The 72089-nt window shown below is 39.6% G+C and overlaps 2 protein-coding genes across 4 annotated transcripts; one reads left to right on the plus strand and one right to left on the minus strand.

Annotated features, from left to right (window-relative positions):
• The first annotated feature begins 21037 nt into the window (after positions 1-21037).
• On the plus strand, positions 21038-40910 carry LOC122760688 (rab GTPase-activating protein 1-like). 2 transcript variants are annotated; one of them, XM_044015829.1, is made up of 9 exons: positions 21038-22931; positions 24455-24583; positions 34580-34672; positions 37751-37861; positions 38102-38206; positions 38855-38938; positions 39045-39116; positions 39776-39976; positions 40166-40910. In XM_044015829.1, exons 1-9 carry the CDS (start codon positions 22881-22883, stop codon positions 40313-40315), a joined length of 996 nt encoding a protein of 331 aa, XP_043871764.1. In that variant the 5' UTR covers positions 21038-22880; the 3' UTR covers positions 40316-40910. The 2 variants fall into 2 exon arrangements, with proteins under 2 accessions (XP_043871764.1, XP_043871765.1); XM_044015830.1 differs by lacking the exons at positions 21038-22931; positions 24455-24583 and adding an exon at positions 28424-28686.
• A 16475-nt stretch (positions 40911-57385) lies between these two features.
• Positions 57386-62173, minus strand: LOC122760687 (interferon-induced protein 44-like). 2 transcript variants are annotated; one of them, XM_044015828.1, is made up of 10 exons: positions 61979-62173; positions 60866-61002; positions 60072-60123; positions 59640-59713; positions 59469-59520; positions 58853-59048; positions 58382-58528; positions 58113-58284; positions 57784-57884; positions 57386-57700 (listed from the first exon to the last, which is right to left on the minus strand). In XM_044015828.1, exons 1-10 carry the CDS (start codon positions 62002-62004, stop codon positions 57500-57502), a joined length of 1158 nt encoding a protein of 385 aa, XP_043871763.1. In that variant the 5' UTR covers positions 62005-62173; the 3' UTR covers positions 57386-57499. The 2 variants fall into 2 exon arrangements, with proteins under 2 accessions (XP_043871763.1, XP_043871761.1); XM_044015826.1 differs by having other exon boundaries at positions 58382-58534; positions 61979-62171.
• Positions 62174-72089: the final 9916 nt, after the last annotated feature.

A 72089-nucleotide genomic window follows, 5' to 3' on the forward strand; every position in this document is an offset into this window, starting at 1 on the left:
AGTGACCATTGCTGAAGTAGTTACAAAAGTGATGTTTGTGCCATCCAGCAGTGATCCCTCTGAAAGTTTTGTACATACGGTTTGACTTTGCACCCAGCAGTGTGTCTTCTGCTAGTGTTAAACCAGTGGTTGGCTGAGCCATCACCTCAGGACTAAGTGCACTCTGTGCCTTCAGCTGCCTGAACCTGGCATAATTCGTTCTTGTCTTAATGGTTTAGCAAATCCTGGCTGCCTCTGTGTCGAGGGGTTCACCGGCCAGCAGCCTTGGGCCCCAACCACACCCTGGAGTTACAGTTAACAGTCAGCAGAGAAGAGTAACTGAATAGCTCGCCGCTTTTGCCAGAATGGAGCTGCTCTCAAGATTCTACATTTTTATTTTCACTTTTAAAACATGTATCTATCACTTAAATCTAGAGAGAGTGAGAATGTCAAAGCAGGTAGGTGGTTCATTATGCTGCTCAAGGGCATTTTGACAGGATTCATTGCTGTTGATGGACAGACTGACTCATGCTTCTAAAGCAAAATACGCCAACATATTGACCTTGTGCTGAGAAGCACTCAGAGGCGTTGGTATAATTTTTCTGAATCTTTCTGAATTTACATGCAGAAAACTCTCTTTTAAACACATATTTACTCTTAACCTGTGTTTAGAGGTGACCGGTCGTCTACCTCTAGTTATGAGCTACCATCATCTACCAGATTCATCCAAGTGTTTAAAAAGAGTTTTTGTGTGCATGTACCCCATTGTGAGTATTTTTAACTGCACTGCCTGTACACTGATTGTTTCCCTTGCATGACAGAAATTTTAAAACAGGTCAGTATTGCACATTATTTTCTTCTGTTTGGTGCCTTGGAAGTAAAATGGTCTGCTCAAGACTGTGACAGACTTGCTGAGTCCTGATACTGTACCACACTGTAGTTGTAGATCCATTTTAGTTAGAGCGCGATATTCTTTCACTGGAAAAACCTGACCTGTCCACCTGATACTCTGGAGTCTAGTGTTGGGACAGTATGACTAGACTTAAGCAAGGTCACTGGTCATCAATGTCAGCTTGCCTCTGGTGAGTGACCAGTGGTCCCAAAGCTCTCTGGGTTTTATCTTTCTTCCCTATGGAGACAGCTAACAAAGCCTAATAGCCTGGAAGGCAAACACCAAGTGGACAGAGGAGTGAAACTGTTAGCTGCAGGAACACACTTGACATGGAACAACTCCAGTGTCAGCTCAGCTGTACCCACTCCTGAAGGAATAGTTTTTATCATAAAATGACAGGTGTTCGCTTGTGTTGCCTTCCAGCCCAATATAAATGAAGGCACAGTTCCCAAGGCAGAGATTAACATTTAAAATATCCCCTATTAAACATCTGCCCTTTTACTACTTTCCCTGACCAGAATTGCAGCCAAAGCAGTTTAGTTTCAGCCATTGAAGTCTGTTCCCTCTTATATGTCGTGGCTTGAACTGTAAACAGCTTGGACATTTTTATACAATTAAATGTCTGCTTTGAGCAATTCATGCATCTTTTCAGAATTGTATGTATTTATGTTTGCCTGTGTGTGGCCAGTCTTCTCTTCATAGTCCATCTGTTTAGTGCTGCAATGGTCAGTATATATGTTTTTATCATCAAATAAGGTAGTCCCCCACTAATCAATAATTTGTGTATTGACTAATACATATTTACACTGACAATATACATTTTTCAACTTGACAAAATAATGAAATATTGAAATATTAGACTGCCCCCCCATTACTTTAAAATCCTCATTAATTTTGCATTTATACAAATAAGAACATGCTCATCAAACCATATATGGAAACACAACAGGCCGATTCCTACATTACTGATTGGTTTGTTGCGTCTCCAGACTGTTCCCCTGCAGCAGAAAAACCTCTTGACTTCTGTAAATTAAATACTATTGAATGTAGATGGGCGCGGAGGTGGCGTGCAGGTTTGGACAAGTTGGACACATCAGCAGATTTTATTTTTAGCTGCACGTGTTAAGTAGGTTACCTGTTGGAAAGGTCTGAGTAATGGACCGTCTACCCAACAAGCCCCCAGGCTACAATTAGAGGAAGCCTCTCATTCCCCTCTGTGTACACATCTTTCTGCCCTCTCTTTATCTCTCTCTTTTTTAACTTCTGTCTCAATCTGTCTCTCTCTCTCCGTCTGTTATCTGTAATAATCTCCCTCTGTCTCTCTCTCTCCCATCCTTACCTTTTCCTCCCCCACTCTTTCTTTCATTGCTTCCATCTCCTTTCCCGTTGTGTTTACTGCCCTCAGTCAGTTAGTTTAAAAGCCACCAGGGGATAAATCTGACAGGTACACTCAAGAATACACACCCACACACACACACACATAGATGTTTGTACAGCGATTCTTCTTAGGACATTGCATTAAGCTAATTTAACTACTATTCAAATCTTCGTCCAAAAATTAACCAGATCCACAGAAATGAGAATCTGCCTTGCTAGGACCAGATTTTGGTCTCTATGAGGACTATGGGTTCTAACAAGGTCAGTGTTTGTGCCAGAATACGTCCTGAAGAGGCAACAAATACAAGTATACTCACTGTCTCTGTATAGTGTTGCTATAATCTCCTATAATATAGATATAATCTATATTCAATGTCACAATGTACTGAGTCTGTATTGATGTATATCATTTCTGCACAGATGAGTGTGTTTATGGGCCAGTATTTTTATTGTGTAATATTCTATACTTTCATCCGACAGATTAGTGTTCTGACTGAATAAAAGGTGAGATATGCTTAGTTCCACTAGACCACTTTCTGCACTTGGCATTGTACATTTGTGTGCATGCACTGTATGTATATACAGACTATGGTTGATGCTGTCATAAATATGTGTATATTGCCCCATTTTACACACGTCTAACGGGGCTCTCTTGTGTCGTCATTCCACAGGAGAAGCTAACAGATGTGCTGGCTTTATGATCGTCAGTTTAGTTGGTTGTGTATCTGTCCGATGGGGCCTCTCCTCTTTGAGCCGGACGTGTCCAAGGGAGCTGTTGCATTGTTCTCTTCTTCTTTGGTAGGAATGCGTCTATTTCCCTGCGTCTAGACTTGTACCGCCACCCGATGGTGAAGTTGGATACTACAGGACCCTGATGTGCGAGTATACCAGGGTCTGCGATATGTGACGTGCACTTCAACATGTGTTGCATTTGCGTGGAAGTATACCAGGGCCTTAAGTCAACACACTTTTTTAGTACAGTTGGAATAAAAAAGAGTGTGGAATACTTTTACTTTAGATAAGATGCCACCTCCCTGATGCAGCCACACATCCTGTCTCTCTCCCCCCCACTCCCCCTCTTCCTGAAAGTGGAAACACACATGTTCAGCCTCCTAAATCCATCTGTCTGTTTCCATTCATTTACCTATGGTGGCAGTGGAAAAATGTTCAAGATGAAAATCTTTTGGATGATGCAGGTGGTGCTCGCAATGTTCAGCTTACTGCTTCAGGCTTTCAGTGACAAACATCCATCTCCTACTTGAGCTTACAATGAAGAGATGATGAACTAAGCTGTTTCACAGTGTGGGGGCTCTCTGACGAACTCATGGCAGTAAGGGCAGGCACTGTTGAGTTTGCCACATCAAGCTCAAAGAGACTGTTAGAAAAGTATATATCCATATGATTCACAAGGAAGAGACCCATTAATGCTGTTGTTCTCCTTGCAGGCATTACTAGCTTTGTCTTGATTAGTTAAACTATATTTTAAGTGCACAAACAAGTAGCACAAACCTTTATAGCCAGTTTTAGAGCTGTGCCACTGACCTAGAGCTTCATTGGAAGGTGCATAGTTAGTCTGGGATTTGTGTTTTTAGTAAAGGTTTACTGGAGCGCTGTGAGAGAGAACTGATGTTGCTGATGAGGCTGCAGTTTCTCCTGAGCACCTCAGCCTCCTGCTAAGATCAAAGACCTGTCGAGCTTCAACACATACACACATGCACACAGAACAAGAGAGAACACACACAACCCAGTGCAACAACTTACTAATTTTATGTTTGCCTAAAAATAAATTAGAAATACCATTAACTATTCTCACTATTCTATGGTGTGTGTGCACTGTATTCATTCTTGTCCTTTCAGAACTCTTGTAAGATTTTTGTTAAACAGGAAGAGAATAATATTTTGGTGCATGAAATATGACTCATCACACAGAACAAAAACAACCTGGTCGTGTTAGCCTGCATACTGAGACCAAGGAGCTTAAATATATTTTTATGTTTGCTTTAAAAATAATAATAAAAAAAAAACAAGGCAAATATTTAGGGCACAGTAGAGGTAGAACAAGGGAAGAAACAGAAACGGAAGGGGATGGAGAGGAGGGAATTAAAAATAGCATATAGAGGGCTACATTACTGAACAAAATGGAGAAAATAGAAAAAGGCATTGTTCAGTAAAAGATGAATTGGAAAGAGGGGAGATCATGGAAATAGAAAGGGGAGGAGATGATTGAGAAGAAGAATAAATTAGTTGGGAGAATGAAATATGCAGAGCGAAAATTAAGAGAAGCTATAGAAATGCTTTTAGACAAGAAAGAAGAAAGGATTAAGAAGAAGAGGGGACAGACTACTATTAATTTAACAATTTTTGCTGGGTTTTTTGAGTAATGTGGTTGTTAATTATTAGAGGCATGCATGGTTTATTAAATCAAAGTGTTTACAACTTCCATTGTCAACCGGATTCTGAGTGGTCTGTGCTGATGTTGCCATGGTAATTATCGTCACACTAATTTGTTTTTAATTGATGAAGCAGCTCATAAAAAGTAATACATTAATCATGAGTCCATAATTATTTCAAAAGCAAAGTTTTGACTTGCTAAATAATGAATAAAAGAAATGCTGTGGCTTTTTGCTGCTTTCTCTGCAAAACATCTGCTCACCCCACTCAAAATGTTATTCCAAACTTCAGTCTTTAGTACTGGATTTAATGTAAGCAATGCTAGAATTGATAATTACAAGTACACATGCTTTATGTTCACAAGAGAATTATTAAAACGTCAAAGACCGCAATGGTCAAATATTTTTGGTCTAACCGGTTTAAAATCCAGATATTTAGCTTATGGTTGCAAGTAAACAAACACACAAACAGTAAAACAGCAATTTTCACAAATAAGCTGTCGGACAATTTAGCCTAAAAAGGTACTTATACAATTAATCAGTCAGAAAATGAATTGCTGGTTATTTTCTGGTGATTAACTGTGTATGCATATGTACGTTGACACAGACACTGACTTAATGGAAATATACTGCTATCCTGTATGAATAATTGTAGCCAATTTAACCCTATGTTTAATCTTCCATCAAATTGGAAAAAAAAATGACCCAATTTGAAATGTATCCAGCCATTTATGTCACATTTTGGACACATGAAAGTAGAATTCCGTCAACATGGCCCTCATTCCTGAAGAGTGGCATCTTTTTTTTTTCATTGTAAAACTGTTAGTTCCATTTCCAACACATAATACGCAGAAGCACACAACACCTCCACACTACAAATCTCATTAAAGCATTACACACTGTTATGCCAGCAGCTTCTATCAATCTTGTGTGTGTGTGTGTGTGTGTGTGTGTGTGTGTGTGTGTGTGTGTGTGTGTGCGTGTGTGTGTGTGTGTGCGCGTGTGTGTGCGCGTGTGCGTGCGTGCATGTATGTGCATGTGTCATATGAACCAAGCTACATTTATTTACTTACCCATTGTCAACTTAGAATAACGTTAAGACATTTACAGCAAAAGAACATGCAGGTTACACCGATGACCATGTAACATTAATGAACTAACAACAAATGCACTGTTTTTGTTTTCAAGTTAGATTAGGATTGTTTTAGATTAATCTAATCTAATTGCAGAAACTGAAAATCCCCCAAACCCCACGGGATGTTTTCAGATTTCTTGTCCAAACTGAGAGAATCTTGTACCAGACTTTTTTTTGTTAATAAGAAGTAGTATTGCCAGAAAAATTACTAAGAGTGCAAACATCCACCAGGGTTGCTCACACTCCCCCATATCTCACATTTGAAAAATATGGATGCATAAATGGATCGCCACCAAAATCTAATAATTTCCTCCGTAGGCCGTAAGTCCATCCTTTACTTCTTGAGTATGGCTGCTCACAGACAGACAAACAGTAGGATGCTGCCAAGAACATGACCTGCTTTGGCAGAGGAAAATATTGTTGCAGATTAATTCAATTTTAGCACTATAAACGCCAAGAAACTACTGAAAGCCAAGCTATGGCGTTAAAGTAAATTTAAAGTCATGCAAAGATATGAAGTTAAAGATGTTTGAGCTTTGACTTTGCATTTATGTTTCCACCAAATTTTACAAAGGTTATTAAAAACATTAAAAACATTAGTTACATATCACACTGAAACATGTTTTGTTTCCTGTTTGTTATTTCTCACGTGCACACTGACCATTAAGACATTCCTTCCAGTGGGAGTCCATAGTCACACCCAGACAAGCCAGTGATTTGCTTTTTTCTCTGCAGACACATCTGGCGAGTAAAAAGGAAACCAAAGTGTGTTTTTTCCACCTGCCATGCTTAACATGACCATCCAAAAGATGCTTTTGTTAACATTATGTATACATGTGTACATGGCGCCCACCAAGGAGCAGATGTCTTACACTGTTGGTTCCATTTTAAGCAAATTGCTCTGCGGAGCTACCCCGGGCCACAGTCGTTAGATGTCATTACTAGATAGCCATCGCTCCTTGAAAACTAAAACAAGCACGTTGGTTGACACGCTTTACGTCGCTCTGCATATGTCATCTGGATCATTGGTCAATCCAGTTGCCTACAGTGGCATTTTAATCTTTGCCCATTGGTCATGCCTCTTGGAAGTGGGAGGTGACCAGACCCTTTGTGGACACTCAATCTCAAATGAAATTGAGATGCAGTCTGGCGTTTGCAACGCTATCTTAGTAGTCATTACTTTATTAACCTCCTGCTCTTTCATTATATGAGCATGATAATCCTGCCGTTTCTTTTTTTTCTCTCTGACACACTTTTACTTAAATACCCACCTCATCTCTCTATTGTCAAGGAATGAGGAGAGGGGAAAAAACTGCAAGATGACATTCCTCACTCTCTCTTTCTCCTGTGCACACAGTCTTGCTCTTTGTCTCTGATCCACACAAACACACATCAAGGTCAGTCAGGCTCAGGGTTGGTTTATCTGCGGCTTGCAGTGAGTTGTTGGGAAACGCTGTGCTGCCAGTCTTTTCCTCGGCACTGTTTACAGTACGCGAGCGTGTGTGTGTGCGCGCACTAGCGTGCGACTTGTTGTTTGTGTGAGAATAGAAAGCGAGAGGGGTAATGGTAAATTGCCTGTGTATATATGTGTGTTTTCTGTTTGAGAAGGAAAACAAGTAACCACATTTTTATGTGTGTATTTATATGTACACTGCACTGGTTCAGGATTAGATGGCACAGACCGTGACTGAGGCCTGGGGAGTGCTGCTGCAGCAGGAATGTGACAAATTTTAACACACACACACACACACACACACACACACTGTATCTCAGTAATGCAAGTAGAAACAATGTACCGGAATAAGAAGACACCAAAAATCAATTAATGTACTGAAGTTTGTCACGTTTTTATATTTAGTGTAATCTATGTGTTTCACAGGACTCAGCCCAGGAAGGAGTCATCACACGGGACATCCACCGCACTTTCCCTGCACATGACTACTTCAAGGATTCTGATGGAGATGGACAGGATTCACTGTATAAGATCTGCAAGGTTAGTCTGGGATTGATGGAGTGAGTTGCCAGATACTTGCAGTTTGATCAAATCAGCACCGGATTATGTTACTACTCTTTCTGATTGACATTCATACATGGGAAGCTAATCATGAAATGTGGTCTAAACATTTTATAATTTGTGCATATTCCCATGAAGCCGGCCATTAGAGTTTTTTTCCTCTCCGTTGTCTGGCAAGGCTCTGTAGGAATTAGCTTGGCATTTCATGTTGGCTCTACACGATATATGATTGACAGTGCCTGACTCAGACATCACCATGAACCCTTCCAACTCAATATACAGGATGTATGCACAGCCATTACAGGACAGTCATTAGTGTTTTCTTCCAATTTTCTAAGTGGAAAACAGTTTTGCATTCACAGTATGTAAATGACGAATTTTATCAGGTCAGAGCCAAGACGTTGACCATTTGTTTGCAATGAAAGATTCAGTCGTACAGCTGATATTTAAACCTGGATCCTTTTAGAGAGACGGAACAAAATTTATCATTCAAATGCTTCTGAATAATTCAGTAAAAAAAATGTTGTTATCATGCTTCAAATTTGATACTAAGGAGAGGCTAAAATGTTGTTAAATTGTAGCTAAGATATAATTTGCATAGGAAAATGAAAGACTGTAAAATATGTAAAAAATTCTATTGTCCTTTTTCCAATTGTATAACATTGTTAATATACAGCATTTTACGCTGTACAGTTGGTTTTCATAGGTTGTCAGTAGCGGTGGCAGCCAAATATGAAATACTATAAGCTTATATATTATTCACACAATTAAAAGGCATTGTACATAAATATACTCTCATTAAATATATTATACATCTATGAGTAAAGGTGAGAGCTATGTTCAATTAGCAATACATCTGCGTCATAGAACAAAACAAAGCAGTAATCAGTTAATAAAAATAAAATGGTATCAAAATTCACCATAAAAATAGACAAAATTTGACCATGAAAGTTAGTTTAAAATGTGCTTTTTGAGACAAGTTTTGAAGGAGGAGATAGATTTAGTGTTTGAGTGTTATGTGGTAGAAAACTCTAGGGGCAAGGGGGCAAATGTCAGTGCGACTGAAGCCTCTGCACGCCATGGTAGTTAAGCGAGCAGATGGTGTGGTGAGTTGCTGATGAACAGGAGTAATATATTCTGTGTAAGGAGTGCCTATAATGATACAAGCAGCTGCAATTTGAACCATTTGAAGCAAATGTAGGGAATTAAGAGTGAGACCAAAGAAATCGGGGTCAGGGATACTTGGAGGTTGTCCACGGGAAAATTAGTCCATGTGAATCCGCTTAAGTTTTTTTTTATTATTATTGTATTAGCATTTTATCCACATGGAAACAGCCTTTTGGGAGCCCTCAAACTGTAGTTTATGAAAACGGGTCCCAGAGTGGGAAAATCGCAAAATTCCATTCTTCCATTCGGGAAAACGCTGACGAGCAAAATGATCTCCTAAACATTAAATCCTAGAGATACTGGATATATTATTTACCATCTTAGGCCCCAGAAGACATATATAAAAACGTGTTTGAGAATGATAATCTCAAATGCCACCATGGTGTATTCAAAACATAGAAACCTTTTCATACAGTGGTGAATAGCCTATCAGACTGACCATTTGTAACTTGGCTATAATCTTGGTAACAACATAAAATAAGCAGCATTGCCTCCTTGGCATTAAATGTAATAAGTAAAAATAAGTTTTCCTGGCTTGTCTTGAGGTAATTATCTGTGATGATACATGGTGCATTTTATTCAGACAAAAGCCAAGATCAGCAGTAATGCGTTAAATGTATTAAAGTGAGTCCTTATATCTATCACTAAACTCAACTAAGACTGAGCCCGACACATTTTCCTACAACTTTACAACAAACAGAGTTTATTTAATGTGGTGAAATTGGCATATATGACATTTTAAAGTAAACAAATGGGATATTCATATAGTCGTCCTGTATGTTTAACAACCAAACTGCTCATTTTTAACTCTTATACATGTGACCTTATTAGTCATTATTAATTTAATTTATCAAAGGTCATTCTTAGCATAAAATTCTAACTGTAAAGACAGATTAAAAGATTGTGGAATTAAAATGACATAGCAACACAAATGTGCTCATCTTCGTTAAATAAACCAAACCCCTGACAACATAGTAAAAAGACTATACTCCACAATAATCACTCACATATTCAGAAAGACATCAGTTATCTTTGACAGATTTGTGTCACACAACTGGATATTTATATTTCTGTTACTTTGTGTGCACGTCATGACCATTACTCTTTTCTTTCTAAGGTGAACAGTTGAGAGATTATAAGTTTCTTAAAATGCAAACAATACAATAACATTTGAATTATTTAGATGCTTGAAGTTTGCATGAAGCAGTTGTGTAATAAACTGACATGTACACACAAAGCAAAATGTGATGATAAGAGTATAAGGAAGCTATACATTCAACAGAAATATGCTAGTATAGATTTTCATTAGTTGTACATACAGTAATGCAGTAGCACTGTTGCTCCTTTTGTGTTTTACCGGTGCTGCAGAGGTAGAGTCTGGCCAGTCAGCGCTCAGGGAAAACCTGTCAGGAAGGGTTAGCATCCTGTCTAGACCCAACTAGGTCAGTGGCGAGCCAGCCTTCATTTGTATGCAAATCCATGTAGATTTGCTGCTGATAAGGTTGGTTGGATCTTGAGGCACAAGTGGGTTACAGATACAGGGATCCGGGACAAAGTTTATATTCATCTTCACATCCTACTCACCCATAAGCCTGGAGTCTTATTTTCTAACCTTTACTCTCCAGGGAAGGTCACCTGAGCGCCGTGTACCTTTTCAATGATAATATGCTTTGCTCTATTAATGTTCGCTCTTCCAAATGATCTGCAATGCCTCGTACTGCATCTACTGGTGGTCACTTGGAAGGTCTGCTGCAGCAGTCAGGGGTTAAGTGCTTTTCTCGTGGGGACACTACATACACACAGCCAGTGTTTTCTGGACGAGGAGAATTTAATTCTTCCAGCTGGTGTGGGCATTCAAAACCTCTAACTCTTAGATAAATTGAAGAGATGAAGAGAATCGACCCTGTATATCCATGGAAACTGAACTTAAAGCATGGGGAAAAAACAAACACAGTAATGCATTATTATGCCTCATCAATCAAGCTAATGTTGTGTATCCCTGTGCACACTGAGTATTTCCATGTACATGTTATACAGGATGCTAGTTTACAAACCTAGTGACCTGATAGACTGAAAGCGTAGCTTTGCTGAATCCCATGCTGTTGTGTTATTTGACCTATAAAAGCTGTTTCTACTACACTGAACAGAAAACTCTATATAACTATAAATATAGATCGAAATTATACTCACACATAAACAAAAACACTTTTTCCCACCGGTATTCATCCACAAACCAAAATGATTAACTTTTAATGATTTTAATGATTAAATAATTTGGAAATGTTGTTTTAATTATGAAAAAAGCTTCAAACCAATTCATCAATTATCTAAATAGTTGTCGATTAATTTAGTAATCGATTAATAATCGATTATTTGTTTCAGCCCTAACTTCATATATTACTTATTTTAAGGACTATTTAACTGCACAGATGTCCACTGATGTTCATTTACTCTGTCAAAGTCATGACCTCTCATGCAGAGTAGAGTAGTAGTAGAAATGTTTATCGAAATCGCAATACAACCTACTGTGATCGCAGGAGTGGCAATATTTCTTAAAGCCAAAATGTGTGTTTTTTTAGATTAAATTTTGTCCTAACCATGTTCCACAGACTGAAGACAACAACTCTGTTTCTCACAGATCTGCAGAAATATCACACACTAATCATTTTGCATCATTTATTCAAATTAAAATGAGGACTGTTGTAATGTAATGTAAAAATTGCCATTCCCTCTGATATCGCAAAATCACATCGCAATTTCGGTCAAAAATGTTCGCAGTTAGATATTTATTATTCAAAATTGTTCTGCCCTACAATAGTGATGCCAGTTTTTCTCCCTCAGGAGCAGAACATGAAAGATGTGATTACACTTTGCTGCTCTCCAGCAAGGTTGACCTATGACCTGTACGTATTCATTCAGTGTACTCCAATTGAATGACACTTTACAGCTCTTTATATGGATTTTCATTGTGTTGAAATAATACTTATCAGAAGAGGAATAACTAAAGAGAGCATGTAGGGTTCTAGGGTCGATAATCTACAACCATCAGAACATACACTATGGCTTTTTAAACCGTATACCATATCTATTTTACAACTGCCTATAAATGACATTTATTGCTTTTTAGAAACTAGACATGTAGATAGACATGTTAGAGTCCGTCCCTCTGAGCCTATTATCTGCTCAAGCTAACAAATTTAGATTTCACCCACCAGGACCTCCCTCATCCATCTGTCAGCATACACTTCTCCCACCCGAGTTGGGGAAGTGTGAATGCTACACTCAATCAAGCATGTCGGCTTGTAGATTACACTCCAGACAGCTCCACAAGACTTCGCCATTACCTCCACATCAAATCCCAAATTAGCTCAACAGATCAGCAGTGGAACTGTGGATGTCCATACTCATTTTTCAAGCATGGAAAAAGGGGCAATAATCTTTGAATCCAATGTAACCAGGTTTGACTGCTTGTACAGTTAACTGCTGGTTTGAGTGTACTGCCAACCTCGTGCTGGAAAATAAAACGCACATTCTTTAAACATGGTAAAATAGAAGAGATATGCTTAAAGCGTCTGTGTTGTGTGCATCTGTGCTTATTTATGGTGTTGGTGACCTTTCGACTATTTTCACCTGCTGTTCTTGCTGCTTATGAGAGTGTTAATTGTGTTATTTGGAGCCCCTCTGCCATTCTACTTGTTCTGATGATTCCTATATAATCCGTTACCATATTGGAACATGAATTTATTGCTCTTGTATGTTAATGTTTCCTCAAACCTGTATGCCTTATAAGAAAAGCACTAAGCAGCCAGTCAGGCCTCGATGCTGTGTCATGTTGTCTTCACCCTGTTATAAATAATGTGAGTCAAATGCTTTAGATATTTCTTAGACCTGTGTGTGATATTGTAAGAGTCATCTGAGGATATGAGCCAGCAGAGCATTACTACCTGTATCTGAAGCTTCCCCACAGTTTGAGAGCACTTTATACAGTAGTGAGTTTCATATCAGATCACTGCTACTCCATGCTGGAAAATCCGCTGTTCACTCCCTGTAAAGCGCCAAATGGCGTCTGCCACACTCAGCAACACAATTTTATAATTTTACAGCTCAGTAGTCAGACATTACTTTTGTATAATTAACATAGTAATGACGTGCACTCTTTGATGTGTATATTAACAGTTACTTGCTACCTTGTTCACCTTATACATTTTGAATGGGAATGATACATCAGTGTTGTATTTCACTAATTTTGCTGCCCACAATGTCCAAAAAGAATCTTTCATTACAGGTTTAAAGTCCCGTAGTCTGTTTGAAATGCCATTGTTATGTAAAGAAAAGATTTTGCAAGCTTTCTAGATGAGTTTTGATTATTTTTTCCGTTTCCTCTGTGGCTACTGCTGCATGTGTCCGTCGAACATTACTTTGAGTGGACATGAAACATTTGGTGTTATGTTATTAGATAAAGGGAGTGAAAGAGGAGAGCAAGAGGCTTACACTAACAAAAAGATAACCAAACACAGAGACGGTCTCAAGGGAAATTTCGCTTGGTCACTAAGGAAATGTATTCTGTGTATACTAATGCTCCGACAACCTTCACATTAAAGTGATAAGACTGCTGCTGGCTGGAGGCTGTATAAAGCTCTAGGCTTTTTAAAGATGAAGTGAGATGAAATGTCACTTACTAAATTTATTAGTTGGAAAGAAGCTGAAATTCTCAAGGGTACTGGAAATATTACCATGCCTCTGGTGACAAGATCATTTTTTTCAGGACGACTGAAACATAGTTGACCCGTGATCAGCTTGACCAGCTGTTGTTGAACACTTTTAATCAGTTTTAAGGACTTATCAAGTTGAAGTTGATAAACCATCAGCTGAAAACTGTGCGATCTATGGATGTTGGTTTCTGTGTGACTGGAAGGCAGGAAATAGCACTAACCTGCTCACATAATTCCTCTGTGGTAGACCTGATTACGTATTCATGTGCAGTATAGACATGTACTTATCATAGTAGCCCTATGCATTTTCTAAGTCTTCATGCATAAGAAACGAAAAATATGTAATTATCAGTTGCTTCTGTCTTACACTTTTGTCAAATGAGGCATCATGAAATAACACTTTATCTCATATTATCCATTCAGTGAGCAAGAGATATTCATGCCTGCATCAGTAATGTTACATTTGTGGTGATTTATTGTCTTTGAGAGTCCCAGTGTTCATACAGTAGGTGACACTTTTCAAAACGCATGCTAATCTTTAGGTTTTTTTTAGCTGTTATAGACTGTTATTAATCCTCACTCATTGTCTATTTAAGATTAGTTTGGCTGTATGAATACCTATTATCACATTGCAGGTCACTGCTTGTTCATTTAGGTTAAAAGAAATTTGCTTAGTCATTGTGCTTTTTAAATCACCTTTGTGTTGTTTTTCTTTAAGTTTGTAGGCTAGACCAAGGTAGAGAAAAAGGAGTATGTGGAGAGAGCTGCAGGTTTTAAGAATACAACATTAACATACCTATTTTAAACAATGTTTATGTCAGTTATTTCTAATGTTTGACTAAGTGAATAACTCTGTCTTTTCCTCCAACAGGCCTATTCTGTCTATGATGAGGAGATCGGTTATTGTCAGGGTCAGTCGTTCCTCGCTGCTGTTCTCCTGCTGCATGTGAGTAAATGTGTCATCCCGTACGTCGAGTCGACGAACACAATGTTCATGAAAAAGACACACTAGGGCTGATAAGATCAACAATTCGCAATAAGCAATATTGTAATTGATACAACACAAAATATGGTCTTTACAATTGGTTTTCTCACATGTATACATAGAATAATTTATCAACCTTGTTGAAGCTTAAAAATATGTCTTTTACATTTTCTTCCTAAACATTTAATGCCAGAAGTTATTCTGATGTTTCTCCTTAGTCTCCTACCAAATAAAGAAGTAAGTGGACTATTAAAGCTTTAGTGCAGAACCGCTATTGCCCCCTGTGGACTTCTTAGTAATTACCATTACACTGCATTCGCTACATGACCCAGATTTTCCTGCCCTGCCCCTTCGCAGTCACACATACACACAAACACACACACACACAGTTACAGAAAAACGGAGCCGACTCCTTTGCAAGACAAGTTTTAACATTTCAGTAAGTTTTGTGTTGTTCATCCGTCTTTGACTGTAGCGGTACATGTCCAGACTGCATCCAGGAGCTGTGAGGTGCAGACACAGGGCAGACTGGCATGTTGACAGGCTGTTGTTCAGGGGGAGCGCTGTTGGCGGAGCAAGCATTTTCAATATTTTACGACCAAGCTAAAATTGCAATTAAAGATACAATTGTGAGATCCTACTGAATCCCCAGGTTTATTTTAACAGTAGAATCTACTTCTGACACTATTTGTGTGTGCTTCTCAGTGTTTTTAGCCACTGTATGAAGCGACTTGCTCTGTTTGCTTCTTCTACCTTCCCTGCTCAGGCGTGAAGTAAAATGCGTCAGTCTGTGTGGTGCAGGAATGTCACCACTGACACAAAAACACAACTTCTGTACTGAAAAACACCAAGAGAGTCATATGGAGCTGATAGGCTTATTCAGCATCCTCTGAACCCGTTGACAATGACAATGGTTTGAATGCAATAGACATAGAGAGAGAGATAAACTGAACCCTGGCAATAAAATTCACTCAGTGGAAGTTGAGAGAGAGTAAGGGAGACAGAGACAGACGGGGAAAGATTGATTTAATTTCAAGGTCACTTGCAGTTAAAAAGCTCAATATTTCTGTGTCCCATGTTTCTTCTTAAAACACACCTGAAATTGTATTTGAGGAAGGTATAAAAAGACCAAGGAGTTGACATAAGGAAGTGGAGGAGACAGTGGACGTTTTGGTTGATGTCCAAATGACAAGGGCAGAAGGTTAAAGAGGAGGAAGATGGAGGGGGAGTGGAGAGGTGAAGACAAATGGGAGGAGAATATTGGCGAAATGCCGTGGATGAATGCAGTGAAGAGGCATAATGAAGTACAAAGAAGGGGAGTGTGGGGAAAACTGAAATCGGGAAGAAGTAATGGAGGAGGAGGCTGTAAATTTGAAGAGCAGCAGTAAAAAGAGAGGTAATAGTGGAGGAAGAAGCAGTCAGGTTATAGAGGAAGAAGAAGGGAGAGGTTATAGAGGAGATGTCAGGAATATTAATAGGTGTTCAGCTTTACCTGCAGGAGCTCATTCAGCCCCAAACACATACTGTCACTCTGATTAAATATCACCTTACCCTGCATGTGTAAAGGAGGGGTGGTAAACGTATACACTTTCACAGATGTGCATAATCGCGCAGTTAATTTTTTCTTGCTTATTTTCTTTTCTTTGCAAAACACATATGTTGAGACACTGTGACACAGTGATATCCTAAAACTGTACTGAGTTAATTACACATACAAACACTTATACACCTGTGCTCCAAAGTCTGGTAAGCGAGTCAGATATGTCAGAAAATAAAATAGAAATGTATCATATTGTTCTTTTAGATGCCTGAGGAACAGGCCTTCTGTGTGTTGGTGAAAATCATGTACGAATATGGCCTCAGAGCTCTCTACAAGAACAACTTTGAGGATCTTCACTGCAAGTTCTACCAGCTTGAGAGGTTGATGCAGGTCAGTGTTTGTAATGCGGTGTTTTCTATGCTGTAACATAATACTAATGAAGGGGGACCCTGACTGGATGGACAGACAGAATGTTGGTTGAAGTCAAAGTATGTCGTGGAAAGGACACTTTTTCTTTCTCCCCTTTTTGTACTTTTGTACAGGAAAAAGTCAATGTCCTCAGTGTTGCTAAAAAAATCAGTCTACTATTTGATATTTGTTTTTTTTTTAATCCTGTCAGACTCAGCATGGACAGCCATATAGAAGGTCAAAATTTATGCAGCAGAACCACAATTATTGTCTCCTTTGTATGTATGTATTCTTCTTACTTCTCAAAAGCTACCTTTAAGAAGAGAATTTGAGAAACTTCAAAGCTTGTCCACATTTTCTCCCCCCCAGGATTACTCTTGAAAGATATTATAGAGATTGGGGCAGTGCGATATCATAAAGTATAAGTAAAAATAAAAAATGTATTCCTTCTCTCTCTCTCTCTCTCTCTGATCGTACAGGAACAGCTTCCAGACCTGTGGTCTCACTTCCAGGAGCTGAATCTGGAGGCACACATGTATGCATCCCAGTGGTTTCTTACCCTCTTCACTGCCAAGTTCCCCTTGTGCATGGTTTTCCACATCACTGACCTGCTGCTCTGCGAGGTACATTGTCCTGGGTGCACTGTGATGGTCTTGTCCCTATTGTCTTTATGTCAAGTGATGAAAGAGTCAACCTTCTGGGGAAAAAAAGGAGAATAGTTTTAACAAAGTAGTTAAGAAGGTTTTTGGAATAGCTTTAGTAGAGGAAAGAAGGAAAGAGGATGGCAGCCAACAAGGCAGGAGGAAGGACAGAGGGACTGTATCCAGAATGTGCAGAATGACTTTTACAAACGTATACAATACATACATTATTTCTAATTCATCTGTACTCTGTCCTTCAGTCTGCCCAACATAGTCATTAATGACACACTGATAAAACTCTTTTGGGCTGATGCAATCACTGATTTAATACCATTAGGATCTGTTGACCCAACCACAATCACTGCTTGCTTCTTGATTTGAAACGTTTTTACTGAAAGCTCCTCTGAAGAGTTTTTCCTTCATAAGCCACTTTTTTACTTTGTGCTGGTTACCCATTTTCTTTTTTTTTTAGCTAGTACTGAAAATTGATGTGACTATTCTTATTGTAAAAATCATTAATTGTGTCTTCTGTGACATTTTATAATGTTCTCATTTTTAAAATGTATTCAAGTGAGATCACAATGGAGATCAAATAGTTAAAAAACATAAACACTGCCAGAAAACAACAAAAAAAGTGGTTGCTCTCTGCCTGGAGCTACAACCAGCTTTGTCCTTACGGGAATTATTCTCATTCACTGTTTCTCCTTAAAGGAATTATTTTTCTGTGTTGCTTTTACAGTTTTCCATTCAAAAGAAAATTAATGGTGACAGTTTATTCGAGGATTCAGTTTGTTTATTTGTTTTAAATTTTTGTTTTGTTTCATTGAAGTAAAGTAATGAGTTCCCTTCACGTCCTCCCTCTTTCACATCTTTTATCCACCAACCCTCTTCCTCCCTCCCTCCCTCCCCCTGTTTGCCTTTTGGCCGCGGGCAAAACAATTAAAAGTTTCCCAGGTCTTTCTCACCCAGTGAGCCGCATGATGAGAATCTGTTCATTAAACCAGAATTCTTATCTCCCACACCCTTCCTGTCTTGGTTCTTCTTGGCTTACTTGAAGGTTTTAGTCCTATTGTTTTCTTTTCTTACTTCATACCTGCTCTGTCCATGTTAACCCTTCTCTATATTCTTATACTGTTTTTGGCAGATCAAGTTCCTTTAAAAGCAATCATTTTGATCATTCTTTTTCCAACTACATCCATTTATGTAACAGTAACAGTGAGCAACCAGTTTTTGCATCGTCTGACCTTGACATGTAGTGATATTACTTTGTCATTTATAAAAAATTTTTGTACTCATCAGTCTAAACTTTCACACATCTGTCTGTCTCATCTCCTTCTCAGCCCTTGTCATCATACATCATCTCTCTGTATTTATCTTTTTCCAGTCCATCTTGCTTGGACACACATGCTCTGTGATTATCTTTGTCTCTTCCGTACCTTTGATCCTGCCTCAGCCCTGTAGCTCCATCTTGAGGCCTGTAAATGTAGGCGTATGAAAGTGGAGCTCCCCCTCTTTTGTCTCTCTCTCTCTCTCTCTCTCCTGTTATTTTTAGAGCTGTCCAGATATTTTTAGCTCCTTGTTGCCATGTGAACTGGTTGTCACGGAGACCAAGGAAACGGGTGTTCCCATGTATTGCTGACATCGGCTTTACATTTTCTTTCATGCTATGTCAAAATCACAATCTTTGTATCTAAGAAAAAGGGAGGGAAACATAGGATCACAGTATTTATGTGCATAATCATTTCAGGTCTTTAATATAGCATTTGCTATTTGTTTGAAAAACCTATATCAGTCTTTTGTGATGTTAAACACAGTGTTGTATCTGTCTAGCTATAGGATAAGTATGTTTTATCTGTGCAGCAGTCAATTAAGAATTTCTTGCTGTCTAGAGTTATGCTGATAGGTTGGCATAATTACCAATGTTTCAGTTTTCTGTAAGAACAAAATGGGGAAAATGTTTGACTTATTCTAAGAACGTCAGTCTGTAACAGGTTGGTCTGTGCAGTGTCCTTGTCATTTTTCCCAAAATGTTTGCTCAATGATCTACTCTCTGAAAAAGATAGAAAATGCCAAGATCATTTTCAAATCGCCTTGTTTGTTTATGTTATTGTCTTGATGTGCTAATCTTATCATAAACCATGAGAATCAGAAGATATTTTCCATCTCTTTCAATCAGCACATGATATTTTGGTGTCAGCAAGTGAGTAAACCTATTATTTCAGGAAATGTGTTTATTCCTAAGCAGCAGAGAGGATAAGGAAAGCTTGATGTGTTAACTTGCGATGTTTTTTCTTGCTTTAGTGTCCCCGTGGCACTAAATCTTTGAAAACTAAAGAGATTTAAGTAGAATTTCTACCATTGTGGCACAGCAATGGCCAACACTTGCTGTAAACCTCAGTATCTTGAAATCTTGTCTTTGTTGCATAAAAATAAAATAAAAACTGATGTGCAGTAATGTCTCTTTGCTATTTAAACAGGCTTCTACACAAAGTGCTTATTTCTCTTTATCCTTTCTTTTCCAGGGTCTGAACATCATCTTTAATGTAGCCCTGGCCTTGCTCAAGGTTAGTACTCACTTCCTTTATAAATGTTTGTTTATATTAGGTCAACTATCATATTGTTTAGTTAGGAATCCCATTTAATTAAAATGTTCCAAGCTTATATGTCATTTTACATCTACTTAAGAAAACAATGTGTAAAGTGTATTATCCATTAAATATATGGAGTATATGATATTAATAGGTTTCAATATGTGATTGTGCCTCTGAGGCATCTGTATGAGAAGGTTCACTCAATCCTGGGTTTGATGGGATGGTCAGAGGTTAGATACTTTGTTGGCTTCTATAGCCCCCTAGTGCTGACATCAGAAACTTCATCCAGAGGTAAGGCGCTGAATCATGCTCATCATACTCATCATGCTCTATGAGAACAAATATTGTTTGTTTGTAATGAGTGTTTCATCGGGACACTTCCGAAACTACTCAAAAAAACCCCCTTAATCAGATAGAGTATTTATATACTGTGTGTGTGCGTTTGAAGAGTGGCTTGTGTTAAAAACAAAACTACATGTTGTTATCAGAGCAGAGTGATGTAAACTTAGTTGTTGTGTCATTAGATCTGCCTGTGGTGGGATGGATCAATGAACTGAATCACATTCCATCAGTGTGTGGTAGCTCAATGTGGCTCATTATTTAATGGGGAAGTCTCTGTGGAAGTCAGTCTGAAACTTAAAGAACTTCCCTCAGCCTCTTTGTAACTAATGTGTTTTGTGTCTTTTTTGTTTTAAAAATGGGAATCAGTGATGAGATATAGGAAGGCATGGTTATTCGTTATTATTGTTATTATTATTATTATTATGCAACATTAATCATTCTGCTGATGCTTATATAGGTAGCCACAAAATCAGGATCTATAACAAAAAAGGCAAACAATATGTTATGCACACTAATGCAGCCACACTTAGGCTTTCTGCTCAAAATGAATGATACATTGCTGGTCTTAAAAAGCCCTCCTGCTCTGTGTTCTAGCAATAATGTATTCTGTGTGGCAGAGAGAGAAATATGTGGTGGATGTGATGGTTGGGAATGAAGAACAAATGAGAAGGAGAGGAGGGTGGAAGGGGCTTCCACTGCCTGGCTCTGATTGGCCAGGCATGACGGCATTCTCCCATGAAGGCTCCCCCCATCCCTCCTCCATCCATCCTGCTCCTCTCTTCTCTCATCACCCCTCCCTCCATCTGTGCTCACCTCCCTCCTTTCCCTGCTTGGCAGTCGCTATCTACATCACAACAAGAGCATAAGCTATAGCTTTAGCAATCTGAGCCTGGGGAAGAAAACCTGTGTTCTTGTGTTTTATCTTTTCTTTTTTTTTCTTCATCTTCACGTTATGGATTTCTGCTGGTAGCCTATTCTCTCCCTCAGTTTCTTGTTCTCTCCTTTCTTTACCTTCTACATCTCTACCTCCGCCTTCTCTGCTGGCTGGCAATGTATTTCTCCAACACGCTACCTCTGTCCACCACCCAGACCTCTGCAACGGAGCCGCCCCTGCTAGCTGCTAGCTTTTAGCATCACAGAGGGATTGAGAGGAGTCAATAAAGACAGAGAGGGACAGTCGAAAGAAAAAAAACATTTTCCTCGCCTCACCCTAGCTGTTAAGGGCGACCAGTCCTGATCTCATGCACAGTCATGCAAATATTCAACCATTTAGCTTCTGTTGCTGAGTGTCTCAAGTGACTTTCCATCCAAAGAAGCTGGCTCACTATCTAAAGGATCTACTGACTGATCCTGACCGGATGCTTGGCTGGTGTTGCTGATGGAAATCTGCCAGTGGGACTGACACTGGAAAATGGACCGAGCCCTGATCATAGGATTATGTCAATGAAGAGGGAAAACCAAGAGACTTTCACACTTATGGAAAACTAAAATCAACTCTACTACCTCATTTCATGCTTATGCATAGCTGTCTTGAATCTGACTAATCGAGTTCAGCATCCACTCAGCCGTCAACAGTGCATCATCTTCCCCTGAAGGCAGACAAGTGCCACACTGCCGTGCTCTTATTTCCTCTGCTTCTGCCGTTTTGTCAGTGACTGTTTTCTTACTTTTAGGCAGGGGCTGTTTAGATGAAAGATTTGATTTACTACGTTCAGTCCATTTTACATTTTAAAGATAGATCTGTTGGGTTTCATAAAAGCAGCAACCAGTCATTTGGAAACACAGTATAAAACATCACAAGACATTTGGATGTGTTGTCTCAGACGCACTCAGCGTTCTGCGTTAAAATCATTCACTAGCTGAGTCTGAGGGTTTTTGTTTCTCAGTCATTGAAGTCTTTCAATGAAGGAAAAATAAAAAAGGTGGAGTACTCACTGCTGTTTGCGGGAGCGGCAGCCCACGTGTTGAACAGCTTTGTTGCTAAGCAACACCATACTGGATTGGAATTGGCTGGGGGAGTTTTGAAGAGGAAGATGAGAGTGGGTTGTGTGACTGGATTACAAAGTGAGTCTGGCAGGTAGCTGGACGACTCAGCATTATGCTGAGAGCAGCATCAACATATCATTTACCGACTGTTACTGTGTCGCACCTGGTGGCCGTTGCTGGCCTTTGACAGTGGCACAAGCTGAGTGGCTGCTGCTAACATCTTGTCCACTTGTCCAAAAGCTGTCTTGTCTGGATGAACTTCATCATTATTCACCGTGCATACTTGGCTGTGCCTGCTGAGCTGCTGTTTATAAGTAGCTATTTATAATAGCTGGTTTCCTGAACCTCAGTTTGTTCTGACACTACTGGCTACACACTGACCTCAGCAAATCTTGGCTCACTTAAGTTGACCACACATACCAACTTGTCTGCTTCCAGTCCACCTCTCCTCCAACAGCTGTGAAATCGTCGCTAACATTTGGACGACACGCTGGAGTCATCTGCCACACTGGCCCCGGAGCGGGACCTCCCCTCTCCCTCAACCTGTCCCACACTACCACCATCAGCTCCACTCTCCCCTCCGGCATCTCCTCCCCCTGTACCTGCCCTGTCCCCACATCTGCCCATTCCAGCGGTGCGCAGAGCGGTAGAAGATGGAGAAGGAAGTCCAGAAGAGAGGGCTCAAAGCAGTCAGGCCTCCGCAGACTCATTCTGCAGGGTGATGGGTGTTCTTGGGATGGGACATCGGCTTTTCGTCCCCAAGCTGCTGGCGGTGAGAGACGGGTGGTTGGACTGGGAAATAGATGCTGGCTGGAAAAATGGGGAATGATGAGTTAAGAGATACAAAGGAGTGGTTGTTAGTTTAAAAGTCCAGTGTGTAGAATTTAGGTGAAATTGTTTTCATTTGGCAGGTTGAAGAAAAAATGATTTCTGTGCGTGTACAATCACCTGATCGTGTGAATCTCCAGAATCCACCTTTTATATTTATATGAGGAACTATGTCAGCTCTAAGATGGAGCTCTTTTAGATTACTTTTACTGTAGCTCCCAATGGACAAACTTAACACCTTTTGAGTTTTGATACTAACTGAACATGTGTTATCCAACACACGGAAAGAAAGGGTGAGTGATGTTCAGCTGTAACATTCACTGTACCCCTTAGGGCAAAAATAGGAACAAATCTGAGACAGACCAAACATCTGAGAAGACCTATACACTGTGAAATTGCTTAAGTTTTTTGTTTTTTATTTTTTTTGTTCTTTCTGATATTAACCCGGTGTCTGATTGTTCCAGACAATTCAGTGGAAGTTGTTCTCAAAGCCTCCTTCAGAATTTTTAATACTTATTCATGCCAGTATGTCAAAACACCACAAGATGGTGGTGTTGGTGAGTTTTGAACACATCAAATCTATGCGTCCCTTAAAGTTGCCTGTGTCTACATCCATATAATTTTCCATCCATACAAATTCACACACTCAGTTCAGCAGTGCAATATCGGTTTCATGGTTTCAGCTACTGAGCAGCTGCACTGCAGCACCTAAGAGGTTTTGTCCATTCCTCTAATACGGCTTCATTATTTATTGTTATGAGATGGTAGTGCTTTGTTTTATACAACAAATCAGCCAGGTCTCACATCATTGCAGGAGAGTTAGATTTTTTGTGTGATATTTTAAATTAAGCTTGTAACTATGCTTTTACCAGAGTTATTCAGTACAATTTTAAGGGTTGATAAAAAACCCTAAGAAATTGCCTAAGATAAAAACCTTTATCTTAGGCAATTGCTAAAACCTTTTCAAAGCCAAAGCAGCGCTAATGATCATGTCATAAAAATGAAATTGTAGCTAATTGGCACAAAAAGCATTGTTTCCTGGGTGAGCAAAAGGACAACCGAAAGTAGGGAATGTAATGGAATAAGATGGAAATGTGTGGTTTTCTTGGCTTTCAGCCTCCACTTACAGATAATTGAATGTGACTCTGCTCCTTTGACTGAATGGGTCAAGTGATACATATTTTTCAAATATTTTTTTTTATTTTCAAATTTTAGAGTTCATGCTGCCCTTGGTTGGTGAAGGAGATTTGAGTTTGTTTTACTAAATGAAATGTCATCTCATACAAAACCGTATGACCTTCATACATTCGTCATTTTGTTAGGCTGTTCTCCCTGACAGTCCCTGACAGTCAGTTTAGGAGAATAATCTAATTTCAGAAGTAACTCTGTTCATCTCGTGTCTGACTTTCAATTAAACTCCTTATTTGTCTCATCCTGTCCTCCCACCCTCTTCCTGTCTTGATCCAGACCTCTAAAGAGGACCTATTGCAGGCTGATTTTGAAGGTGCCCTCAAGTTCTTCAGAGTCCAGCTCCCGAAACGCTACCGAGCTGCAGAAAATGCCCGAAGGCTTATGGAACAGGCCTGCAACATCAAGGTAAGGATGTTGCAAAAACGGTCGCAAATTCGGTACAGAAAAGTGTTATTTTCCCCCAACGTTCTCTTTAAATGGTGCTGGTGGTTTTGTAAAAGCCCCAAGCTTTGGTATAGGACTGCACAGATATTGTTTTAGTCTGAGCAACAGAACAATTTTGCTACTTGGTATCTTCCCCTGAGATGGCCTAAGTGTCATTGTGTATTGTACGGACAGCTAAACTGTTTGTTGTTGTCCTTATACTTGTATCTGTGGTGGTAGTAGTTTGTTTACTTTGAAGAGATTAGTCAAAAAGACCAGGTGATAGTGTAGCGTTTTAAAATAAGCTCTTTCTGTGTTTCTCTTATATTCTGTATTATATATATTCTGTATTCTATATATTTCACCCAAGCCTAAAAACATAAAAGATGCCACTTTCCACGCAGCAGGAAAGAGCTTTCACAGTCGCACCAGATGTAGCAGCTTTTATGAGTTGGATATACTGTGGGATGGATCTCTGCTGTGTTGGAGAAGAGTGACAAAGGGAGAAACATGTCTTAATCTCTGAATGTGTGTGGTATAATTAGCTGTTACCCTTTACAATGTGTAACATTTTATGTTCTGCTTCTAAAAGTTGAAACACGGGCTCACGTGAATTGTGGTCACAGCTTTTGTCAAAGCTTAAAAGGACATGTATCCACTAAAATTCACTTACATTTACCCATAAATGCTATCCTCCTCCTATTGACCTTAATGAGGCTGTTGGCATTTAGGGAATTTGCTGAGGTCACCAGAGAACATTGCAGCACACAGCATATACGATAGAGAGAGAGTGTGTGTATCTGTGTGTGTGTGTGTGTGTGTGTGTGTGTGTGTGTGTGTGTGTGTGTGTGTGTGTGTGTGTGTGTGTGTGTGTGTGTGTGTGTGTGTGTGTGTGTGTGTGTGTGTGTGTATGTGTATGTGTGCATACTTGTATTCTTTACTTATTAGGCCTTTTTTGGAATAAACACTGACCTTGTCATGTCCAGTTGTCCTCATGGAGCCCAAAACCTGATCCTTATAAGGCAGGACCTCTTTTCTGAGGAATTGGTTGGGTTTAATACTTAAATTAAACCTAGTAGTTAACCTTTACTTTAATTATAAAGTAAAGGTTGGGGGTAGCACGTAGTTTAGCCTGTCCAAATATTTGAAAGTCAATGAAGTGTCCTAAGAAGAATAACTATGCAAACCTGTGTGTGTGTGTCATTGTGGGTCTGTGTCTGAGAGCACAGTGTGTAGTTAGAGAGGAAGGAAAGAGTTGACATACACAGATGGAGACGATAATCATCCTCCTTCCCCCCTTCTGTCTTTCTCTCTCTCGTTGTCTTTGCCTCTGTTCATTTCTGTTTGTATTTACATATGTCCAGTATCCTACATCGCACAGACATTTTTGATCCAGATAAGTCTGCAGTGAGAGAACAGGTTGTAATGCAGTGACAGCTGATGAGATGAGAGAATGGTGTTCCTATGATCTTTTTAATGTTTAGTAGTATATATATAAGATGTTTTTCTGCACACAGGATTTCCTGCAGTGTGACTCACAGTTTATCTCTGGTGGTTTTTGTAGCATTTTGATTCTGTTGCACAATCCTGATCTGTTATGTTAACTGTTGTGTTGTACAAGAGCACACACCCTTACACCCGCTCACTCACTTAAGCGTAAATACTGACAGGCATTAACATAGCAAGTCATCACTGTTGATCATCAGCTTCAGAGTAATTTTGCATACAAGCTGCAAGTCACTAAAATGCTGGTGGAGCAATAAATGTAGTTTCAGGTGGTGGCTTTCAGTGTTTTTATAGTGCATAGCTCTGTCAAACATGTACAACTCCTCCACGTGTTGACTGGGTTGTAATCCGGTAACAATGAAGACTCATTTACATGATTCACTTAATAAATATAGTCATCAAACCATTCAGTGCATGCTTTGAATGAAAACATCTGATAGTCATTATGTGTTAACTCAAACACATGAACACACAGAGCGAGAAAGAGAACAAAGTTACTTTAATGACAAAATAATTGTCATTAAAATCATTAAAACTGGTCTGATAGGACTGACTTAGCCTTAACAGTCTGCTCATCTCTCATGCTGACATATTTTTTCTGCCTTAAACAAACAAAAACATGTATACTTTAACAGAGTATTGAATTCTATCCCTTTATTTGGATCATAAATATGTATTCTTTGCACTTCTTATTCCTTGCACTGTATATGATTATACTCTTGGTAATGTATTTCATAGAATGAGGATGTTGCTTTTAAGTGACTGACTTCACCACTACTTCGGACTGTATACTCATGAGATAGAGAAGTACAAAATATAAACATATCCTGGGAGTGGAATACACACCAAAACTGTTTTGATGTCATGTTTTCAACCCACTAATTTTTTCAATAGAAGATTACGTATATAGATCACATTAGTCACAGGTGGAGATACAAGAAAAACAATGATATCAGAGGTCAGAGGGTCCTGTTTTCTGCACATGCTCTGTCGTATTACACACTTCTATATAACATACATGATACCATATTCCAAACTCGTGAGTCACTAATTTTCCTTATTTTAAATTAATTTCTTCAAATCCTTCAGTCAGTTCAAGCTTTTAATAAAATTCCATTTAGATTAATAATATAACTACAGCTCTGGGCATTAAAGTTTGTGCAGAAGGTGACTTTTAGATTAAGGGAGACAGTAGCTACTCTCTTAGGAAGAGTGCTGGAAGATGTGTCATGCTAAAGTGCCAATCAAAGAAACAGGGAAAACCAGTCCAGTTCCTGCCAATTTACTCCCTCTTCAACCCCCCTTTTTTACATATTTTTCTCTGTTGGCATCCAAATCGGATCAGCTGAACCCTGTAAGCTGCTTAAAACAGCGAAAGAATTCTTCGGCACCTTAGCTTGATGAACACAGCGGGTAGTAGGGTGGCTTAAGTCTTCTGGGGATTATGAGCTGATTTTGAATTTCTCCACCTTCTTAAACATCCACTGGACCACAGCTGAAGGGATGAATTTTTAGGAATCTTGGAAAATAAGGAGGGAAATTTCTTATCTTTGTTTTGTTGCTCAGTGTTTGGCTAATCTGATTAATCTGGTTTACGTATTGGACAATGTTTGAACTGCAAAAAAAGGACATTAACACTGTATACTTAAGTAATTGTTTTATTCATTGTGATCGCTGTCATTGCATGTTTTCCTAATATTGATCATTCCTTAAAAAAAACACAGCAGAAAATAAAGACACATAAGAAGAGAAACACATTATAATATCAATTAACGCATGGCTGTTTCATCTCCCCTAAGAGTTGTGTTTCCATAGAGGTCACCAGGTAGCTGGGCAGGGTGAAGGACAATATAGTTTTCAGGCATCACCCTGGACAGCCTGAATATGGCTTTCACTTAACACTCTGGGTTTTACTGTTGTAACCGTCAACGACAAAGCACTGTGGTTGATCTGACAACTTCCTTCCTGTCATTCTTAACCTCAAAAACACACACACACATGCGCACAAATAAACAAACATTTTATTTTGTGAACAGACCTTTATCTTTACTTTTGCCGGTTGGAGACAGAAACTTGAAGAGACAGAACAGAATCAGAGAGAGGTGGTGGTGGAGGGGGCACCCACTTAATGGAGAGTGAGAGGAAGAAAATGCAAACTCATCCTCCTTTTCACTCACCTCTAGTATTACAGAGAGGGAGAGAGAGACGGTGAGAGAGAGAGAGAGAGTGAGACAAACAGGTGTGTTGTACTGCCCTCTCGCTCCCCCACCCTCCCCCCTTCAGTGGGTGGAGCTAATCTCCTGAGAGACTCTTGAAAGCAGCCAGTCGCCTCTCCACGCTCAGAGAGGAACAAAACCTGTCAGCTGCACTCCTGTCTCTTTCCTTCCACTCCTCTTCCTCCTCCTTTCTTATTCCTGCTTTCGTCCTTGCTGCTGTGGGAACAAGCAGGCGTCAAGATGATGCAGGAGGTATCCATCATGGTGGCGTATGATGCTCATGTAGTCGACCGACCGGGTGAGGAGGACACTCTGGCTTGCTTGGTCGCCCATTCCAGACCCCTCAGAGCGCTCAGACCAGTGGTAGGTCTCTTCCCTCACAGTGGGTTAGATGAGAGAAATGGAAAGAGGAATTCACCTGCTGATTTCCTTTTCCTTTTTTTCGTTGATATTTCTGTTTGTTAGTTGTTTATCACTTGAAGATGTTTATAAACACTGGTGGAAAATGTAGACTCTACAGGAACTACCATTCCTTTTATGTGGTTAATGATGTGGGCTCGAGCATAGTAGGATTGTGTGTTGTGTTCCTACCGTAGTGTGTATGACATTTGAGGTTACAGAGCCTTCCTCTCTAAACAAAGGCCAGCAGTTTGTTTAAATTACTAATATAGTGGGTATCTGGTATTCCTTATTCTGTGGAGACCTGGATCTGTTTACACAGTCACATTATGGGGACTTGTAAAATCAAGTCCCCATAATGTAGGATTAGGATTATGTCAGTAGTAGTAGTAATATAGTTATGGTTAGACTAAGCCTCCAGGAAATGAATCTAAGTCAATGCATTGTCCTCTGAAGACATAGAAACCTGGGTCTGTGTGTGTGTGTGAAAAAATAAGTAATCTGCTCTCACCATGCTCAAGAGTTTGAATAATAAAATGAGATATTGAAATAAATACAACGCGAACTGGACACCTCTCTCTCTCTGTCTCTCTGTCTCTTTCTTTCTCTCTCTCTCACACACACATATACACATACACATACAGTAACCATACAGTAACCAAAACTGCCTGAGTTTTGCTAAGAGGTTTGGGACTAATTCCATTTTCTGCTGCAGTGATTCAGGTCAGGAATCTAAAAGTGGACCACTAACCATTTCCTGTATCACCTGGCGTCTTTAATCGCATTAGCTGAACCAATGATGCCTCTCTGTCCTGGTACTGGCTTCAAACACTGAGATTGAAAGTTTGTGCAAAGTCTAATTGAGGTTGGGCGATGCTTTAGCTTGTTTGAGCCGTGTGTGTGTGTGTATATATACATGTATTTATATACATGTATTTAGGACCTTTAGTAGTCCTCACGTAGACCAAATCCTGGCTCTAATGAGTTGGAACCTATTTTCTGAGGAACAGATTTATATTGTGATTAGTAAAGAGTTTGGTATTAACTGGTTCTGGTTAAGGTTAGAACTAATGCTTTGTTTAGGCTGTTAATGCAGTGTCCTTTGGAGAATAGCTGCATAAACCTGTGTGTTACACTGAGTGAGTGTATCAGCAACAATGTGTGTTATTGACTTGGCCTTGAGCAAGACACTAAAACATGCTTAGAAGGTGTTTCTAAGCTGAGCAGACTTAGCGCTGCCCCTGGAGTTTCAGGAATATTACTAAATGAGATTCGAGATGTTTTATGGACAGGAATGAGTGCTGTGAATGTCAAAGGAATGGCAGCACTTTGGTGCAGTTTTTATTCTAAGGTCATGGACATGGATATTCTGTGTGATTGCAGCTGCAGTGAGTATGGGTGTTTGATTAAAAAAGGCTTGCCTCTGTCAGGTTAGCACTACCCACTTTTACTTTGCATTTCATTACACGGACATGCTGCAATATTTGTGTGTGTAAGAAAGCAGCAGGCTGCATAATCAGTAGCCAGACTTGGATTTGTCTGTAGAATATTTATGTTGTAATGTGCAACTCAGGAAAATAAAACACTTAATCTCCCCTGGTTATACGAGATTGAATTCTTTATTGCGCAAAACAAATATAAAAATAATCAAAATTGCAGGATCAGGAGACTTGGGTTTAAATTCCTAACATGTTGAACAGTTCTGGTACAAAATGCTGAATCTGTAACAGCTCATTTTCTCCAGCTGCCTCTGGTTTCTGAAACTTCACTGCTGTGAAGAGTCTTTGAATTAGTTAAACTGAGTTTAACTAATTCATTTTGGACAGAAAAGTGTAATCATGTCAGACTCATAGACACAAACATTCCTCTGATATTGAGCCAAAATCTCTCTCAACAAATAACAATTGGAAGAGAAGAATTAGGATGAGTAGAAAGCAGAACACTGTAGAGGAAAAAAATCATTCATGTCAGTGTGTGTTTGTTTACTTTCAGAAATATGTGACTAACTGTCTCACCTCACATACAGGAAGCTGAGAAATATGATGCAACTCATGAGATGGAGGATTTAAAAGCATCATGAAAGAATGAAAGAGGAGGTGAAAATAAAACCACAGTAAAAGATCAAATCAAGAGGGTATTTTTAAAATGGCAAATCTGGAGACATTAAACCTCTCAGGAAACACGTAATTTTCTCCTTCATTTTTTTTACATCTTTTATCTTCATGTGTCTCTTATTTTTCATACAAAGGTTTCAACACAAGCCCAATTAGATTAAGAGGGATGTTTTTCCTTCTACAGTAGTATATTCAGAATGTGCTCACACTCACACTAGCATCACCAATCCTTATCAGTGTAGACCTTTAGAAAATGTATGATTTTTAAAGCAAAGAAAAACAAATCTATCACATTAATGTAATGAAGTATTTAGATCCATTCGTTTGAAGGTTGGAATTTATGTCGGGTGTCACAAATGTTTCTCTTGGTTGCCTGGAGAGGAATACATTACTGTATTTTGACTGGAGTCCACCTGCTATAAATTCAGTTGACTGGACATGATTTGTAAAGACTCACTGCTGTCTGTATGATGTCTCACACAGCTGCAGTGATCAGAGACAGAATTGTGTCATGGCACAACTGCTCCTCCTAACTCGTAAGAGCCACAGGGTTGTGAGCTATGCACATTTAAGGTTGGACTAAATTGTACTAAATTGGAAGGGCTTTACAGTCTGTACAGAAAGTGACACCGTCCATCCTTAGACCCTAACTTTTCCTCTTTCCTCCCACATATCAACCTTCAGGAGCTGAAAGTTCCAATTTCAATAGGTTGACCACCAAGATGAATACTTTCCTCACTACTGGTTACTTTCTCATTCTATAGCTGTAGGTAAACCAACCATAGATTGAGGTTGATTTAAACTTTACTATGTAAACAAATATAGCAAGAACACCTAACTGTACCATCACCATTTCAGTCTGCTATGAATGAAATCAAACTCCCAATCCTGGCAGTGTTGATGGAGCACAGGAGATACAGGAGCACACCGTGTTTCACCATAGCGATTATTAACCAGCATGCAGATATCAAGCTGCTTTCTTCCCACACAGATAACAACAAAACAGACCTGAGTTATAGGATCTTCTGGGGTGTTGTGTGTCACATTGGTTGCTTCCAGTGTGACGTTGGTTCAGCTTTTGTTCTTAGGTCATTAAAGACTGATAGTCAACCCACAGGTCAGTGAGGAGGTCAGGGTTAGGTATCCTGAACAAGGAGCTGCTTCAGTTTTGCTCATCTGCTTTTGTTTATCTCAACAGGAAGTATGCTACTCAGCGTTGTGTTTTATTTACTTGTTTTCCAGGGTGTAGCCCATGTGTGATGTGGACATTTGTAATTCTGTGTGAATGATAATATGTCTGCTTCTTTTTAATGTCACCATTTCATCTCTTGTCATGTTGTGATTAGACCTTTATTTAACAAGGCCTATAAATGATTAACAGAAGTGGGGGAGAAAAGGGCAAAATGGCAGTTTGCACGCTGAACTGGGAGAGGAGTGAAATTCAAAAATTGTTATGTTACATTATAAATAAATGAAATTGTATTCCAGTGAATATGCGTCAAAGTTAGTGCTTGACTAAAAGTATGGATTTGAAACAAGTGTGTTTTCAGGATTAAAATCTTTTTACTGAAGCAAAGTACTGAAGACCAAATGCTACAATTAAGGCTTCATCTTAATCACTAACATCCCCTATCAGATGACTGTACAATGTGTTCCTCTGATTGCTTCGAAATGCGTCAGTAATCAGTTCTGTACCCAGCTGCTCTAGACACTGGCTGTTCTGTAGCACTTGCAAGTAACAAAAAAAATGGAATCTTAAAACACCGACTTTGTTTTCTTCTGAATTAGCATTTGATTAAATCATCACTAACACACAACAATATAAACACTACAGACACAGGTGAAATGTAAAGCCTGTATCACATGAATGGACACACACGCAAATCTACCACACAGTCTCAGAGGAGGGGTCATGTGACTAAGAATGACCTGGAATTCCCAGTCCTAATGCTGGGCACTATGGCAACATTGTTTCTACTCAGGAGAGATAACATTACCACTCACCTGAAACACACACAAACACACACACACGCACACACGTAGTGTCATCAACTATTTCATTGCTGTTTGGTTTCAACCACCAGCTCATATTTTAGGTGTTTCCAATCTATGGCTGAGAGTCATTGTATCATTTTTATCATAAGTTCATATAAATGATCCTCAGGCTCAATGTGCTCATCTGAAAGTGAATCTCTGAGTCTATTTCACCACACAGAAGAGAGTTGTAAAGTTCAGAGGATCAGTTTTTTAGGAAACTGTCCCTGCAGAGTTTACATCCATAACATTTATTTATTTATTTATTTATTTAATTATTTAATGAATGAATGAATGAATTGTTATACGGTTGTTTCGTGTTAGTCAGGCGATAAAGAATAAGGTTAGGGTTGGATGGATGACCTTTAAAGGCATGATGGATCCTCAAAGCACATGAAGACTCTGGTTAATTGTCTCTGCTAACATTTTCATGTGATGAGTTATTAAATTGGCCAACCTGGAGCTTTTTCCTTCAAATCAATTTTCGATATTAAGTAGCCAGAAATTGGAGCATTTCTTCATGTAACTGGTGTAACTGAAAGAATATGAAGTGATTGATAGATAGACTTTTTTGCTCTAAATGTGTTTTGTTAAAAGTATCATCATTTGCTGTGCAAACGGGATGTGTTTTGCAGATGCTAAATGTATGTTCAGGTAGATTGAACTTCAAAGATATAAGACGAAAGGTTACCGTAACTTTGTGTTTGCACCTTGATTTCATAACTAAGCTTAAAAGTTCAGAACTAATTCTGATTAATTTATTCAAGTAAATTTACTTCACTTGACCTGGTAAAGTTGACCTTGCAGTCACATCTTTCAGCATTACTAGAACTGGGTAAAAGTCATCTCGTATAACCCTATTTATTCAAATATAGAGCTCAAGACGTCACCACCATATTGACAGGAAAGGTTTCTGAACAGCACCAGTGTTGGTTTCAAAATTGCACAACTGCAGAATGGCTTTGTTTTTTATTCTGACTGTTACATGATGGCATTGACATCAGCTACTGAACCTCTATAGTTAAAGAGTTATTTATTTTTTTGTATTAGTTTTGGCTTGTTGTGGCAGTCCTGTGTTCAGCAGAAGACTTCTTTCTCCTTTGTGTTAACATTTGGAATACATGAAGAGCATGCAAGTGACCTCATCAGATTAAAGCCAAGTTTATCTGTGTGTATATATTGTGTTCTATTGCAGTGAATGAGTGTGAACTGATAGCCTCTGGTGTCGAAGAACAGATCTCTGGGATAAAGTGATACACGTGATGTCAGATTTGCTTTGTGCATCATTTCTTTTTTTATGTACAAAAGCATTTTGTTTAATGTGTATCCATGTGTACATCATATCTAGTGTGAAAATAGTGCCACAGTATTTCAGCAGATATTTTGTTAGCTTTGTCCTGCTGTTGATAAAAATGTGTTCATTTTGTCACTGTGTTGTACCCTCTAACTTGTTGCGATAACAAACCATCATCATTTCTGACATGTACTTAAATGAGTGAGGTTGGATGTTGTTTTGAGAGCTGCAGGTGAAGACTAAATACTCTGGCAAAATGCAAGTTAGTATGTGACAGGAATCAGGGGGAAAACTTTTAAAACCAGCTACTTCATTAACAAAAGTTTAGTAGAATCTCATGCTATGAAAATGCTCTCTCTATATATAAGTGAAGCAAAATATACTAAAATGATTAACTTTGCTGTTGTTGTTTCAGGTTCCAACCAAAAAGCTGAAGAAATTTGAGAAAGAATATCAGACACTGAGAGAGAGCCAGCTGCAACAAGAGGACCCCATTGACCGATACCAGGTAAAAAAAGAACACACACATACACAGATATAACAGTTTTAGCTTTCGTACTTGTGCTATATCCTTTCATTTTCTAAACAGGTGAAATTAAAACACATTCTACATAAAGGTAATACTGTCACCTTAGCTAAATAATCTCTCTGCTAGTGTTCAATCCTTGGAGATTATATGAACACAGTTCTCTTGTTTGTGATAAATATGCTGTTATTTTGTTGCAGTAAGAACGTGAAATCTGTTTTGTTAAAATTAACCATGTTTCTAAGATTAGAAATCTCATGTGAGCACACTTCAAACTCTGACACTGCTGCTTAGGCTCCAAATGTGGCTTCTCAGACAGCGCTGACTTTTATTGTCGGTGACCCAAACGTCAGTGAAAGCGTATTTTTAGGCAAAGCTGTCGCTATGTTGTCAGAGAGGATTAACTGTAGATTTGAGATGTGAGGCGGATATTTAAAGATTTATAAAAACTCAAACAAGACGAGATCTCTTGATTTTATGTGTTCTATTTGATGTCTGTTTTCTCCTCCTCTTGGTTTGAATCTCGTTGGTTTACCTAAATCCTCTCAGGGCACAGTTTGATTCTCTTTTAAATCTTGTCTTAGAGTAGAAAGTGATGTCGTCAGAGCTGTCACGACAGATCCAACAGGAACACAGTTACTGTGTTACGTGCAAAATTACTGCAACTGTTTTCTGCATAGTAAATTACTGACACATTTAACTCAAGTTGTCCTTTGCAAGGTGCTGTCACATAATGGCCTATAATTAAAATGAGTTCATTTCAGACTAGTTAAGTGAGAACAGAGCAGTTCATATTTGAGATGGCACCATTTGAAGTAAGACCTTCGCTGATAATAGTGAGGCGTTTGCTCCAATTTTGACTGTTAAATTCACTATTTTTATGTTCTTGATTAATGTCAACATTCCAAACTAGGTTTGCTTAGTTTAGGCTCATCTTACGAGGTAAATATAATTCCTTAGCCCCCAGTAAAATACAAAAAAAAAACTGTAAAAACGTAAAGACTTTTTTTGGCTTCTTTCCTCGGGTTAATTTTAACGTTTATGTACAAACAATCAATCAGCCTTCTTTTCAATATTTGAAAACTTTAATGTGACACCATTAATGTAGTAAATGTGCATGTATAAAGCAGATTCATTGGGTTAGAATAAAACAGATGGTTGCATTAAACAATGACATGAATGAATAAAACTGTCCTTGTAAAAAATGAACAGTAATTGTTATTTTCCCCTATGGCAGGAGTGATATGTTGGTGTAAACAGCAGACCTGTAGTAGTTGCTGGCTTCTGGAGGGAAGGAAGGAAGACTTTTAGTGTAGATAAGGAGTTGGACCAGAGCCAGCTCTTCTGTAGCCTGTGGAAATACTTTGTAATGGAGCAAGAAGACACAAGACAGAAATGCTGCTGCTGCTTGTAAATGCACACAGGGTTAAACTGTACATGAAGGAATAACATATAATTCAAGGGTTTACCAGTTTTTGTGGTTTTATACCCCACTATTAGGTATGTACTTCCTTTGTTTTGTTCTTGGCACTTTCACAATATTTATAGTGATTCAAAAAAGCATGTGTTAAAGGAAAGACGGGAGACAGTGCAGGAGAAACAGTGAAGTGTCAAACAGAGAAGGGACATCCCAGCCAGGATCATGTGTTAAAGTTTAGTCTGTGCTGCTGCAGGCTTGATATAAGGATGTTGTGACTCTGGACAGCAGCACGGTAAGCTGCCTCTGCTCTCATTATTTATTCTACATGCTCTGGGTTTTAACCACTATTTACTGTATATACTGACATTAACTAATGATATTCCATTGTTTTCGATATTTGATAGTTGAACGAATTCGCTTGTAATTTCTTCGATGTTTTATCAGTGTTTAACATAACACTGTGGAACAGTTGTAACAGAGGAGACCTCCTCTCTCCTACAAACTCAGACTTAAGTGGGTCAATCCTCTTTTTTCCCAAATTAAATCCACCATGTAACAGCACACAGTTGTGATTAATTTAATTTAATTCAATTTTCCCCTTTATCCTATTAGTATCTGTTTGTATGGCGCTTGATGCCACTTTTTAACTGTTTATATTTGTTCACATGAAACTCAATGGACAGAACATTTTGTACAGAGGTGAGAACTCGGAGTGCAGCATGTGACTGAACGTGCTGTACAAATAAGTATATGTCACTTCATAACATGCAAGTTTATATGGTGTATGCATAATTATATTAAATATGATGTAGGACTCCAGGCCACTTATGCAATCTATTTGAATAATTTTTCCTGACTGCGTTGATGTGGTTAATTAGGCATAGCAGAGGTCATCACAGTCAGGTGACCTCTTCACAGTGTCCCATTGAGGTATGGCCATCATGTGAGATTGTTTACAGGCAGACAAGCAGTCATGAGGTTTCAATAATGGTTTATGTTGGGGACAATAGTGTGTGTGTGTGTGTGTGTGTGTGTGTGCGTGTGTGTGTGTGTGTGTGTGTGTGTGTGTGTGTGTGTGTGTGTGTGTGTGTGTGTGTGTGTGTGTGTGCGGGCATACAAGCAGGCACCAAAAAAAGAAAAGAAAAATCTATATTTTCAAGTGTTTGGTGTTTACAGAATTGTTTGAAATAATTCAGGAAATGAGAAAGAAGGAAGTGATTAAAATGGAGGTCTGAAGTGCATCTCATATACAAAACTGGTTGTGCAAACCTTCAGTTTTCCAGAGTGTCAATATGGATCAAGATCTAGATTTCGACCAAATTACTGTAGCATTGACCAATATGAGGTACAATTACCTGTGCAATACTTAACTTTACCTCTGTCTTTCAAGGTTGAAGCTGTCCTAACACTACAGAGAGCACCATGTGGATCTCATTTGACAATGGCTTGAATGCTTGAATATTTAAATGTGACACAGTGCAGTTTTTTTGTCCTTGGGCCATAATTTATTTCTTCAGACAATTTCATCCAAACCCATTTAATCTTTCTCTCACACTGTGTCGGAGGTAGTGAGCACATTTCAATATTTTAGTAGACACTAATAACTACTTTGTTGTTTGTGTGTGTGTGTGTATGTGCAGAGGGAGAACCGTCGTCTTCAGGAAGCCAGTATGCGTCTAGAACAGGAAAACGATGACCTGGCCCATGAACTGGTTACCAGTAAGATTGCCCTTCGAAACGACCTTGACCAGGTAACCCAGCACATCAAGATGACATTTTTAAACATGCAAAATTCTGACAACCTTGGTTCTTGTTCTTGTTCTAGTTCATGCATTAGTAAGGTTATGTTTACATGCATTGTTTGTTATCAGAAGCCAACGTTGGTGCTTTTATAGAAAGATCATTTTAGAAACTTCATATATAAGTAACAGCACTTAGATGCTGGAACTACCAACCTTTAGTAATTTATTTTTGTGTACACTTGGATTCAGGCAGAAGACAAAGCCGATGTTTTGAACAAAGAATTGCTGAGCACCAAGCAACGTCTGGTGGAGACTGAGGAGGAAAAGAGACGACAGGAGGAGGAGACGGCTCAGGTAACATCTGCCCTGCGGCCAACAGACCTCAGGGGCCAACTAGTGTAAAGGTTTTAGTCACAGCTTTACTCTGGTACTGTACTCAAATTAATATTAAGACAAACACAACACCTGGTGCAACACCATATGTGTTTTCATTTGGTGTTTTAGCGTTGGGGCTCTTTTGAGTATTCTATGGCTTGTATGGTCAAAGTATTACCCTTTAAAAAATACTTGGTACTTACACTTAAGTGACTTACTCAATAGGTTAATTAACTCTCAAAAACCAAACAAATCATGGTCAGTATTTTTTCACTGGGAGATGAGATAGCTTACTATCTGCAAACGTTAATTTCTCAAAGGTGAGAATGATGAGAACATGAGACTCTGGTTTCTACCAGCAAAATGCAAATTAAATCTTAAATGTCCTAAATATTTATTGAAAAAAAAACCCACAAGATGTTTGTCTGTGAGTGGTTCAAGGGACGTCCACTGTAGCCTGAATGAGCCAACCTCTCACTTCAACTGAAACATTCTGTGCAGAACCAGTCAAGTTACAGGATCCCCCTGGACTCTCAAACATATCAATCAGAGTGATGTCCTGTCAGCTCCTCCTCCTCCTCGTGTATGGCTTAATGTTTTTTTTTTATGTTGTTGTTTCTCTTCCAGCTGAAGGAAGTGTTCAGGAGGGAGCTGGAGAAAGCAGAGTTGGAGATCAAGAAAACCACAGCCATCATTGCTGAGTACAAACAGGTTTGACATTTAAATAACCTTAAATCCATCATCCATCTTGAGTGAATTGTAGTACAAACATATCATCCCATTTCTTTTATAAGTAGCCCTCCTCTCTCTTTTTCAGATCTGCTCCCAGCTGAGCACCAGACTTGAAAAACAGCAGGTGGCAACAAAAGAAGAGCTGGACATTGTCAGGGTGAGGTTACACTGTTGACACATCTACTATTACCACATGCAGGTTGGAAGACATGGAAGCTCCTCTAACTAATGCCATAGTGTGCAACTTTGACAGTGTGGTCAAAGTTGTTTATTTTTGCCCAATCACCATGCGGGACTGGATAATAATTAACACCAGGATGTGGCGCTATCAGCTGCTCCTCTCAACAGACATTTGAGCTGCACAACTGGGATTTTTACTCTGTGAGGTTCTTGTGTCCTTACAGAAAACCATGTTAGATAAATGAGCATTGAACTCAGTCAGTTTGACGTTTAACTGAAACTGCTAGGGATGCCCGATATTGGACTTTTTTGCCAACATCCCATATGGCAATATATCAGAAATGATGATCGGTACTTATATATAGGTTTTTTTTCCCTGCCCGCTACTGCAGAGATCATCATAAAGTCTCTTTTGTAGTGAAATTAATATAATATTTTGCCTACCCATGTTGCAGCAGATGATGGCATTAATTTTCTTCATAGAAATAAAAAATAATAACAATAATAATAATAATAAAATAGTTCAAGTCAAGGAGGTAGAAGCCTGTGTTTGCTGTTATCCGATAATACTTTTTAAACCCTTACTTTTTAATATTTGCATGTTGGAACAACTAAATTCTGCTCTGTGCCATGCAGAGTAAAGTAATGGGCTGTGAGCGCTGTCGGGACCTGTTCAGCACGGCGGGGGCCCTTCAAGTGTCCTCCCCCGGCAGAGACAAGGCATCCACCGAGCCACTGGATGAGGAGAAGGACGGCCTGAAGGAGCAGCTACGACAGCTGGAGCTGGAGCTGGCCCAGACTAAGCTGCAGCTGGTGGAGGCCAAGTGCCGCATCCAGGTGAGCAGCATCAGAGATTGAGTTATACCAATTACATCAGTATTAGTAATAATAATAACTTCTGCAGAGATATGGGGCAATATACCTTAGTTTTCTCAAGGAAATTGATTGAAAAATGAGTAGGTAATTTGTTGTTTACTGCACATTCATTTCTTTATTAGTCTAACAAACAAACTTGTTGCTCTGCAGGAGCTTGAACATCAACGGGGAGTCCTGATGAATGAGGTCCAGGCGGCCAAGAATTCCTGGTTCAGTAAGACTCTGGGCTCCCTAAAGAGCTCGGCCTCCTCGAGCTCCACATCCCAGACTCCATCCTCTCCAAAGGAGGGCCCTGCCTAGGCGCCCCCCTCTCCCTCTCTCCTTTATTCCCCCTGCAGGATGCACTCCAGAGCTGACGAACACAAGTTGAAAAAACAAGCAGCAAAGAAATGCAGTATTCCTTTTCCAACCGGTGGCAACATGGAACCCCCTCAAGCTTCTTTGACTGAAAGTGGCTTAAAAGATGAGGGAAGAAAAAAGGAAGGGGAGCCTGTTCTTTTAATGTTTACATTTGAGTGAGCAAAAAACCTCCACTGCTTCACAAGCGATGGTAGTAGAGGTTAAAGAGTCAGGGGGTTTCTTAACTCATTATATGAAAGCTGAATTCCAATGATTGAACCGAGAATGTCATCCTGCATGTCGGTCAGTTATGTAGCTCCATCTTGTGGCCGAACATCATTACTCTAGTGTTGGTTTATCTTAGTTAGATAAACTTTTAAAGCTGCGCTTAATCTAGATAATATTTTCAGCTATAGCGACGCAGAGATATTCAGTTACCTAATGAATCCTCAGCACGGCGAAGCCACATCTCTCTGAAAAAGGAATACTGCATAAAAAAAAAATAGCATAAAAGTTGTATTTCTTTATAGTAATATAAACAGCGTTGTCATATAAATATGTATAAGTAATATTGACTTTTTAATATTCTTGTACAGTTCAGAGAAGAAAAAGAGTAGGAAAAGTTCTTTGTTAATTTGTTTTCTACTGTTTGAAATTTGAATGTCGTCTCTCTCGATGTTGACGTAAGCACAGTGTGTGATGGATCCGGTTGAGTCCAAAAGCTGCCAAAGTGACGACATGCAATGTTATTTTGCCTTCACTACCTTTTCCCAGTCATTGCTTGAGCTGAACTTTCTGTGGTTTCATGGATTTTAGATTTCTTTTAAAGTCCAACCCAAATCTGTATTTACTTGGCTTTTCTATATATTCTTTTTTCCATGCAGATGTCTAACATTCAGCCATTATTTTATGAAAAGCCAAATTGCCAACAGAAATGGGTACTCTTCACCTTTTTTAATTTGTTTTGTCCAAGTCATTTTATACCAAACTGAGATTTTAGAGCGTAAACCTCGGCTTTGGCTGCTGAGTTTCACACAGTGTCACTAAGTTAATGTTTGTTAAAAAAAATAATAAATCCTGTGTCTGGATCCATATCCCTATCACCACCAACATCTTATCATTATTTTCTTTAGCCTTAACTTACAGCCTTAGAAAATGTCTTCAGGGTTCCTAATGGTCCTTGAAATCCTTGAAAGTTTCTGAATTTGGAAAAAAAAATTCAAGGCCCTGGAACAAATGTTTTAAAATTGCCCAAAATAGACATTGGTCATTAAAGAGATTGTATTTTATGTTGATAGAATGTTGAAGGAGTTATGTTGATATGTAGGGAAACATCTCCCAATGCTGATTGCCCTTGTTTGTTACGGCGCCACCTACTGTTTCATGTCCTACATTACTTGATGTACTTAGATTTGGCCCACGCAGAACAAACGCTAAGTTGTAATTACTTGCGGTGATGTGGACACAGTCCACTGTCTCTCTCTCTACCATTGATTCCATGCAGAACAATGTGCAAGTAACATTAGGAAACAGAGAGCAAATGATGTGATGTCTGGGAAATGCAAATTCTAAGATCTCTGGCTCACCAAAGAAAATTACAAAGGCTGACTTTGACCAAGATCCCAAGGACAATCACTTGTCCAGATGCAGAGCGTGCTGTAAATCAATATGAGGAGACGCCATGGGCTCTTAGGAGTTTCCCTCCTATCTCGAGCTGTGTATGCACATTCGGTCCTTGATTTTGAGGGGATCTGTCCTTGAAAGTCTTGAAAGTTCTTGAATTGAATGTCAACCAAGGTGTGGGAACCCTGTTTCTTTTTCTGTTGGAGTTTTGCTGCTCACTGTCAGACGGATGGAGGTAAAAATAACAGACTATATCTGTTACTATATATATCTGTCTGTAAAATCCATAAACTACTGGAAGTCTTACAATCTTCTCCAATGTCAAAAAAATTTAAAAATTTTCCTTTATAATAGAATTGTAGCATAAACGACAAAGCCATTTGCGCCGCCAAACCAACACTTTTTTTTTTTGCTTTTCTTTGTTATTGTTGTTAATGTCGTCTTTGACATGACAACATAACTGTGGGTGCCAAACGTCTGGTGTTCTGATGGCAGTGTTGCTCAGTGCCACTATAAACTATGTTTATGCTGTTTAAAGAGACACAAAGCTGCAGTGTGTGTGTGTGCGCGCCACTTTTCACGTCACTGAAATCAGCCTTTGGACTTGAGCCGCGTGTGTTTGGAGGTATGAATGTGCGTGTGTGTTTTCCGCTGTGATTGTTTAAAAAAAGGTTTTTTTTCATCCTCACCTGGCTGCCTTTTCTGTTAATGACTGAAGCCATTGGCTGGTGAGATGAAAGACGTCGGTTTGAAATGTCAGAAAGTGGTGGCACTATTCCTCCGTCCTCAATGGTCTGAACCTGCTTCGTGATCAACAGCTGGTGTAATAGAAATGTATCTGCCGCGTTTGTTTTCAGCTCTGCCCTGTTTCACACATTCCTACCAGGAGCTGCTTCCCAGTACAACCACCAGCTTCTCACTGGTGGACACGGGTCAACTCCACTGCAAGAAAAGCACTAATCTCTCCAACAAGAAAGACAATGCTGACTTGATGACATCATTGAAATCCAGGTTTCTTTTGCAATTCCGGGACATTCCTTTTTCCTCATCAACAGTGTCATGTAAACTGTGGCCAAGCTTGGGCGGGGGGGTTCTCCGTTTTCAACGTGCACTAACACAACATTGATGTTTTAAACACTATTTCAAGATGTGAGTGTGTTACTTTCCTGAGCACAGAGTGTAATTCTTTTTTTAACGGATAATTGTTGTTGTTGCTAAGAGGACAGCTGCCAATTTCTAATACACAATTAATTTTTGGTGGTCAGCAGAAGGTAATTGAGGTTAGCGATGGAAATGTGTTTGGAGAAAGGAGATTGTTGTGGTGCCACAGTCCTGTTACAATGGTGGAAGAAATGCTCCTCAACTGGACAAACTCCAACACAGTTTGCTGTACAGTAACTGTCTGACCTGCATTAATAAATCAGTTTTTCTGTTCATTCATGTTGGGATTTTTTTCAAGCAGAACACCGACTTGAACAATCAAGTCGGTGTTCTGCTTCTTAGCCGGTTAATGGTTGATTGAGGGCATTTTATTTTAAACATTTTAAGAAAGAAAGAAAAAAACAATGTTAAAAAATTTAAACAAAAATTATAGAAATTTGTATACTGTAAGAATGTTTTCACATAGGTTATAGGCAGGTGTATGATTAACTATTTATAGCAAACAGTGTTACTAATCATCACTTTCGTATGTAGGTATATACAATACAGAGACAGCTGTGTACGAGGCTTAATGCTGAGCTGAACAGCCAGACTGAACAGCCAGACTGCCTCTACTGTGAGGTTGTGGAAGTCAGTTTCATGTCATCATGGCACAGCAACAAAGAGTACAGCAACAAAACACAAGGTAGTTCTACTACATCTGCAATGTCTTTTCCAGGCAAAGATTTCAAAGCAGCATTGAGGTTTCAAGATGCGTCACAAAGTACCAGGCGCCATTGAGGGACTTGGACACTGTGCTTTCTTCCCTTCACAATCAGAGGATGTCCGGTAGTACCATCAACTGAGAACCTGTGGGACCCAGGTACACCCATCTTCTGTCCAGAGACGTCTGACGAGAAGTGATGCATGATTTGATGACATCACAATGTCACAGATGTGATGAACACTCAGATGAGATTAGGCTCAACCCCTGACTGAGGGGAGAAAGAAAGGTTTGGGTATCAGTATCACTTGTGGTCTCTAATCACTACCAAAAGACAAGAGCCAGTGGTTACAGTTTTATTTCAACCATAGCACTCAACAAACAAACCACAACCTGTTCCTGTATTCACAGCACTTCACAGAGGTCAGCCTCATTAACAGCTTGCAGTGTTCAGTCATCAAAGATGTGTTTGGCCAATCAGAATACAGCGGATCTGGGACCACGACCTGTGAGTACACTTAATCATTAGTGATTGTGTTATTTAAAACAATCACAGCAATGTTTCTGTCATTGCTAAGCTTTTGCCTAACCTGATATCAGTCACAGTCGTGTGTTTTTGGTGTTATCAACTCGTTCTCTGTGGCAGCTGTTCTGTGATCCTGGTGCTGTTGGTGTCTCTTTACCTTGGTCTGCTCGGCTTGGCATTGAGGTGATAACAGTTCTTCCAAAGATGGATTCTGCAGGTGAAGGCCGTTTACTGTCAATAGGTGAATTGCAGTAAAGTTATGTTTGATTCCGCTGTGTTTTCTTCACAATTGATTTGATGTGTCGCACATGCCTTTCACTAATTTGCAATATTGGGGTGAAGTGGTAATGTGTCTTCAAAAGCTTGTCGTGTGGTTCAGGACGTCCAAATAGAGACATGTACATTTTCTATATGCACTTTCATGTTTTTGTTGTTTTTTTTCCAACATGTAGCTGTTTCAGGATGCTTCACTCATGACTCAGAAAATGACTCCTGATTCCACTTCAAGTTCACCCCTGAAGGAACAGCTTATTGTTGGCAGCTCTTCTGGCCATCCCAGGTGAATCAGTTCTTTGTAGCGCACTGAGCCTTGGATCTTCAATGTTTCCATTATGCAGAGCATCTTGTGTTTTTTTTTAGGTGAGATGTTTATTATAGCGATGCTGTGGCCTGTCTGGATCCTCACTCTCTGTATCGGTTCCATATGTGTACACTCATTCAGCTCCATGTCGCCTCCATTTACAGGGTTTGGTTGCCGGCTGGGAAAGTCTGCCAGTACCGTCTTGTTCTGTTTCAGGTGAGTACTTGACTTCATATACACTGCTGCATAGAGGATGGGTGTTGCTGTATCTTGACTGGCACCATGCCTAAGCCTTTTTGTGAAGCATTTACTTAAACACTGTGGAATTATTTTTGAATTCAGGTCAAGTCAAGGTTTTTCTTGTCATCCTTGCTTGTCGTTTTATCCCTTCATCTCCAATGACACGACTAATTTTCCGAGCTGTCTTAGCTTTCATCCTCTAGGTAGAGACGCGTTTTCTGTCTGTGAGCAGTGACATAGCCTCTCTCAGATCCAGATTGGACAGTTCATCATCATCAGTAAATGTGATGCCATGTCTACCAGCGTCTGCACACACTCGTCTGCTTACCTCCCCTCTAGCTACTTATTGCTATAGCCTGTAGCTCTCATTCACCACTTCCGGCAAAAGAAAAATCATCCTCAGACAGTCCCGCCTGAGACTCACGTCAGTCACAGAGCAGGTGTTTGTGTCATTTTCATAGCTGCCACCGTTAAGTGTTATCTGGAGTCAATGATGAGGACTGCAGGATCAGTTTCAACGTTTTCTTTTTACTCCATGTAAACCTGAGCACATTACACACTCCTGCTGAGCTAACGTAGTAGCATATCACTCCATCTAGGGCGGTGATATACAGTGCATCTGGAAAGTATTCACAGCGTTTCACTTTTTCCACATTTCATTATGTTACAGCCTTATTCCAAAATGGATTCAGTTCATTTTTTTCCTCAAAATTCTACACACAACACCCCATAACGACAAAGTTTTTTGCAAATTTAATAAAAAATAAAAAAACTGAGAAATCACATGACATAAGTATTCACAGCCTTTGCTCAATACTTTGTTGATGCACCTTTGGCAGCAATTACAGCCTCAAGTCTTTTTGAATATGTCAAAAAAATGTTGTGTGTAGAATTTTGAGGAAAATAGTATTTAATCCATTTTGGAATAAGGCTGTAACATAACAAAAAAAAAAAAAGTGAAGCGCTGTGAATACATTCCGGATGCACTGTAGTTCCACTAAACATATCACAACATCTATAGCCTGTGTGTTGCATTCAATGTGCTGCTGCAAATAGTTTACTCTGGTTCTAAACAGAAACACTGGCTCAATCACAAATCACTTTCTACTTATTAACACTCATTCACTCGTCATACACCTATTTATTAAATGTTTTCATTTAGTTTCAATAACATTTCTAAAATTTGTTAAAAATAGCTATTAAAATTCTCCCTATTTTATTCTATGTTTCATTAAAAAAAAAGAAAAGAAAAAAAAATGGAAAATTGACAAATCATTTGTGGATATTTGTCTGAACCCGGTTCTGACCCATCTGGCCCCAAAAAGTGCTGTATTTTTTTGTATTTTTGATGGACCCCTCACTACACACTTGTGTCGTCACTGAGGTCTGCGGCAGAAGTCTCCATAACCACCGTCTGGTTGATGTCAGGGTCTGATGGTGACGCTGCAACACAAACAAAGACACTGGTCAGTTCACTGGGAGTTCACTTAGGCTGTACTTTAGGTCTTGATGCCCATTGTCTTTCAAAAGTGACCCATATCTGAAACATTTACACTGGGACAAAAACCACCACAGGGTGGGTGTGGTTGAAAATGGTTAACAGGCTGAAATGGAAGTGAAAGTTGTGTTATTATGCAATTTGGAAAGGCTTAAAGGGCATGAAATCTCAGAATGAGTCTACTGTCCTGAGCCCTCGTCCTCCATTGCACCGGTTGAAGGAAAGTCTTGGGAATTTAGATAAGTGTACATTTGTGTGTACATCATTCGTAGTCGCGTTTGATTTTTGTAACGAGGCCCGAATCTGATCTGAGAATTTCTGGATCTATGACCCATGACTGCGTGCACTGTCATGGGTCATATCTGGAATATTTCAGAATTGGGTCACTTTACATTGTTCAGTGTAAATGCCGCTTAAATCATTGGATGATGCTTGCTAAGCTAATGCATTATATATAGATATATGTATATACATATATATATCTATATATCTATATATATAGATATATATAGATATATAGATAGATATTTTTTGTCATTTTCCCCCTTCTACCGTTTGTCTTATTGTGAACACATTTAAAAGTTTAAAAGTTATTATCACTTATTTGTTTGTCTTGAAGTCTCATTTTTAAGTTTCCAACCACAATAAATGTACCTTTAAACACCAATATTCACGTCTTTGTATATCCATACACAAACAGTAATGCTGAACACAGAACACAAATAGGGAGCAGAATTAAAAAAAACAAAACAAACAAAAAAAAACAAACAAACGCACAAGGTTTAACAGTTAAGTTAACCCATTTGTCCCAGTCAGACATGAATCTAGGTTGGCTTCCTGTGATAGCTATTGCCTTATCACATTCTTTAACCTTCAACCAGCATTATATTTACTAAATATTACTCACTTACCAGCCAATTTTGAGGCTCAAATTCAAAAAAAGGATAGGGTCTTACTCTCTAGAGGGATTTGATATCGGAATATATCCTGTAAGGTGCTGACTTTTCCTCCTTAATATACTAGCACTTACCGGCCTTTCTCAAATGGAGGGTCGTCCAAAAAGTTGCGTGCAGCTGTTGTCTCTCCTCTCCACAGACACACTGAGCTGCAGGACACTCTCATCGCAACCGATGTAACCTCAATTTTACTGAGAGGCTCCACCTTTTGGTGAAAATCCAGCTCATGTCTTCACAAAACACAATATTTTCTAATGAACAGAGGACTTGGTCAGTCACACACACACACATACACATGCACGCATGCATGCATGCACACACGGATTTGCGTCGCTGTATTGACTTCCAGCCTAAACAAAGCATTATCCCTAACCCTAACCTGACCACCATGCAAATCCTAGCCCTAAACTTGACCATTTTCTCAGAAATGAGATTCTACAAACACACACGCACGCACACACACGCGCTCACAGGCTGAATCTCAGTCAGGACGATGAGAACTCTACATGCAACATAAACATACATAAATCAACAACATCATTTTAACTATAACTTTCATTTTGGCTTGAAAGATATTTTTTATTAACTAAAACATGATGACACTGAAACAGGAGGTGTTTGGCTCTGACAGGATAGGCCTGTTGTAAGCCTTTATTTATTTATTTTATCAACTATTTATTTGAACAATTTCATCACAAAAATGCCTTAAAAACACAGCAACATGATTTGCTCCTTGTTTTGTTGTGCAATTCTTTTGTCTCAACAATCACAAACAGCTTGCAAAATGAAATCGCGGAGGGACTGATACAAGGTTGTGTGTTTTAACATTTAATAGTCCTATCTAATATATTTTATTTTGTAGGAAATCACTTTGCTATCAACACCTATAACTTGTATGCCAACAATTAATCATTTATAATGTTTACGTTTTGATTAACAAAATGTTTGATTTCAGATATCAAAAGAAGTAACGTTTTTTTTTTGAGTATTTCAGAACTGAGCAACAATGATCCTTCTTTACTTATATTTCATAAAAGAGTTATGTATTTAATTGCCCAGTCTAGTTTAAATGAACTCTGTATTCAACTGCACTGTAATCTGTAATTTGGTTAATTAAGAGTTTTCCTCATTTTATCCATGGATTAATAATATGAATGTAATTTATGTAATAATAAACCAGCATAACATAGCCCTCAGTCATGCCCCCACACTTTAGATTACATTACACTTGAGGTCACTTTACAAGAATAATCTTAGACATAATCAAAGAAAAAAGCCGCAAAAAAAAGGGGAAAACAATTGATGAAAATTCAACACAAGCTCTGCAATAGAAAGAATTGTTATCATAGTAAAGAGATATACTGTGATTACACATGTATACATTTTCATATTCTAAAACATTAATTTTTAAAAGCCCACTAAGTAACAAATTGTATATTTTTACATACACATGAAAACACACTGATTGAGAAATGTTGTCTTACCTATAGTTATGTTGGGAACCTTCTTCCTGATCCTCCTTCTCTTCTTTCCCTACAAAAAGAAAAATCAACGAATAAAAACCTTATTGCGCTGATTGGGCGATTATGATTGTGCGAGTCGTGTGTAGTGTTCATACGTAGTTGTCTTTGCACGACCAGTCGGGAAACCGCATTATGTGGAGCAGCTTCTCCTTTTCTGCCTTTTCTTTATATTTGGCTCGGTCCTCTTTTGATATCGACTTCCACTGTGGACTCAGACAACACGCTGTCAGTGCACACACACACACACACACAAACACACAGAAACGTGCTACAGCACAGGCACTAACACGCGTGACGGCAAAAGGTTTTAACAGATGCACATTTATAGGTTCAGGCAAACGGTTTCAGGATGTGAAAATATATGGAAAGAAGAAATTCCAGGTTTTTGGGTTTTTTTTCTAGATACTGCCAATGCATGACAATACTGTACTCAGTAGCTCTCATTCACCACCTCTGGCAAAGAGGGGTTGGTAATGGTCTGTATTCATATAGAGATTTTCTAGTATTGATGAGCTGCTTTATACTATAGTTTTTGAAGTTGCAGAGCCAGGAATTGAAGCCACATCCTTCCAGTTGAAAGACAACTGGCCCTACCACTGAGCCACCATGGCTCAATCCTTCAATCCTAACTCCTCACTTTTTTTAATACTTTTACTTTGAAAACTTAAGCACATTTTATATCAGAAAATTACTTTTATTGCACTTAAGTACTGTAAGTGTCATGTACTTTAAGACTTTTACTTCTCATTTTCTGGTGAGATACTTGTACTTTTACTCTAGTATCGCTTTTAGCCACTTTATACAAGACTGAGTGTAGTGTGATGAAATGTGAGCGTCACCATTTGTCCGAGGAGGGAATTGGCGGCTGCGCTGTGATTAGCAGCGACCTTTGCCCTGTTTTCTCTCATAAACAGCATGAAAGCGTTAGGCGGCTTCTTAACGTATGGCCGCCCGTCGTCCTCACTGCTCCCACACCTTCGCTTACTGTAGTAATACAGACAGAAAACACGAGATGAGTGTGAGCTCCAGAAAGAGTTCCAGAAACAGCACTGAAGCAGGTGCAATGAAGCAACTTACTTTGCCATGATGTTGTTCTGGGACGGCGGCAAAAGGTTCACATAACTTGTTAATTTTACATCTGGTGGAACCCCATAGACCACCTCTCCATTTCTACAAAAACAAAATCAGGTAGCTACATTAGGAAGCAGAAACACTGTGTTTGAAGATACGACAGTTTGAGTAGACTCATGTTACTTACACGACTCCAATTGCAGGCATTTGCAAGACCCCGTTATTTAGCCTTAATGAAAGGAACTGTGGACACACACACACACACACACACACACACAAAACATAGACATATTCAACCACAGAGTTAAATATATAGCTTGTGTACAGCTTTTAGACAGGTGCTATAGTCTTTTTTCACCCTAAAAAAAAATATAGAAAACAAGATGGCCGACTTCCTGTTGTGGCTGTGGTCGTATTTATTTTTTTTGATCCTCTTGGGCTATAACTGTCATGATTGCCCCTCACGGTTCTTCTCTCCCTCCTTCTCATCACCTACCAGCCACTCCCTCCTCATCAGCTCAACTCCACTCACCTGTTCACAGCAGCTGCACCTGATCACTAATCAGCCCACTATATATACTTCTCTCCACTATGCAGTCACTGCCAGATTGTTCTATGTGGTTTGCACTAGTCTCTCCTGTGTTTTTGGACTGATTCCCCGGTATCGACCCTGCCTGTTCCCCACCTGTCTGCTCTGTTTCTCTTCCTTCCGCCCCTGACTACGGATTCTGCCTGCTCCCCGCCTGTCTTCGGTCTGCTTACTGTGATGGAACAGCTCAGCCTCAGGTCCATTTCCTGCTATCTCCTCTGTTTGCTGCTTCAGCCATAGGGATCACCGGCTGCACCCCACGAAGCGAATTTATACGATTGTGCCGTCTTTGAACTGTCCATTACTGACCGTCTGTCTGCCTACGTGTGGTGCACGTGGGTCCTTCCCCGACCCGTTACAATAACAAGTTCCAACCAAGTTTTAAGAAATTCGGTGTAACTTAATCTTGGCTTGCTCCGTCCATGTTCCCCCTTAGGGGGCAGTATTGAGCCCTGGTGCAACGCACGGGTGTCGGGCACTATGCCAATATTGCATTTTCACCCGACCTGACCTCCACCGTTTCGGCCCCTGGCATTTGTGCTTGGGCTCTAATAATTTTTGCACACACAGCTATTAGTGGAAAGGAATGGCGTTGTAGCATTCCTGTTTAACAGGGAAAATATTCATTTTTAACTCACATTGATTAACTCAAATGATTACGTAAATTGAGGCGAGAGTGTGTTTATGTGTGGTTCCCAACTGAGTGACCCAGTGAACAGTACAGGCTCACTCATCTGCCTTCTGTGGAAGGTGTGAAGGTCTACATGGTGTGTGTGTGTGTGTGTGTGTGTGTGTGTGTGTGTGTGCATGGGTCTTACTGAGGGATCTATTCCTGGAGGGTGGTAAACAGGATGCTGATATGGCAGGAACTGTGTGGAAAGAGAGAGAGAGAGAGGGAAGGAAGGAAAATTTTACTTACTTTTTTGTATATTTAACCTACAATCTTAATCCTTATCAGTTCCCGCGTGTTGGCCTTACACCATTCATATTTCTCATGATGATAGATATATTTCTTCATGACTCATCTCTATCTTACCTGTCCCTGGCCGTGAGCACCTGCCTGGCCATTTTGATGACCACCTGACTGCATGATAGTTTGTATATGCAGCGGTTGTTGGCACAAATTGGAAGCAGCCTGTTCCGCAGCACACATTAATGGCTGATGGAGGCTGGATGAAGCTGCTCCCAGTGTTTTGCTCCCAGTGCTTTCACTTCCCACTGACTGAGGTTGGCTGTTGAACCCTGTCTCAGCAGGAACATTAGGAGGAGGTAGAGGGTTGGGCGATTCTCCCAGAATTTTACGGAGCACCTCAAAATCAACATCCGGCAACTCTCCTTTCAAAATCCTATGAGTGATAAGTTCTAAATCTTCATGTAGATCCATCGCTTGCATTGATGCTCCTAACTCTGTCTCCAGTCTGCTCAGAGTCGGATGTGTTGTGCCCAGGTCCTGTAACATTGACAGAAAGCTGGTTTTAGACACTATTATAAACTGTAGACTACAAGATGATATGGGTGGAACAGATTTCCTAGCCACTTAGGGCCACTGTCCCTGCCTGCCCCCAGACGTTTTTGAGAGGAGTAGTGAGATTTGTTAGGTTTGGTAACGTTTGGTATTTCAGACCTACAGCTGCAGCTCACTATTTTGAGTAACAATGCTTTGCATCCAATGTTCTGAAGTGCTATTATCTGCATTACTGGGTGACTGGTAAACAGAGATTGTGGCCTGCAAGCAAAGTTTTGTTATATTGCAATACTGGCTGCAACATTGTTACCAGTGAAGCCTGTTTTTCTTATTCTCTTAATGATGCATTTCTTACATATAGCCCCTTTAAGTATCACCCCTATTGATTGACGTTTCTACATGACTCCATCTCTAATCTCTAAGTTTCTTACCTGTCCCAGGCCGTGAGAACCTGTTTGGCCATTTTGGTGAACTCTTGACTGCAGGATTGCTTGACTGTGCAGCAGTTGTTGGCACAAAGTGGAAGCAGCCTGTTCAGCAGCAGACATTAATGGCTGGTGGAGGCTGGGTGAAGCTGCTCCCAGTGGTTTGCTCCCACTGCTCCCACTTCTCACTGCCTTAGGTTGGCCGTTCGACCCTGTCGCAGCAGGAACGTTGGGAGGAGCTAGAGGGTTGGGTGATTCTTCCAAAATTGTACGGAGGACGTCGAAGTCGATGTCTGGCATCTCTACTTTCAGCATCATCGGAGTGATGAGCTCCATGTCCTCTCGCAGATCCATCCCCTGCAGGGATGCTCCCAACTCTTTCTCTAGTTTGGTCAAACTCTTATTTGCCGTGGTCAGGTCCTGTGACAGGAACAGAAAGCAGGCTTATATTGAACAGCATCAAGGATCAAGTACAAATTCCAGATGTGAGTGTGAGAGTGAATGATTGTCTCTGTGATGGACTGGCAACCTGTCCAGGGTGTGACCCCGCCTTTTGCCCTATGTCAGCTGGGATTGGCACCTGCGACCCCCTGAGACTCACATATGGAGGATAACGCAATAGAAGATGAATGAATGAATGAATGAATAAATTAAAAAGTAGTAGTATTCAAGCATTCATATTAAATGTTTCATGTTTACTAACTTTCAAATTCAAACTTGTAAGCTTTCATGATGTGGGAAGAAGAATCCTAACAAAGTGAAGTTCAGCGAGAGGCTGAGTTGACCCTCCGTCAGTAACTTCTCCACACCACACTGATAACTGATGAATTATTACACAGTTACTGTTACACTTACTGATCGGCAGAGCTTTGTGTTCCTTATTCCATTCAAGAACACATGGGTTAACAACAGAAGGATTTTAGATTAAAACAAATCTTTTCATTCTCTTGTGATGGCCTACACCTTACACTTAATGAATACATCAACATGTAACATCTGATATGACTCTTATCATCTCTAATTAAGTGTCTTACCTGTCCCTGTCCATTTTGGTGACCCCCTGACTGCACAGCAGCTCGACTGTGCAGCAGTTGTTGGCACAGAGTGGAAGCAGCCTGTTCAGCAGCAGACATTAATGGTTGATGAAGACTGGATGGAGCTGCTCCCAGTGTTTTGCTGCCACTGCTCCCACTTCCCACTGCCCAGGGTTGGCTGCTGATCCCTGTTGCAGCAGGAACATTAGGAGGAGGTAGAGGGTTGGGTGATTCTCCCAGAATTTTACGGAGCACTTTAATGTCAATGTCTGGCAACTCTCCTTTCAAAATCCTCTGAGAGATGAGTTCCAAATCCTCACTCAGATCCATCACCTGCATTGACGCGTGTAGCTCTCTTCCTACTCTGTTCTGATTCGCTGTGCTGCGCTCCTGTGACATTGACAGAAAGCTGTTTTTTTAGACACTTTTATACTGAACAGTTTAAAAGTACAAATGACATCTGTGGGTGTTGAAAATTGAAACAGTGAATCACAGTGGCACACAGTAGTGTGGTTTATGCAATGCAATGGGATGAGTATCTGTATGGGAAAGACAGAGGATTTGAAAAAGGAGTAAAAGAAGACAGCTACGTTAACCAGGAGAAAACACAACTCAGCAGAGCAGGTGACCTGAGGCCATATCTACATGGAACCTTTCCTAATCTGCTCTTTTTTGCTCTTAGAGCAAAGAAGAAGCATTTTCGATCTTCCAAAACATCAGTTCTTGTTTCGACCAGGTCACAAACCCGGGTCTTCTTACTGCAAAGGCAAGAGTGCTAACCACTACACCAACCGTGTGGCCCTTGTCATGGTCATTGTGTGTCTAAATATCACATATAACACCTTTAAGCTCACTGATAAGCAAAGCCCTGCTTCCCCATTTGTCGTCCTTAACCTTGTCCCTTGCTAGAAATATTGATACAATTCTACATGACTCGTGAATCGCTTATGTCGTATCTTACCTGTCCCTGGCCGTAAGCATCTGTCTGGCCATTTTGGTGACCCCTTGACTGCATAATAATTTGATTATGCAGCAAGCGTTGGCTCAGAGTGGAAGCAGCCTGTCCAGCAGCCGTCATTGACGGTTGATGGAGGCTGGATGGAGCTGCTCCCTGTGGTTTGCTGCTCCCTCTGCTCCCACTTCCCACTCCCTGAGATTGGGTGCTGAACCCCATCATCGCAGGGACATTCAGAGGATGTAGAGGGTTTGGTGAGTCTCCCAAAATTTTATGAAGCACCTCAAAGTCGATGTCCGGCAACTCTCCCCCTGACATCCTCTGAATAATGAGCTCCAAATCATTACGGGGATCCATGGACTGCATTGACGCTCTCAGCTCGGTCTCTAGTCTGCTCAGACTTTGATGTGCTGTGCCCAGGTCCTGTGACAGTAAAAGAGACCTGGTTTTTAGACGGTGATTAGATAGTGATTGATTAATAAAAATATATCTTTTAGACATTTTTGGACTGAATATCTCCAGTCTACCTTTGATCTGGGTTGCCATGGCGAGTTTTGGTAGGGAATTGCATACACCTTTGCTAGGTGTCACCATCAATTGCCATTAAAAGGAAAAATATAGAGCTGCAACTAATGATTATTTTCATAACCGATTAATCTGTTGATCATTTTCATGATTAATCGAGTAATCGTTTGGTCCATAAAATGTCAGAAAACATTGATTTAGTTTTCTGACATTTTTGATTTTAAATTAGTAATCGATTAATAATCGATTAATCGTTTCAGCTCTAGAAAAATAGAGAAATATTTTTCTGTTGCACCGAGAACATTAAGAACTTTGTATAAAATATTGTGTAACTATCTGGTGATGCGATAAAGTAGTCATGTGTTATAGGAACATCTAAGTTTATACTTCTACCTACTACTATTTCGAACATGTGTCTGTCTGTCCATCCGTCCACCCACCCAACCACCACAGTGATTATTTTAAGTATTTCTATTAAAAAAAATGAGGGAACATAGACAACAAAGCACGGCACATGTGAGTGGAAACCAGTGTGATTGGCACCTGGTCTTGTCTTACAGGCACCTGGTCTTGCAGATACCTCCTCACCGCTCTGAACTTCGCTTAACTTCAACATGGCTCCAAAATGTTGAGGAGTCCAAACAGGGGTTTGGAATCTTATGGGTGTCACGACCTCTTGTCTCCAGCTTTACCTCTTCCCTTAGTTTCATACACCAGGCAAGTGGTACTCACCTTTCCTTATTTGAATACATCTTTTTTTATTGTCTTGTTAGATGAAGGCCTCATATGTGTTTGCCGGGAATTTTTGATGTAAATAAGATCAGATTTGTTTTCTTTTTTCGCAATTCCGATGTGTTCTGCCAGGGAATATGGGCTTTTTTTCACTGCCAGTTACACACATTTCGACACGACTGCCTCTCCAACATAGTGTCTTACCTGTCCCTGACTGTGAGCACCTGCCTGGCCATTTTGGTGACTCCTTGACTGCACAATAGTTTGACTATGCAGTGGTTGTTGGCACAGGGTTTGAGCACCTCCACTCTCCATTGCCTGGAGTTTGCTGTTGAACCCTCTTGCGGGAGGGACAGCTGGGGATGAAGGGTTGGGGGATCCTCCCAAAATTTCACAGAGCACCCCATAGTCAACCGTCAACAGAGTTTGACTAAAAGGCTCCACATCATCACAGATATCCATGGTCTGGGATGATTTTCCTATGTCTGTCCCCAGCCTGAACATATATGTACAAAAGCCAGGGCATGACTCTAAAGATGGACTAAAGTCACATCGCGTGCTGCTGATTTTGTTCTTCTCTGGTGTTTTACTGCTTACCTCCATATCAAATCCTTTCAAGTTCAAAGCGATTCTGTCCTGGAATGTTGGTTGTGTCGAGCTTGAAGGCATTTGACATGAATTATGTTGCATTGTTACCTTCTTCTTGGTTTAATCATTCATTACTGCTTTGCTTTCTCACTACTCGCGTACCAAATGCCCTTCTCCTGGGTTTAATCGTCATTGCATGTACATGGGCTTTGCTGTGTTACGTTCATTCTCGGTGTTTTAATGGAAATTGTCACCCGTAACGTTGCATTACTGTCACCCATAACGTTGCATTACTGTCACCCGTAACGTTGCATTACTGTCACCCATAACGTTGCGTTATTAACTTAGAACACTTTAATCTCTGCATCATCAGGACAAACAGTCCTCAAAGCTTGACATTGTGTAATTTCCCTGTGTCGAGCTGTAACAGTTGTAGCCTTCAGTTTCTTTGAGTAAAGCATGTGTGCTTGTTATTATTGGTGTCTTCTCTCTTTTCAAATCAGTATTCTTTGAATTACTGTCGTTTATGTGCTTTTTTTTGTGGTATTTTACTTCCTCCTTCCGTGTATTATATTTTTTCTCGTTCAAAGCAATTTGTTCATTTGTTTATTTGTTGATAAGTAAATAAATGAATTGAATTAATTGTCTCTTCAGGGATCAGCATTACTGGCTTATTATCGTTCCTCAGTGTATTGGTGTCTGTTTGGGTTCCTTCAGCTGATTCTTCCTTCCTGTTGGGTCTCATTTATGAGGTTATACAGTTAATGCAAGGCAGGAGACACAACTATTTTGTGTGTGGTTGTCTTTGAGTGAACAAACTATGTATACAAAATGCAGTTTTTGCGTTCAAAATACATTTTTTAATGATTGATTAACGGACAGTAGTTATATTGTGATGTTCAAAAAGTACACTCATCATCAATAAGCTCATTTGTAGATGAACTGTTCTGCTCAGGCCATGTCCTCAAAAATGTCTGTCTCAGCCTTCCCTGTGTGGTCCTGGAAATACAGATCGGCATACTGCATGATGTGGTCGACGGCACTGAGAAGAAGCACATCCATGTTCACGTCCACGTCCAGCTCTGAGGCGTAGTTCTGCACGGGGACGATGTAGGACGTGGACATACCCAGCAGCTCTCCGGCTTTACTCATCTACAACCACAAACACTATGAAGAGCACATTTTCTATAGGACATTTACAGAAGATGAACTGCGTATGGTCTGTTTAAACCTACCATGTCTCGGATTAAGCTGCTCCTGTAAACATGGGTGACGTCTTTGGCAGTGTCTGGAGAAAGTTGGTCTATGTGGGTCAGCAGAGCCACCTGGTGAACACCTGACAGAAACACACGAGGCATTACATTATCGAGAAATACACCTCAAACAAAACTGACAACATTATTGACAAATCAGAATAAACCAGTTTAAATGACTGACAATTTACTAACTATTATCACTGTCTCTGCAGTTTGGGCCAGAGCTTAATCTAACAAACAACATCTGCAATAGAATCTGAAGATAAGATGAGAATGAAATTACCAAATTGAATTCATTTTTTACTCACCCAGGTCACTGATGTGTTCTCTGAGCTGCTTGAAGATGGTGCTGGTGCCTTTAGGGTATTTGAGGATTTTAGAGGCATCCACCACAAAGGCCACACAATGGATTTTGTCTTTTAGTCCAGGCCACTTCACATAGCCCTCTGTCTCGGGTCTCACTGGCTGATCTGGGCTGAACTAGGGGAGACCAATAATGAGAGATTGTGTGTCTGAAAAATGAGGAGATAAACCAGATCGAGATGTCATTGCAAATGAGCATATGGCCTTGCTGTACCTTGTGTCCTTCAGGTACATGACCTTTAATGACGGACAGGATGTCATGGAGGGTCAGTCCGGTCATCTCTTGTTCACTCAGCCCCATAATATCACACAGCACCAGTCTGGGGACATCTTCTCCCTTCTGACCACGAATGTTGAAAGACTGCAGCTGACACAAAAAAAAAACGCTAAAGGTAATGGGAGCGAAAACTCTGAAAGACAACTCTAGCTTGCAGAACAGTTGGTCCAGCCCTGCTGGAGAATCTCTGGCAGCGATCAGGCTCATATGGCTTCAAAAGATCATAAATATAGGCAGTAAAGAAGCAGTAAAATCATACAATCAATTCTAAATCTCACAGGTAACCAGGGAAGGACAGCTAGAGTTGGTCGCAACTCCGTGTGTGTGAAAAGTCTCTAGCTTTCAACATCAACATGAAACTTTTGTGATTTCTCTCTGTTGTTTTACATGTTGCTGTTTCTCTTTAACCTTTTTAGTGAAGCTGTTAGGGGAGGAGCCAACCATGGCCCGGTTGGTGACCCTTCCATTGAAGACCGACTGGACTGAGCTGATGAAACTGGACTTTCCAGAACCAACTGGGCCCAGGAGGAGAACCCTGGTCTCAGTCATCTCATTACAGCTTGGTCTGTGGGAGCTGACGGTCTTCATCAGGCTGCTCCTTCGTCTGTGGGTTGGAATTTAAAATTCTCACTTATTGATTGTGCAAGACAAAATGTATCAGCAGGACTCGTATAGTGTAAATGTACAGGGCTGGAGTCACCTCAGAAAATCTTGTTTGACAGTCGTCTGTAATCATAGTTCATCAAACAATCGATTTCTCATGAATTTAAACTCATGAAAAAATTACTAAACCCAATTAAGGGTTTCGATCACTTTACCTAAATGATCTAAATCAATGATCCGTAAAACATAACATTGCAATTTGCCAGTTCCAGTGTGTTCACACTCAAAGCCCCAAGCTTTAAAAACAATTTAATGAAGTTCTGAGAAACACACAGACACCCGTTCAACGGGAGACTTCAGCCCAACATTGATTTAAAATAGTTTCAAACTTGGTTTAGTTGAATGTTACAGCTGTACTCACGCCTCTGTCCACTCCACATCTCTCCACGGAGATTCCAACTTGGAAGGTGTTCCTAAAGAGAGAGTTTAACACTAGATTAGATTTCATTTTTTCTGCTGAAAAGTGACTATCAAAATGTCAAAGATTTGATTCTATGGAAAAGTGCCAAAAAACATGGCCTCTAACTGTCACCGAATTTGAAAGATCCGTTCGTCATTTGCTGTGTTGAAACGTCCATTTCTTCCCCAGATCCAAGATTGCCAGAACTGATAAGTAAAACACAAGTATTAGAGGAAAACCGATTCTTTTTACTCATTCAAATGTGGCAAGGTGCTGGGTAACACATTTTTGTGTGATGTGACAAAGTCATCATATACTGTATATCTTCTATATTTTGCACTTTAACTGTTTTTTGTTTTTGTTTTCATTTCCCAAATATGAATCCAGATCCACGTCCATGTGAACAGCAAAATATAATCATATCTTTGACTTCAAAATCACTGCTCACAAACAGACAACAATAATCTCCTTGGTAGAAGTAATAAAATGTAGTGAGGGTTTGAACATTACTCCTCCATGAACTAGATTGGAGATTGTTTTATGAAATATCACAACTTTACTCACACTTTTGTAGAGATCATCTCCTTTTTCACCTGATCGTTGACCTTCGACCTAACTGTTGAACAAAGCCAGTCGTCAAACGTTAAGTCTTTCACTTCCTTTAAAGAAAGGGCTCACGCTCACTTACAGCTGTTCAAATGTAGCTTTGAATATGTGTTTATGTGTTTATCCAGTTCAGTGGCAAACACACTGTGATGTCCCACTGTAATAATTTAGGCAGAGGTTTTAAATTTGCGGCCCCCCCCACTCGATTTGATGTGGCCCGCCCTTTAATATTAACAAGTTATAATGAGAACTGGCCCATGACCTCCTCCACCTAAAGCTAGATTATAGACAAAATATAATACTAAATATGATCGTTAGCTGTGTGTTTGAGTGTGTGTGAGCATGTTTAGTGTCACAGTTGTTCATATGTTATTATTTCATTTTTGATTTCTATTTGCATCATAAATAGCTTTTTATTGTGAAAAAACACTTTGACTTAGAAATTCTGTGAATAATAGTGTGAAACTCGTTATTTCATTGTTGTGATGGAATATTGTGACATATTGTGATTTTAGTCTAAATTTCATCTAAATTTCACATGACTTGCCCCATCATGACCAGCCTGGACACTCATTGGCCCCAAAGTCATTGAGTTTAAGGCCCCTGATTTGGTACATCAGTACACAGCTGTAAAGTGTTTTGACATTGTTGCCAATAACTAGACTTTTGTTTTATGAAGCATCCAAAAGAAAATCTACAACAGTAGTAAGACACTGTAAGGAGGGCGGTCTAGGTAAGGAATTGTAGCTTACCTGGAAAACCTAAAGCAAATGGGTTTGGAGCATCTTTGACCACCGAAGGTGCTCCAAATAAGTTTGGAGCTGTGATCGCTGCACTGACAGCAACTGGGGGCTTGGAAACAGCAAATGTTGAACTCGGGGGAAAGATGCTGCAGGAAACATAGATCACACAAAGGCATTACAGATAGACAGATGAAACACAAAGTAGCAGCCAATGAGGTTGTCTTTATACTTTTAAATTATAAAATGGTACCTTGTAAACCCAATTGTGCCCAAAATCACCTATAATGTTTTGTGAAACTTTTAATATCAGTTACTGTGAATGATCGTGAAACATAACATTGGCTTCAAGTTGTAGGTTATAGAAACAGCCACTTATGCATTTTATAACGTGCGCAAAAACACGTAAAACAGAGGACTGTACTTAGAAATACTGTTCTACTCTATATACCAGGTTATGTGACCAGAGTGGAGCTGAGGAACAAATAACAAAAAATATATATATAATAGATAAATCAAAAATAGGGTCACATTATCAGTGTGTGAAGTATAATGTGAGGAAGAGGAGGACGATGAACAAAATGCATAAATCTGCCTCCTCTTCACACCACTCTATTCTACTGTTGGTGATAATGGAGTTACATCAAGAGTTCAATATTTTCTCGGGTGACACTTTTTAAGAAACCTAAATAAATAGTAAAGTAAATGCCAATCTAAAATGTATATATATAAGTAAACTTGTTTGTATGAGTACGGAGGAGGATTAGGGTAACAAAGGAAAACAATATTTGAGTTCTGACTTTAAACTCAGAATTCTGCTTTTAATCTCAGAATTCTGAGTTTATTCTCAGAATTCTGACTTTATTCTCAGAATTCTGACTTTAAACTCAGAATTCTGAGATTAAAGTCAGAATTAATCTCAGAATGAATTCTGAGATAAATCTCAGAATGAATTCTGAGATTAACAAAAAAACATAATCACAATGGGTCCAGACCATGGAATGATTTCTGAGATTAAAGTCAGAATTCTGAGAAATCCTAATCCTCTTCCGTATGCAATAAGTAGTAAATAGTAGTAAATAGTAGTAAAGTAGAAAATCATTGATGAAAAAGACAAAACATTACTTGTATTTATCTCTCGCCGCTTCCATTGTAGCCCGTGTTGGTGTATGTAGACGAACAACACTGTGGAAGACACAGTCACTGCCCTTTTCTGAGGAAAAGAAAGTGAAACCTAAAGTGACACAGAAAGAGAAAAACAAACTTTAATGTCACTGGGAGTCAGTGTAGTCTGTTTGTTTCATATTAATATGAAATGAAAAGAGGCGTGTCCTATGTGTGTTAAGAGCATTAATGCAGGTTAAACGTCGCTGGTGTCGTCCCCCTCCTCCTCTTCGGTAGTATCCCAAAAACCTAGCGTCACCGAAAAGAAAGGAAAGTTATCGATGCTGCACAGATGCTGCACAGATGCTGCACAGTGCTCTTGAATCCATGTGTGACAATCAAGTCTGAGGAAAGCGGCTTGGACTTTTGAATTCAAAATGTTTTCCAGGATGTCCAGCCTTACCTTTTAAATGTTTTGGTTCAGATAAAGTGGTGAATATGTAAAGATATTGTAGACTTAAGCAGGCATTTTTACTTTTAAGAGTCTTTTGATAATGAAGTAGTTACGAGTTTGTTTCTCTTTCTGTGAATAAGTAATCATAACATGCAGAAACACATTCCTATGCCTTTTACTGCTTCTACTCATTGTATCCACTAGATGGCGGTGTAGTCTTGAGTTGAAATTGTGTTGGTTGTTCACCTGTGTGACAGCAGAGGTCAACACACATCACATATCACCGCTGCACGTTTCCCTGGACAGGGATGCCCTTTAGCCTGATATGCAAAGCGTCCTCCCACAGAAGAGGGAAACACACAGTCACCAACATCGTTTAGTAGCTTTTAATTTTCTGAGAATGTTTTTTTTTTTGGCTGAATATTATTAGTATTATTGAAAGTGGTGATGTGTGTGAGTTTTCATGTATTTGTTGCTTTGTGAGGACCAAACATTGTATTGTATAAACCATAGAGAGTGAGGACATTTTGGCTGGTCCTCACATCCTTAAAAAGCTTTTAGGGGGTTAAGACCTGGTTTTAGGGTTAGAATTGAGTTAGGACAGTTTATTTTTAAATTTTTTTATTTAATCTTTATTTAACCGTTTAAAAAAAATAGATATAGGACACTGGTTCCAAACAACAGTTTTGACCAAAACAGTAATGTAACAATGTACAATGTTAGCATGACATTTAAAGTGCAGGAGCTGAGATTGCAGTAATAAATAAAAACACAGACGCTGTTTACTGCTTTGTCTGTCTAATAAGATAGAAGGAAACACTCTAAGTGAAGTCCAGTTCAGCTATGAATGTGGATGTGTTTGTGCATAAACAATGTAACACTGCATATACTGTCGTTTTCTGTATCTCTGTATTTCACTAACAGTCTAGAAATGAAAGCAATGTCTGTCTGACAGTTCATCACAAAACTTGGCAGGTGATTTCCTGAGGTGACCAGTGTGCGCAGTGGCAACTTTGACGTTGTTTGGATAAGAAGCACAAGACATATCCGTTTTTTAAAAACACTGAGCAGATACTGCACGTATCACAGGACATTTTGCAACCACGCTGCTGCAAAGTTTTGCATGCTAAAGCTCAATGCTGTACGTATTGTATATATAAATATGTGACCTTTAACAGCCTGCAACTGAAGAGACATAGTAAAAGAACTACAACAACACCATCGAGGTAAAGCTCAGTATCCTTGTGGCCTTGTGGCCATGCGAGGCTTTAGCTGCATGAGTAACAATAATGTCTCCTCAGCTAAAATGAAGACAGAGGTAGAAGGTAGATCCGTAACCCGCTGTTATGGAATAGAAGCATCGTAGCCTTGAGGTGATGACTGCGTGTCATTAAAAGCGAGTGTAACTTGGCTTGTTTGACAGCAGACACTATATATACACGGTGACTCTGTAGATGGACTGTGTTTTCCCTGAACTCACTCAAACCCAAACCCATGTATCTATAAATAACGTGCACCTAAAAACCACATTTCACTACACGATAATTATTTTTTATCCACCGGCTATTGCGAGGATTTAAAAAATGCTTTGCCTCGACACAGTGTTGTAATGTAACGACGTACAAATATTTTGTTACTGTACTTTAGTCACAAATTCATGCATCTGTACTTTACTTTGTTATTTATATTTCTAGCAACCTTTACTTTTGCTCCACTACATTTCACTACATCTAACTGTCTTTTGTTACTTGTTTCTAACCTTCCAGTTGACAACTCGCCCTACACTGAGCTACCTTGACTCAATACTTTTACTTCTAAAACTGAAGTACATTTTATATCAGAAATTAACTTTTGATACTTAACTACAGTAAGTGTCATACACTTTAAGACTTTTACTTAGACTAGTAATATTATTAAAAAGTGACTTCAACTTCAAGTATCCCTTTAAGGTACTTTACACAAGACTGCCTCAATATTCTGATGATGGATGTTTTTTTTATTTGGTTTGGTTAAATATGACTCGCTCCTTCTTTTGCAGCTGTAGTAAATGATCAGTCTTTTAAATATACACACTCACAGCACAAACCTAAAAACACGGCAATGATGTGCATTCGGATGAAGGGAACTACAGGAGTGATTTAAGTAAAAGATGATTTTAGTAAAAACAATACATGAGCTTCTCCCCCATAACCTACAGTGCAGAGGTGGGTGGAGCCCAGTCGTCCACTTAGCTGTGGTTATTTTTGTCTTCAGTGATTAATTATATCATTATTAATGTAAGAGGAAATAACACCTGCAGCACCTCCTCTTTATCACCTGGGATTGCGAGTTTCGGAGGTTCGTGCAGCTTGAGGTCTGACTCAGCAGCTCCAGCTGATTTCTGTGGAGTGGGGAGCTGCAGGTGGGTGGAGGGGAAGAGACGACGTGTAAACATGGAGCTATGTTGACTATGTATCTGTGTGACACAGCACTCTGTTACGGGCAAACCCCATCAACACCAGTATCTATCCACTCTGGATGACACATGTGCTTGGCTCATCTCTCTCTCTCACTGGTCCTCCCACCGCCAGTCTTGTATAAAATACCTTAAAGGGATACTTGAGTAAAAGTACACGTATCTTTGAGTAACTTTTTATGATACTTCTTAAGTACTTCAAGTATATGACATTTACTGTACTTAAGTATCAAATGTAGTTTTCTGATATAAAATTGACCTTTAGAAGTAAAAATGTGAAGAGTTAGGATTGAGCCATGGTAGTGGTAGGGTAGGCTGTGGGTTCAATTCCTGACTCTGCTAGTTTGTATGTGTCCTTGAGCAAGACACTTAACCCCATGTTGAAGTGTGTGAATGTCAAAACTGTAGTGTAAAGCAGCTCATCAAGACTAGAACAGCTCTATATCTATCTATCTATCTATCTATCTATCTATCTATCTATCTATCTCTATATATATATGTATATGTTCAATCTAACCTTTACCAACTCTTCTTCTTCTTCTTCTTCTGATTTTATTTGGTAGTAATGATTTTCACAGATCAGTTTATGAAGTGACAGGTTATTGTGATGATTTTGTCAGCACAGAGGGATACAACATCTCTGTGTATATGTTTTGCTGCAGTGACAGTGATGTGTTTCATGTTGGTTAAATCTCAGGTTTGATTTGTGGCTAAACTTTAGATTAAGTTAGGGATGAAAGAATCTTGAACGTACGACTCTGATGTTTTTGTCCCTGCAGGTAGAGGACAGGTACAGGAAGTCTGTCACCTCATAGAAAGTTGTTTTTTTTTACTTGTCGCTTCTGTTTGCTTTCATTTTTATGTTTCCTCACGCCTGTAATTAGCACACGATCATATTGAAAGGCAATTGGGGGAATAAAAGTTCAATTGTAATGTTATTTATTTATGTTTCAACACTATTGAGTTGTGGGGCGGCAGACAGACAAACACCAGTGTCAGTATAGTCAATATTCGATGTTGGCCACCCGTTCATGTTGGACTGGATGATGATTTAGTGTTGATCCGTGTTGATATTCTCTGTATTGTTTCTACAGATCAAAACGTCTGCATTTGTGGTGCCACATTCAGCTGAAGCTGTAAGTTCAGTGAGATTATCAGATGCCGTGTCAGTGATTCTGCCCTCTGTGCTTCACATAGACAGTAAACAAGCCTTTAATTAGTACGTGAAGCTATCAAATGTCTCGCCGTCACCAGAGCTGCTTGTATGTTCATGGACCTTTGCACCGGATCCCAGAAATAACTTTCACAAACAACATTTAGATTGAATGTCTTTTCTGAGAGTAGTTAAGAATATTATGGGGAGAGCCAAAGATAGAGCAGGGTAAGAAAAGGTTGGTCACTGGTCGAAGGGAAGCTTCAATTTCTTCCATCTTTTCAATGGAGCAAAGGTGAATACATGGTGGTGCGTGGACATGCTGCACTGAAGACATACATGAACATCCCTGCTTCAGACTTTCATCTCCGCTGACTTATTAGCAGATCTTGTTAGATCTCCTCTTCTCTGTCCCCCATTTTTCCTTTCCCCCCCAACCGGTGGAGGCAGATGTCTGCACATCTGAGTCTGGTTCTGTCAGAGTTTTTTTTCTCTCCACTGATGCCTAGTGCTTGCTCATTATGGACAGTGCCTTGAGCGATGTTATGATTTGGCGCTATACAAATAAATTGAATTAAATTGAAATTGAATAGATCTCACCGTCTCTAATCCTTTTGGCTGTCAGCCCTGGAGAGGAAAACAACGTTCATTCAAACGCTGTTCACATCTGCGGCCTCCTCAGAGTGACAAACGCTGCAGCTCAGTGGAGACGAGAGGGTCCGCAACGTCGTCCATCTCTGCTGAGACGTCAGAGTGTTTGGTTCTCACCGCCATCGTCTCTAATCATCTAGAGAGTGTTTTATTTAAACTTAAGTTCACCTATATATATTTGGTGGACACTTGTTAACTTGGTAAAAGTATGATCGTTTTGTCAAAATCTATTTGGGGCATAAGGGAGGAAGAATTTCCTTTATAATATGATGAGAAATTCTCTTTTTACGTAATTTCATCTCCATATTAACACGTCATTACCATTGTATTTATCACAATGAAAAGTGCATTAGAATTAAGAAAGAATTCATTTTACAAAATGATCACACTTACTGTACAGTAATGTAAACTCTTAGCCTTTGTTGTGTGTGGCAAAATATGCAAAGTAGCAGCACATAATCCTTCTGTCAGGAGACATGAGGGGTCCTTTTTTTTTTTTTTACACTCATGCAAAACACTTTTTGACTGTCTCTGCTTTTTCTATTTCAATCCCTGTCCTACTGCCAAGCCTCTGAGACACATAACCTTTCCATGATTGTCCGTCAGAAACAGACCTGCCAATGAAAAAAAGTCTTTAGACATTCAAAACATCAGTCTAACCATGCATAAACTCTTTCCTTATGTAGATGTGAGGTGGTTTAGGAAAAAAAAGGGAAAAAGGGAGGACAGGACGTGAGAAAAAGGGGTAAAGAACCGAGGAGGAAATAAGGGAGGAAGAAAAACAGAAGATACAAAAAAATCTGAGCGCGATTTCGAAGAAAAGAGGAGGAGGAGGAGAAGGGTACGCGGCCTGGAACCGGTCTGAACCAGTTTAGGCTGACTCTCTGGGCTATATACCCCTCCTCACCTCCCTCCCTCTCTGTCCTCCTCATCTTTCCTCTGACTCAGACTGGCTCAACTTTTTCTTTTTGCGCTTCGTCATGCGCTTTTTGTCACCAGGAACAATTTGGATACACATTCCTTACAAGTGTAAGATGATCTAGAGAGTAAGAGGTAGCTCAGCAACTCTGATGGAAACTCAGGACCTGTCATCTTAATCTGGCCTTTTATGTCTTTTTTATTTCTCTGTTGTCAAGTAGAGTAATGTACTCTGTGTTCCTGTTGGTTTTTATTATTGAGCTGTTTTAATCCCGCCATTGTGAGCTAGTTTGGGCAACATGTGTTTCTTGTTTTCCCACACATTGCATAAGTGGCTTTCCCAAGAAAGTCAGACTGGGAACTCTGACGATCAGGCAGAACTTTGTACTGCACCTCTGGTGAAGACAGTTTGTTCCAGTGCTGCATCAGAGGGCAACCACTTGTGGCTATAGGATGTCCATCTACACGTGGTTACTATAATAAGTTGACTCGGAGTGGAGACACTGTCAAGGGAGTACATCTGCTTTTAGCCTTGTTGCATAAGCTGCGTGATGTGTGTCTTGTTTATTCAAATGTATAGGGAGGGGCAGTCTGCTAATGACATACTACTGTGGTCAACACTGGTTGTTTTTAAATGTGCTCTAGAAATGAAGTTGACTTGACTAAAGAAAATAAAACGTCTTTAAATTGAAGTGATATAGAATCAGATCTATTTGGGGGAAACCCCACATTTTATTAATGTCAGAATGTTGCAGATGTATACAGTTTTCTTTCATGATATTTGATAAATAATGATTCGATTAAATATGTCATGGCATTTACTGTAAACTATATATATTTCTATTGTTTATTGACTTTGTTTCTGTGTTTTATTGCTTTTAGTTTACATTATTTCATATCCTGTCTTATCATGTTTTATGTATTTATGCGATGTACAGATGGGATTGAATTGGATTGCTTAAAACAGCTTAAAAACGCAACACTTGGTGAGATGATGAATGGAGAACTGCTGAGTCAGTCATAACTGTGGATGATGAGAGCAGGAGAAGATGCAGCTGATGAAGATGATGACGATGTGCTAGTTAATGGGCAGGGCGAACATACTGTACATGCTTAACTGATTGGTTTGGAAGTGGACACAGATTATTAGGCTACCATTAATTCTCTTTTGACTGAAATGTGACATGTGATCTGTTTTTCTGCGTTGTTGTTTTTAATGGTCAGAGGGAGCAGTCATATATATATATATATATAACCTTGAAAACGGTGTGTCAGTGTCACTGTGGTCAGAGGCAGCGGTGTCTCACTCTCTGTCTAATGTAGCTGTCGTTCAACAGAGCTCACGAGAACTGAAACTATTCCTGGGCTCAACCTGCGGCCAAGACCTAAACTTATTTTCTGAGACCAGCACATGTTTGCCTGTAGTCTTCACCGAAGATCAGACACGGGCTATTAATACACACTACACTTCTAGTCCTCGTCACTCACCCGGCGCAAACATGGAGTCACTGCAAATCAGCTGATGGCAGTTTGCCCCTGTCTACATTTTGTAAAAAAGGCTGTAAACACATTTTCACACAAGTTTTAGGTGAATGTTACTATGTTCAGCCAATTTTGCTCATCCCAAATATGACCAATATTCTTTAATTTTCACATCAGAGTTTTATTCTTATTAGAAAAACTTGATGAGGCATCTTGTATTCTAAAAAAACAGTCTGTGAGAAATACTGTGGGTGTGTCCTAAAAGTCAAATTTACTAGCTGAATGTTTTGTCACTATACAGTACGTATTGATAATTGCATGTTTCTGTGAGCAGCAAAAACAACAACAACTCTTCACAAAAAATATCACAGGCCTGAGGGTTTTCTGAATAACCAGAAGCCCTCACTTCTCTAGCTTTAATTACTAAACAATGGCAATTTGTCGTTTTTTTATGGACACGTAAAGACTCTTAGGTAAATAAATGGCAAATGGTTTGTATATTTATATACAATACTGTTCTCGTCTTGATGATCACTCAAAGCTGCTTGTTGCAGCAAACTAGCAGAGCCTGGGGAAATAGACCCCGCTGCCTTCCAGATGAAAGCCGCTCTATCACTGATCCACTGCCACCCCGTGTACACACACAATAACATGAAAAGAACAAAAGACAACACACGCACTAACAAGAAGTGCCAGGTGTTTTCTTTCTCAGTTAAATTTGAGTTCAAATGACCTAAAACGACCTGCTTTTATCTGAGGAATATATGTGTGATTGAAGTTAAATCATGTTACAGACTCGATGTGTGGAGAGAGGAACATGCGGGTCAACAGCCCCAGTAGCCATCTGAAGCAGGGGAGGATGACACGGTCAGAGGTCAGACTCCTGACTCCTGACCCCTGACCTCAGGGGTCATAACTCTGCCAGGAGCTACACTACACGCAGAGCAGTTATCACTCTACTGCGGTGTGAGATAGTGACCACTCTGTGCGGTTTCACAGGGTTTCTAACTCATGACCAAAGGCAGCTGTGTTCAGATCTGTACAAACATCAGACAACATCAGTCACAGCTCCAGGAGAACAAAAAGGTGTTATGTCTGACCTCGGAAACATCGCCACAATGGTCACCTTTATTTTCTTTTTCATTCAACCGTTCAACACCTGAACTGCAGTGAAGAAAATTCTCTGCGTGTTTCCAATATTTGTGCAAATCTGTGACTGACTCCCATTTATTCAAATTGCTCACTGAGAGAATATGCACAAACAAATGTCAGGATCTTATGTTTTAATTTCACTGTTAATGCAGGTTAATGTTCCTTTTTATAATTTCCTAAACAAAAGAAAAATCCTAGTTTCAGAGTGTTGTGAATGTGGTACACTGGAGATCCTGGAGAGATGTGGTCACTTCATGCTCTCAGTGATTGTCAAACTCGTGGCCCCGGGCCACAGGCGGCCCCCAAATTGGCGCCAAAATCAATTTGTTTCTGTAAGTTGTTTTTTATATTAAAAGATTCATCCTTACAAATATGTTTATATTGTGAACTATTTATATTTCCATATCATAAAAACACTTTTATTTTGAAACTATGTGAAATATCATCATAAAGATTTTTATTTCGATGTCTTTTTCTCAAAATTTTGGAGCTTTTTTTTCCTCTAGACCTGCCCCCTACTGACCAAACTAGACACTCAGTGGCCCACAGGTCATTTGAGTTTGAGAGGCCTGGTCTTATGTGTTTATGGTACAGCCGCTACTATTTCGAATTAAACGAAATTAAAATGTGGCACATATAGCACTTTTATTAAGACCAAACACTCACAGTCAAGGTGCCCTTGAGAAAAACGTTCTACATGTGATGCTCAGTTGCCACTTGTATAAAATATGTACATATAAATATGTGGAAATGTAAAAGAGTTCAATCCTGGTAGAGTGTTTCCTCTCCAAATCCTCACCCCCTCACTGATTGGAAAAATGTGCATTTTTTAGTCCAAGCACACTTGGTGAGACTTTCTCTGCCACAGCTGAAAATCACTTCCACCTGGACAGTGGCAAGGCGGTACCACCAAGTTTTTCCATTGCATAACTCTCCAGCTGCAAATGAATGTTACTGCATCTGCCAGAAACCTTTTCCTTATTTTCACATGCCAAACATAGAAAGAGACTCTCTAGTAACAGTCTCTAGTAAAACTTCACTTTACTAGCTACAGAAAACAAGGCCCATAGAGTATGCTGTCTGAATGATCTGCCTGGTGAAAACATGCTTTTTTTCTTGAATTGGCAAAATTAACAGTTTGACCTCTGATCCCGAAGCCTGAGAGGATAACATCAGTTTCTACAGACGTTCTGCACACATCTAAACTGAGCTTGTGCCTGAATCTTTTCCTATTATGGTTGAAATCACAGAAGCAGGAATTAGTTAATTGGTTACTTTAATTCATTTCAGTCTTGGGGTATTTGTTTGGTGGCTGTACATGTCAACTCTAACACTAAATACAACAGTAATGCTGCTGCTGCTGCTGCTGCTGCTGCTGCTGCAGGGGTCTCACTCTCAAATGACCTGGGGGCCACTGAGTGTCTAGTTTGGTTAGTAAGAGGCCAGACAAGTGAAACCAAGTCCAAATTTTTGAGAGAAAAAAAAGAAAAATTGAAATAACAAAATATGCATCGATATTTCACAGTTTCAAAATAACAGTGTTTGTTTTGATATGGAACAATAAACAGTTCACAACATTTCAACATATCTATGATGCAAAATGACCTTTTTAATACATAAAAAACATACACAAATAACTTGATATTAAGTGGCGGGCCACAGTAGACTACTCATATACAAAGGTCTATAACGCGGTGGACTGTGTAATTTATGTAATCTGAGAGGCTCTAAGGAAAAACAAAAAAAAACATGGAACATGTCTTGCTTGACAGGATTATTTTCTTCAATATTGCAATTTTGTTCCATTTTGAAAACGTCTATTGAACTTTCAACTCTGTCTTCTGTGTGTTGTGTGAATGCAGTCACA

The sequence above is a fragment of the Solea senegalensis genome, unplaced genomic scaffold (genome assembly GCF_019176455.1).
Source record: "Solea senegalensis isolate Sse05_10M unplaced genomic scaffold, IFAPA_SoseM_1 scf7180000013944, whole genome shotgun sequence".
NCBI lineage: Eukaryota > Metazoa > Chordata > Actinopteri > Pleuronectiformes > Soleidae > Solea > Solea senegalensis.

Coding starts and splice junctions, on each gene's coding strand:
- LOC122760688 (XM_044015829.1), top strand. CDS start 22,881: ATGGGTGTTCTTGGGATGGGACATCGGCTTTTCGTCCCCAAGCTGCTG. Junction 38,207..38,854: donor AGGAGGAGGAGACGGCTCAG/GTAACATCTGCC, acceptor TTTCTCTTCCAG/CTGAAGGAAGTGTTCAGGAG. Junction 39,117..39,775: donor AAGAGCTGGACATTGTCAGG/GTGAGGTTACAC, acceptor TGTGCCATGCAG/AGTAAAGTAATGGGCTGTGA.
- LOC122760687 (XM_044015826.1), bottom strand. CDS start 62,004: ATGGAAGCGGCGAGAGATAAATACAA. Junction 60,124..60,865: donor ATTTGCTTTAGGTTTTCCAG/GTAAGCTACAAT, acceptor TTTGTTCAACAG/TTAGGTCGAAGGTCAACGAT. Junction 57,885..58,112: donor AGAACACATCAGTGACCTGG/GTGAGTAAAAAA, acceptor TGTTTCTGTCAG/GTGTTCACCAGGTGGCTCTG.